The following is a 72,089-nucleotide window of genomic DNA, read 5'->3' as shown; positions in this document are numbered from 1 at the left end:
ACCATTCTTGTCATCATCACCACCATTCTTGTCATCATCACCACCATTCTTGTCATCATCACCACCATTCTTGTCATCATCACCACCGTTCTTCACATCATCACCACCATTCTTCACATCATCATCACCATTCTTGTCATCATCACCACCATTCTTGTCATCATCACCACCATTCTTCACATCATCACCACCATTCTTGTCATCATCACCACCATTCTTGTCATCATCACCACCATTCTTGTCATCGTCACCACCATTCTTGTCATCATCACCACCATTCACACATCATCACCACCATTTATGTCATCATCACCACCATTCTTGTCATCATCACCACCATTCTTCACATCATCACCACCATTCTTGTCATCATCACCACCATTCTTGTCATCATCACCACCATTCTTGTCATCATCACCACCATTTTTGTCATCATCACCACCATTCTTGTCATCATCACCACCATTCTTGTCATCATCACCACCATTCTTGTCATCATCACCACCATCTTGTCATCATCACCACTATTCTTGTCATCATTACCACCATTCTTCACATCATCACCACCATTCTTGTCATCATCACCACCATTCTTGTCATCATCACCACCATTCTTGTCATCATCACCACCATTCTTGTCATCATCACCACCATTCTTGTCATCATCACCACCATTCTTGTCATCATCACCACCATTCTTGTCATCATCACGACCATTCTTCACATCATCACCACCATTCTTGTCATCATCACCACCATTCTTGTCATCATCACCACCATTCTTGTCATCATCACCACCATTCTTCACATCATCACCACCATTCTTGTCATCATCACCACCATTCTTGTCATCATCACCACCATTCTTGTCATCATCACCACATTCTTCACATCATCACCACCATTCTTGTCATCATCACCACCATTCTTGTCATCATCACCACCATTCTTCACATCATCACCACCATTCTTGTCATCATCACCACCATTCTTGTCATCATCACCACCATTCTTGTCATCATCACCACCATTCTTGTCATCATCACCACCATTCTTCACATCATCACCACCATTCTTGTCATCATCACCACCATTCTTGTCATCATCACCACCATTCTTGTCATCATCACCACCATTCACACATCATCACCACCATTCTTGTCATCATCACCACCATTCTTGTCATCATCACCACCATTCTTGTCATCATCACCACCATTCTTGTCATCATCACCACCATTCTTGTCATTATCACCACCATTCTTCACATCATCACCACCATTCTTGTCATCATCATCACCATTCTTGTCACCATCACCACCATTCTTCACATCATCACCACCATTCTTGTCATCATCATCACCATTCTTGTCATCATCACCACCATTCTTCACATCATCACCACCATTCTTGTCATCATCACCACCATTCTTATCATCATCACCACCATTCTTGTCATCATCACCACCATTCTTGTCATCATCCCCACCATTCTTGTCATCGTCACCACCATTCTTGTCATCATCACCACCATTCTTGTCATCATCACCACCATTCTTGTCATCATCACCACCATTCTTGTCATCATCACCACCATTCTTGTCATCATCACCACCATTCTTCACATCATCACCACCATTCTTGTCATCATCACCACCATTCTTGTCATCGTCACCACCATTCTTGTCATCATCACCACCATTCTTCAGATCATCACCACCATTCTTGTCATCATCACCACCATTCTTGTCATCATCACCACCATTCTTGTCATCATCACCACCATTCTTGTCATCATCACCACCATTCTTATCATCATCACCACCATTCTTGTCATCATCACCACCATTCTTGTCATCATCACCACCATTCTTCACATCATCACCACCATTCTTGTCATCATCACCACCATTCTTGTCATCATGACCACCATTCTTCACATCATCACCACCATTCTTGTCATCATCACCACCATTCTTGTCATCATCACCACCATTCTTGTCATCATCACCACCATTCTTGTCATCATCACCACCATTCTTGTCATCATCACCACCATTCCTCACATCATCACCACCATCTTGTCATCATCACCACCATTCTTGTCATCATCACCACCATTCTTGTCATCATCACCACCATTCTTGTCATCATCATCACCATTCTTGTCACCATCACCACCATTCTTCACATCATCACCACCATTCTTGTCATCATCATCACCATTCTTGTCATCATCACCACCATTCTTCACATCATCACCACCATTCTTGTCATCATCACCACCATGCTTGTCATCATCACCACCATTCTTGTCATCATCACCACCATTCTTGTCATCATCACCACCATTCTTCACATCATCACCATTCTTGTCATCATCACCACCATTCTTGTCATCGTCACCACCATTCTTCACATCATCACCACCATTCTTCACATCATCACCACCATTCTTGTCATCATCACCACCATTCTTGTCATCATCACCACCATTCTTGTCATCATCACCATCATTCTTGTCATCGTCACCACCATTCTTGTCATCATCACCACCATTCTTGTCATCATCACCACAATTCTTGTCATCATCACCACCATTCTTGTCATCATCACCACCATTCTTGCATCATCACCACCATTCTTCACCTCATCACCACCATTCTTGTCATTATCACCACCATTCTTGTCATCATCACCACCATTCTTGTCATCATCACCACCATTCTAGTCATCATCACCACCATTGTTTACATCATCACCACCATTCTTGTCATCATCACCACCATTCTTGTCATCATCACCATCATGCTTGTCATCATCACCACCTTTCTTGTCATCATCACCACCATTCTCGTCATCATCACCACCATTCTTGTCATCATCACCACCATTCTTCACATCATCACCACCCTTCTTGATATCATCACCACCATTCTTGTCATCATCACCACCATTCTTGTCATCATCACCACCATTCTTATCATCATCACCACCATTCTTGTCATCATCACCACCATTCTTGTCATCATCACCACCATTCTTCACATCATCACCACCATTCTTGTCATCATCACCACCATTCTTGTCATCATCACCACCATTCTTGTCATCATCACCACCATTCTTGTCATCATCACCACCATTCTTGTCATCATCACCACCATTCTTCACATCATCACCACCATTCTTGTCATCATCACCACCATTCTTGTCATCATCACCACCATTCTTGTCATCATCACCACCATTCTTGTCATCATCACCACCCATTCTTGTCATCATCACCACCATTCTTGTCATCATCACCACCATTCTTGTCATCATCACCACCATTCTTGTCATCATCACCACCATTCTTGTCATCATCACCACCATTCTTGTCATCATCACCACCATTCTTGTCATCATCACCACCATTCTTGTCATCATCACCACCATTCTTGTCATCATCACCACCATTCTTGTCATCATCACCACCATTCTTGTCATCATCACCACCATTCTTGTCATCATCACCACCATTCTTGTCATCATCACCACCATTCTTGTCATCATCACCACCATTCTTCACATCATCACCACCATTCTTGTCATCATCACCACCATTCTTGTCATCATCACCACCATTCTTGTCATCATCACCACCATTCTTCACATCATCACCACCATTCTTGTCATCATCACCACCATTCTTGTCATCATCACCACCATTCTTGTCATCATCACCACCATTCTTCACATCATCACCACCATTCTTGTCATCATCACCACCATTCTTGTCATCATCACCACCATTCTTCACATCATCACCACCATTCTTGTCATCATCACCACCATTCTTGTCATCATCACCACCATTCTTGTCATCATCACCACCATTCTTGTCATCATCACCACCATTCTTCACATCATCACCACCATTCTTGTCATCATCACCACCATTCTTGTCATCATCACCACCATTCTTGTCATCATCACCACCATTCACACATCATCACCACCATTCTTGTCATCATCACCACCATTCTTGTCATCATCACCACCATTCTTGTCATCATCACCACCATTCTTGTCATCATCACCACCATTCTTGTCATTATCACCACCATTCTTCACATCATCACCACCATTCTTGTCATCATCATCACCATTCTTGTCACCATCACCACCATTCTTCACATCATCACCACCATTCTTGTCATCATCATCACCATTCTTGTCATCATCACCACCATTCTTCACATCATCACCACCATTCTTGTCATCATCACCACCATTCTTATCATCATCACCACCATTCTTGTCATCATCACCACCATTCTTGTCATCATCACCACCATTCTTGTCATCGTCACCACCATTCTTGTCATCATCACCACCATTCTTGTCATCATCACCACCATTCTTGTCATCATCACCACCATTCTTGTCATCATCACCACCATTCTTGTCATCATCACCACCATTCTTCACATCATCACCACCATTCTTGTCATCATCACCACCATTCTTGTCATCGTCACCACCATTCTTGTCATCATCACCACCATTCTTCAGATCATCGCCACCATTCTTGTCATCATCACCACCATTCTTGTCATCATCACCACCATTCTTGTCATCATCACCACCATTCTTGTCATCATCACCACCATTCTTATCATCATCACCACCATTCTTGTCATCATCACCACCATTCTTGTCATCATCACCACCATTCTTCACATCATCACCACCATTCTTGTCATCATCACCACCATTCTTGTCATCATGACCACCATTCTTCACATCATCACCACCATTCTTGTCATCATCACCACCATTCTTGTCATCATCACCACCATTCTTGTCATCATCACCACCATTCTTGTCATCATCACCACCATTCTTGTCATCATCACCACCATTCCTCACATCATCACCACCATTCTTGTCATCATCACCACCATTCTTGTCATCATCACCACCATTCTTGTCATCATCACCACCATTCTTGTCATCATCATCACCATTCTTGTCACCATCACCACCATTCTTCACATCATCACCACCATTCTTGCAATCATCATCACCATTCTTGTCATCATCACCACCATTCTTCACATCATCACCACCATTCTTGTCATCATCACCACCATGCTTGTCATCATCACCACCATTCTTGTCATCATCACCACCATTCTTGTCATCATCACCACCATTCTTCACATCATCACCATTCTTGTCATCATCACCACCATTCTTGTCATCGTCACCACCATTCTTCACATCATCACCACCATTCTTCACATCATCACCACCATTCTTGTCATCATCACCACCATTCTTGTCATCATCACCACCATTCTTGTCATCATCACCATCATTCTTGTCATCGTCACCACCATTCTTGTCATCATCACCACCATTCATGTCATCATCACCACAATTCTTGTCATCATCACCACCATTCTTGTCATCATCACCACCATTCTTGTCATCATCACCACCATTCTTCACCTCATCACCACCATTCTTGTCATTATCACCACCATTCTTGTCATCATCACCACCATTCTTGTCATCATCACCACCATTCTAGTCATCATCACCACCATTGTTTACATCATCACCACCATTCTTGTCATCATCACCACCATTCTTGTCATCATCACCATCATGCTTGTCATCATCACCACCTTTCTTGTCATCATCACCACCATTCTCGTCATCATCACCACCATTCTTGTCATCATCACCACCATTCTTCACATCATCACCACCCTTCTTGATATCATCACCACCATTCTTGTCATCATCACCACCATTCTTGTCATCATCACCACCATTCTTATCATCATCACCACCATTCTTGTCATCATCACCACCATTCTTGTCATCATCACCACCATTCCTTCACATCATCACCACCATTCTTGTCATCATCACCACCATTCTTGTCATCATCACCACCATTCTTGTCATCATCACCACCATTCTTGTCATCATCACCACCATTCTTGTCATCATCACCACCATTCTTCACATCATCACCACCATTCTTGTCATCATCACCACCATTCTTGTCATCATCACCACCATTCTTGTCATCATCACCACCATTCTTGTCATCATCACCACCATTCTTGTCATCATCACCACCATTCTTGTCATCATCACCACAATTCTTGTCATCATCACCACCATTCTTGTCATCATCACCACCATTCTTGTCATCATCACCACCATTCTTCACCTCATCACCACCATTCTTGTCATTATCACCACCATTCTTGTCATCATCACCACCATTCTTGTCATCATCACCACCATTCTAGTCATCATCACCACCATTGTTTACATCATCACCACCATTCTTGTCATCATCACCACCATTCTTGTCATCATCACCATCATGCTTGTCATCATCACCACCTTTTCTTGTCATCATCACCACCATTCTCGTCATCATCACCACCATTCTTGTCATCATCACCACCATTCTTCACATCATCACCACCCTTCTTGATATCATCACCACCATTCTTGTCATCATCACCACCATTCTTGTCATCATCACCACCATTCTTATCATCATCACCACCATTCTTGTCATCATCACCACCATTCTTGTCATCATCACCACCATTCTTCACATCATCACCACCATTCTTGTCATCATCACCACCATTCTTGTCATCATCACCACCATTCTTGTCATCATCACCACCATTCTTGTCATCATCACCACCATTCTTGTCATCATCACCACCATTCTTCACATCATCACCACCATTCTTGTCATCATCACCACCATTCTTGTCATCATCACCACCATTCTTGTCATCATCACCACCATTCTTGTCATCATCACCACCATTCTTGTCATCATCACCACCATTCTTGTCATCATCACCACCATTCTTGTCATCATCACCACCATTCTTGTCATCATCACCACCATTCTTGTCATCATCACCACCATTCTTGTCATCATCACCACCATTCTTGTCATCATCACCACCATTCTTGTCATCATCACCACCATTCTTGTCATCATCACCACCATTCTTGTCATCATCACCACCATTCTTGTCATCATCACCACCATTCTTGTCATCATCACCACCATTCTTGTCATCATCACCACCATTCTTCACATCATCACCACCATTCTTGTCATCATCACCACCATTCTTGTCATCATCACCACCATTCTTGTCATCATCACCACCATTCTTCACATCATCACCACCATTCTTGTCATCATCACCACCATTCTTGTCATCATCACCACCATTCTTGTCATCATCACCACCATTCTTCACATCATCACCACCATTCTTGTCATCATCACCACCATTCTTGTCATCATCACCACCATTCTTCACATCATCACCACCATTCTTGTCATCATCACCACCATTCTTGTCATCATCACCACCATTCTTGTCATCATCACCACCATTCTTGTCATCATCACCACCATTCTTCACATCATCACCACCATCTTGTCATCATCACCACCATTCTTGTCATCATCACCACCATTCTTGTCATCATCACCACCATTCACACATCATCACCACCATTCTTGTCATCATCACCACCATTCTTGTCATCATCACCACCATTCTTGTCATCATCACCACCATTCTTGTCATCATCACCACCATTCTTGTCATTATCACCACCATTCTTCACATCATCACCACCATTCTTGTCATCATCATCACCATTCTTGTCACCATCACCACCATTCTTCACATCATCACCACCATTCTTGTCATCATCATCACCATTCTTGTCATCATCACCACCATTCTTCACATCATCACCACCATTCTTGTCATCATCACCACCATTCTTATCATCATCACCACCATTCTTGTCATCATCACCACCATTCTTGTCATCATCACCACCATTCTTGTCATCGTCACCACCATTCTTGTCATCATCACCACCATTCTTGTCATCATCACCACCATTCTTGTCATCATCACCACCATTCTTGTCATCATCACCACCATTCTTGTCATCATCACCACCATTCTTCACATCATCACCACCATTCTTGTCATCATCACCACCATTCTTGTCATCGTCACCACCATTCTTGTCATCATCACCACCATTCTTCAGATCATCACCACCATTCTTGTCATCATCACCACCATTCTTGTCATCATCACCACCATTCTTGTCATCATCACCACCATTCTTGTCATCATCACCACCATTCTTATCATCATCACCACCATTCTTGTCATCATCACCACCATTCTTGTCATCATCACCACCATTCTTCACATCATCACCACCATTCTTGTCATCATCACCACCATTCTTGTCATCATGACCACCATTCTTCACATCATCACCACCATTCTTGTCATCATCACCACCATTCTTGTCATCATCACCACCATTCTTGTCATCATCACCACCATTCTTGTCATCATCACCACCATTCTTGTCATCATCACCACCATTCCTCACATCATCACCACCATTCTTGTCATCATCACCACCATTCTTGTCATCATCACCACCATTCTTGTCATCATCACCACCATTCTTGTCATCATCATCACCATTCTTGTCACCATCACCACCATTCTTCACATCATCACCACCATTCTTGTCATCATCATCACCATTCTTGTCATCATCACCACCATTCTTCACATCATCACCACCATTCTTGTCATCATCACCACCATTCTTATCATCATCACCACCATTCTTGTCATCATCACCACCATTCTTGTCATCATCACCACCATTCCTCACATCATCACCACCATTATTCACATCATCACCACCATTCTTGTCATCGTCACCACCATTCTTGTCATCATCACCACCTTTCTTGTCATCATCACCACCATTCTTGTCATCATCACCACCATTCTTGTCATCATCACCACCATTCTTGTCATCATCACCATGCTTGTCATCATCACCACCATTCTTGTCATCATCACCACCATTCTTGTCATCATCACCACCATTCTTCACATCATCACCATTCTTGTCATCATCACCACCATTCTTGTCATCGTCACCACCATTCTTCACATCATCACCACCATTCTTCACATCATCACCACCATTCTTGTCATCATCCACCACCATTCTTGTCATCATCACCACCATTCTTGTCATCATCACCATCATTCTTGTCATCGTCACCACCATTCTTGTCATCATCACCACCATTCTTGTCATCATCACCACAATTCTTGTCATCATCACCACCATTCTTGTCATCATCACCACCATTCTTGTCATCATCACCACCATTCTTCACCTCATCACCACCATTCTTGTCATTATCACCACCATTCTTGTCATCATCACCACCATTCTTGTCATCATCACCACCATTCTAGTCATCATCACCACCATTGTTTACATCATCACCACCATTCTTGTCATCATCACCACCATTCTTGTCATCATCACCATCATGCTTGTCATCATCACCACCTTTCTTGTCATCATCACCACCATTCTCGTCATCATCACCACCATTCTTGTCATCATCACCACCATTCTTCACATCATCACCACCCTTCTTGATATCATCACCACCATTCTTGTCATCATCACCACCATTCTTGTCATCATCACCACCATTCTTATCATCATCACCACCATTCTTGTCATCATCACCACCATTCTTGTCATCATCACCACCATTCTTCACATCATCACCACCATTCTTGTCATCATCACCACCATTCTTGTCATCATCACCACCATTCTTGTCATCATCACCACCATTCTTGTCATCATCACCACCATTCTTGTCATCATCACCACCATTCTTCACATCATCACCACCATTCTTGTCATCATCACCACCATTCTTGTCATCATCACCACCATTCTTGTCATCATCACCACCATTCTTGTCATCATCACCACCATTCTTGTCATCATCACCACCATTCTTGTCATCATCACCACCATTCTTCACATCATCACCACCATTCTTGTCATCATCACCACCATTCTTATCATCATCACCACCATTCTTGTCATCATCACCACCATTCTTGTCATCATCACCACCATTCTTGTCATCATCACCACCATTCTTGTCATCATCACCACCATTCTTCACATCATCACCACCATTCTTGTCATCGTCACCACCATTCTTGTCATCATCACCACCTTTCTTGTCATCATCACCACCATTCTTGTCATCATCACCACCATTCTTGTCATCATCACCACCATTCTTGTCATCATCACCATGCTTGTCATCATCACCACCATTCTTGTCATCATCACCACCATTCTTGTCATCATCACCACCATTCTTCACATCATCACCATTCTTGTCATCATCACCACCATTCTTGTCATCGTCACCACCATTCTTCACATCATCACCACCATTCTTCACATCATCACCACCATTCTTGTCATCATCACCACCATTCTTGTCATCATCACCACCATTCTTGTCATCATCACCATCATTCTTGTCATCGTCACCACCATTCTTGTCATCATCACCACCATTCTTGTCATCATCACCACAATTCTTGTCATCATCACCACCATTCTTGTCATCATCACCACCATTCTTGTCATCATCACCACCATTCTTCACCTCATCACCACCATTCTTGTCATTATCACCACCATTCTTGTCATCATCACCACCATTCTTGTCATCATCACCACCATTCTAGTCATCATCACCACCATTGTTTACATCATCACCACCATTCTTGTCATCATCACCACCATTCTTGTCATCATCACCATCATGCTTGTCATCATCACCACCTTTCTTGTCATCATCACCACCATTCTCGTCATCATCACCACCATTCTTGTCATCATCACCACCATTCTTCACATCATCACCACCCTTCTTGATATCATCACCACCATTCTTGTCATCATCACCACCATTCTTGTCATCATCACCACCATTCTTATCATCATCACCACCATTCTTGTCATCATCACCACCATTCTTGTCATCATCACCACCATTCTTCACATCATCACCACCATTCTTGTCATCATCACCACCATTCTTGTCATCATCACCACCATTCTTGTCATCATCACCACCATTCTTGTCATCATCACCACCATTCTTGTCATCATCACCACCATTCTTCACATCATCACCACCATTCTTGTCATCATCACCACCATTCTTGTCATCATCACCACCATTCTTGTCATCATCACCACCATTCTTGTCATCATCACCACCATTCTTGTCATCATCACCACCATTCTTGTCATCATCACCACCATTCTTGTCATCATCACCACCATTCTTGTCATCATCACCACCATTCTTGTCATCATCACCACCATTCTTGTCATCATCACCACCATTCTTGTCATCATCACCACCATTCTTGTCATCATCACCACCATTCTTGTCATCATCACCACCATTCTTGTCATCATCACCACCATTCTTGTCATCATCACCACCATTCTTGTCATCATCACCACCATTCTTGTCATCATCACCACCATTCTTCACATCATCACCACCATTCTTGTCATCATCACCACCATTCTTGTCATCATCACCACCATTCTTGTCATCATCACCACCATTCTTCACATCATCACCACCATTCTTGTCATCATCACCACCATTCTTGTCATCATCACCACCATTCTTGTCATCATCACCACCATTCTTCACATCATCACCACCATTCTTGTCATCATCACCACCATTCTTGTCATCATCACCACCATTCTTCACATCATCACCACCATTCTTGTCATCATCACCACCATTCTTGTCATCATCACCACCATTCTTGTCATCATCACCACCATTCTTCACATCATCACCACCATTTTTGTCATCATCACCACCATTCTGCACATCATCACCACCATTCTTGTCATCATCACCACCATTCTTGTCATCATCACCACCATTCTTGTCATCATCACCACCATTCTTGTCATCATCACCACCATTCTTCACATCATCACCACCATTCTTGTCATCATCACCACCATTCTTGTCATCGTCACCACCATTCTTGTCATCATCACCACCATTCTTATCATCATCACCACCATGCTTGTCATCATCACCACCATTCTTGTCATCATCACCACCATTCTTGTCATCATCACCACCATTCTTGTCATCATCACCACCATTCTTGTCATCATCACCACCATTCTTGTCATCATCACCACCATTCTTGTCATCATCACCACCATTCTTGTCATCATCACCACCATTCTTGTCATCATCACCACCATTCTTCACATCATCACCACCATTCTTGTCATCATCACCACCATTCTTGTCATTATCACCACCATTCTTGTCATCATCACCACCATTCTTGTCATCATCACCACCATTCTTGTCATCATCACCACCATTCTTCACATCATCACCACCATTCTTGTCATCATCACCACCATTCTTGTCATCATCACCACCATTCTTATCATCATCACCACCATGCTTGTCATCATCACCACCATTCTTGTCATCATCACCACCATTCTTGTCATCATCACCACCATTCTTGTCATCATCACCACCATTCTTGTCATCATCACCACCATTCTTGTCATCATCACCACCATTATTGTCATCATCACCACCATTCTTGTCATCATCATCACCACCATTCTTGTCATCATCACCACCATTCTTCACATCATCACCACCATTCTTGTCATCATCACCACTATTCTTGTCATCCTCACCACCATTCTTGACATCATCACCACCATTCTTGTCATCATCACCACCATTCTTGTCATCATCACCACCATTCTTGTCATCATCACCACCATTCTTGTCATCATCACCACCATTCTTGTCATCATCACCACCATTCTTCACATCATCACCACCATTCGTGTCATCATCACCACCATTCTTGTCATCATCACCACCATTCTTGTCATCATCACCACCATTCTTGTCATCATCACCACCATTCTTCACATCATCACCACCATTCTTGTCATCATCATCACCATTCTTGTCACCATCACCACCATTCTTCACATCATCACCACCATTCTTGTCATCATCATCACCATTCTTGTCATCATCACCACCATTCTTGTCATCATCACCACCATTCTTCACATCATCACCACCATTCTTGTCATCATCACCACCATTCTTATCATCATCACCACCATTCTTGTCATCATCACCACCATTCTTGTCATCATCACCACCATTCTTGTCATCATCACCACCATTCTTGTCATCATCACCACCATTCTTGTCATCATCACCACCATTCTTGTCATCATCACCACCATTCTTGTCATCATCACCACCATTCTTCACATCATCACCACCATTCTTGTCATCATCACCACCATTCTTGTCATCATCACCACCATTCTTGTCATCATCACCACCATTCTTGTCATCATCACCACCATTCTTCACATCATCACCACCATTCTTGTCATCATCACCATCATTCTTGTCATCATCACCACCATTCTTGTCATCATCACCACCATTCTTGTCATCATCACCACCATTCTTGTCATCATCACCACCATTCTTGTTATCGTCACCACCATTCTTCACATCATCACCACCATTCTTCACATCATCACCACCATTCTTGTCATCATCACCACCATTCTTGTCATCATCACCACCATTCTTGTCATCATCACCACCATTCTTGTCATCATCACCACCATTCTTCACATCATCACCACCATTCTTGTCATCATCACCATCATTCTTGTCATCATCACCACCATTCTTGTCATCATCACCACCATTCTTGTCATCATCACCACCATTCTTGTCATCATCACCACCATTCTTGTCATCATCACCACCATTCTTGTCATCATCACCACCATTCTTCACATCATCACCACCATTCTTGTCATCATCACCACCATTCTTGTCATCATCACCACCATTCTTGTCATCATCACCACCATTCTTGTCATCATCACCACCATTCTTGTCATCATCACCACCATTCTTCACATCATCACCACCATTCTTGTCATCATCACCATCATTCTTGTCATCATCACCACCATTCTTGTCATCATCACCACCATTCTTGTCATCATCACCACCATTCTTGTCATCATCACCACCATTCTTGTTATCGTCACCACCATTCTTCACATCATCACCACCATTCTTCACATCATCACCACCATTCTTGTCATCATCACCACCATTCTTGTCATCATCACCACCATTCTTGTCATCATCACCACCATTCTTTTCATCATCACCACCATTCTTGTCATCATCACCACCATTCTTCACATCATCAACACCATTCTTGTCATCATCACCACCATTCTTGTCATCATCACCACCATTCTTGTCATCATCACCACCATTCTTGTCATCATCACCACCATTCTTGTCATCATCACCACCATTCTTGTCATCATCACCACCATTCTTGTCATCATCACCACCATTCTTCACATCATCACCACCATTCTTGTCATCATCACCATCATTCTTGTCATCATTACCACCATTCTTGTCATCATCACCACCATTCTTGTCATCATCACCACCATTCTTGTCATCGTCACCACCATTCTTGTCATCATCACCACCATTCTTGTCATCATCACCACCATTCTTCACATCATCATCACCACCATTCTTGTCATCATTACCACCATTCTTGTCATCATCACCACCATTCTTGTCATCGTCACCACCATTCTTGTCATCGTCACCACCATTCTTGTCATCATCACCACCATTCACACATCATCACCACCATTCTTGTCATCATCACCACCATTCTTGTCATCATCACCACCATTCTTTTCATCATCACCACCATTCTTGTCATCATCACCACCATTCTTCACATCATCAACACCATTCTTGTCATCATCACCACCATTCTTGTCATCATCACCACCATTCTTGTCATCATCACCACCATTCTTGTCATCATCACCACCATTCTTGTCATCATCACCACCATTCTTGTCATCATCACCACCATTCTTCACATCATCACCACCATTCTTGTCATCATCACCACCATTCTTGTCATCATCACCACCATTCTTGTCATCATCACCACCATTCTTGTCATCATCACAACCATTCTTGTCATCATCACCACCATTCTTGTTATCATCACCACCATTCTTCACATCATCACCACCATTCTTCACATCATCATCACCACCATTCTTGTCATCATCACCACCATTCTTGTCATCATCACTACCATTCTTGTCATCATCACCACCATTCTTGTCATCATCACCACTCTACACATCATCACCACCATTCTTGTCATCATCACCACCATTCTTGTCATCATCACCACCATTCTTGTCATCATCACCACCATTCTTGTCATCATCACCACCATTCTTGTCATCATCACCACCATTCTTCACATCATCACCACCATTCTTGTCATCATCACCACCATTCTTGTCATCATTACCACCATTCTTGTCATCATCACCACCATTCTTCACATCATTACCACCATTCTTGTCATCATCACCACCATTCTTGTCATCATCACCACCATTCTTGTCATCATCACCACCATTTCTTGTCATCATCACCACCATTCTTGTCATCATCACCACCATTCTTCACATCATCACCACCATTCTTGTCATCGTCACCACCATTCTTGTCATCATCACCACCATTCTTGTCATCATCACCACCATTCTTCACATCATCATCACCACCATTCTTGTCATCATCACCACCATTCTTGTCATCATCACCACCATTCTTGTCAATATCACCACCATTCTTGTCATCATCACCACCATTCTTGTCATCATCACCACCATTCTTGTCATCATCACCACCATTCTTCACATCATCACCACCATTCTTGTCATCATCACCACCATTCTAGTCATCATCACCACCATTCTTGTCATCATCACCACCATTCTTGTCATCATCACCACCATTCTTGTCATCATCACTACCATTCTTCACATCATCACCACCATTCTTGTCATCATCACCACCATTCTTGTCATCATCACCACCATTCTTGTCATCATCACCACCATTCTTCACATCATCATCACCACCATTCTTGTCATCATCACCACCATTCTTGTCATCATCACCACCATTCTTGTCATCATCACCACCATTCTTGTCATCATCACCACCATTCTTCACATCATCACCACCATTCTTGTCATCATCACCACCATTCTTGTCATCATCACCACCATTCTTGTCATCATCACCACCATTCTTGTCATCATCACCACCATTCTTGTCATCATCACCACCATTCTTGTCATCATCACCACCATTCTTCACATCATCACCACCATTCTTGTCATCATCACCACCATTCTTGTCATCATCACCACCATTCTTGTCATCATCACCACCATTCTTGTCATCATCACCACCATTCTTGTCATCATCACCACCATTCTTCACATCATCACCACCATTCTTGTCATCATCACCACCATTCTTGTCATCATCACCACCATTCTTGTCATCATCACCCACATCATCACCACCATTCTTGTCATCATCACCACCATTCTTCATGGGTGGAGGGGTGGGTTTGTGAGTGAGAGGGTGGGTGGGTGGATGAGTAGGTGGGTGGGTAAGATGGTGGGTGGGTGAGTGAGATGGTAGATCGGTAGGTGGGTGAGAGGGTGGGTGGGTGGGTGGATGAGTGAGGTGGGTGGGTGGTTGAGTGAGAGGGTGGGTGGGTAAAATGGTTGGTGGGTGAGATGGTGGGTGGGTTAGATGGTGGGTAGGTAAGTGAGTGAGAGGGATGGTGGGTGGGTGAGAGGGAGAGATGGTGGGTGGGTGAGAGGGATGGTGGGTGGGAGAGAGGGGGGATGGTGGGTGGGTGAGAGGGATGGTGGGTGGGTGAGTGAGTGAGAGGGATGGTGGGTGGGTGAGAGGGAGAGATGGTGGGTGGGTGAGAGGGATGGTGGGTGGGAGAGAGGGGGGGGATGGTGGGTGGGTGAGTGAGCTGGTGGGTGGGTGAGTGAGATGGTGGGTGGTTGGGTGAGATGGGTGGATGTGTGAGTGAGATGGTGGGTGAGTGAAATGGTATGTGGTTGGGTGATTAAGATGGTGGGTGGGTGGATGGGTGAGATGGTGGGTGGGTGAGTGAGATAGTGGGTGGTTGGGTGAGTGAGATGGTGGGTGGGTGAGATGAGTGGATGAGTGAGTGAGATGGTGGGTGGGTGAGAGGGTGGATTGGTGGGTGGGCGAGTGAGATGGTGTGTGGGTGAGGTGGTGGGTGGATGGGGGACCGAGTTGGTGGGTTTGTGAGTGGGTGAGATAGTGGGTGGGTGGGTGAGTTGGTGGATGAGTGCGTGAGTGAAATCTGGGTTGCTGAGTGGGTGGGTGGGTAAGGTAGTTTTTGGATGGGTACGCGAGTGAGATGGTGAGTGGGTGAATGGGTGAGTGAGATGGTGGGAGGGTGAGTGAAATGGTGGGTGGTTGTGTGAGTGAGATGGTGGGTGAGTGAAATGGTGGGTGGTAGGTTGAGTGAGATTGTGGGTGGGTGGGTGGCTGAGTGAGAGTGTGCGTGGGTAAGATGGTTGGTGGGTGAGATGGTGGGTGGGTGAGATGGTGGATGGGTGGGTGAGATGGTAGGTGGGTGGGTGGGTGAGAGGGTGGATGGGTGGGGGAGTGAGATGGTGGGTGGGTGAGTGAAATGGTGGGTGGTTGGGTGAGTAAGATGGTGGTTGGGTGAGTAAGATGGTGGGTGGGTGAGTGAAATGGTGGGTGGTTGGGTGAGTGAGGTGGTGGGTAGGTGGATGGGTGAGATGATGCGTGGGTGAGTGAAATGGTGGGTGATTGGGTGAGTGAGATGGTGGGTGGGTGAGCGAAATGTTGGGTGATTGGGTGAGTGAGATGGTGGGTGAGTGAGTGAAATGGTGGGTGGTTGGGTGAATGAGGTGGTGGGTGGGTGGATGTGTGAGTGAGATGGTGGGTGAGTGAAATGGTGGGTGGTTGGGTGAGTGAGATGGTGGGTGGGTGTATGGGTGAGATGGTGGGTGGGTCAGTGAGATGGTGGGTGGTTGTGTGAGTGAGATGGTGGGTGGGTGAGTGAGATGGTGGGTGGTTGTGTGAGTGAGATGGTGGGTGGGTGAGTGAGATGTTGGGTGGTTGGGTGAGTGAGATGGTGGGTGGGTGAGTGAAATGGTGGGTGGTTGGGTGAGTGAGATGGTGGGTGGGTGAGTGAAATGGTGGGTGGTTGGGTGAGTGAGATGGTGGGTGGGTGAGTGAGATGGTGGGTGGGTGGGTGGGTGAGAGGGTGGATGGGTGGGTGGGGGAGTCAGATGGTGGGTGAGTGAAATGGTGGGTGGTTGTGTGAGTGAGAGGGTGGGTGGGTGAGTGAGATGGTGGGTGGTTGGGTGAGTGAGATGGTGGGTGGGTGAGTGACATGTTGGGTGGTTAGGGGAGTAAGATGGTGGGTAGGTGAGTGAAATGGTGGGTGGTTGGGTGAGTGAGGTGGTGGGTGGATGGGTGAGATGGTGGTTGGGTGAGTGAGATGGTGGTTGGTTGGGTGAGTGAGATGGTGGGTGGGTGAGTGAGATAGTGGGTGGGTGAGTGAGTGAGATGGTGGGTTGGTGAGTGAGATGGTAGGTGGGTGAGTGAGATGGTGGGCGATTGGGTGAGTGAGATGTTAGGTGCGTGATTGAGATGGTGGGTGGTTGAGTGAGTGAGATGGTGGGTGGGTGAGTGAGAAGGTGGCTGGTTGGGTGAGTGAGATGGTGGGTGGGTGAGTGAAATGGTGGGTGGTTGGGTGAGTGAGATGGTGGGTGGGTGAGTGAAATGGTGGGTGGTTGGGTGAGTGAGATGGTGGGTGGGTGGGTGAGAGGGTGGATGGGTGGGTGGGGGAGTGAGATGGTGGGTGGGTGAAATGGTGGGTGGTTGTGTGAGTGAGAGGGTGGGTGGGTGAGTGAGATGGTGGGTGGTTGGGTGAGTGAGATGGTGGGTGGGTGAGTGACATGTTGGGTGGTTAGGGGAGTAAGATGGTGGGTAGGTGAGTGAAATGGTGGGTGGTTGGGTGAGTGAGGTGGTGGGTTGGTGGATGGGTGAGATGGTGGTTGGATGAGTGAGATGGTGGTTGGTTGGGTGAGTGAGATGGTGGGTGGGTGAGTGAGATTGTGGGTGGGTGAGTGAGTGAGATGGTGGGTTGGTGAGTGAGATGGTAGGTGGGTGAGTGAGATGGTGGGCGGTTGGGTGAGTGAGATGGTAGGTGCGTGATTGAGATGGTGGGTGGGTGAGTGAGTGAGATGGTGGGTGGGTGAGTGAGAAGGTGGCTGGTTGGGTGAGTGACATGTTGGGTGGGTGATTGAGATGGTGGGTGGTTGGGTGAGTGAGATGGTGAGTGGGTGAGTGAAATGCTGGGTGGTTGGGTGATTGAGATGGTGGGTGGGTGAGAGGGTGGATGGGTGGGTGGGGGAGTGAGATGTTGGGTGAGTGAAATGGTGGGTGGTTGTGTGAGTGAGATGGTGGGTGGGTGAGTGAGTGAAATGGTGGGTGGTTGGGTGAGTGAGATGGTGGGTGATTGGGTGAGTGACATGGTGGGTGTGTGAGTGAGATGGTGGGTGGTTGGGTGAGTGAGATGGTGGGTGGGTTAGTGAGATAGTGGGTGGGTGAGTGAGATGGTGGGTGGGTGAGTGAGATGGTTGTTGGGTGAGTGAGATGGTGGGTGGTTGGGTGTGTGAGATGGTGGGTGGGTGAGTGAGATAGTGGGTGGGTGAGTGAGTGAGATGGTGGGTGGGTGAGTGAGATGGTAGGTGGGTGAGTGAGTTGGTGCGTGGTTGGGTGAGTGAGATGTTGGGTGGGTGATTGAGATGGTGGGTGGTTGAGTGAGTGAGATGATGGGTTGGTGAGTGAAATCGTGGGTTGTTGGGTGAGTGAGATGGTGGTTGGGTGGATGGATTAGATCGTTGTTGAGTGAGTTAGATGATGAGTGGGTGAGTGAAATGCTGGGTGGTTAGGTGAGTGAGATGGTGGGTGGGTGAGAGGGTGGATGGGTGGGTGGGGGAGTGAGATGGTGGTTGGCTGGGTTGGTGAGAGAGATGGTGGGTGGGTGAGAGGGTGGATGGTTGGGTGGGGAATGAGATGGTGGGTGGGTGGGTGAGTGAGATGGTGGGTGGGTGAGAGGGTGGATGGGTGGGTGGGGGAGTGAGATGGTGGGTGGGTGGGTGAGGGGTTAGATGGGTGGGTGGGGGAGTGAGCTGGTGGGTGGTTGAGTGGGTGAGTTAGATGCTGGGTGGGTGGTTGGGTGAGTGAGGTGGTTGGGTGAGAGGGTGGCTGAGATGGTGGATGGTGGGTTAGTGAGATTGTGGTTGGGTGAGCGAGATGGTGGGTGGGTGAGTGAAATGGTGGGTAGGTGATTGAGTGATATGGTGAGTGGGTAAGTGAGATGGTGGGTGGATAGATGGTGGGTAGGTGAGATGGTGGGTGGGTGAGATGTTAGGTGGATGGGGTCCGAGTTGGTGCTTTGGTGAGTGGGTGAAATAGTGGATGGGTGGGTGGGTGAGTTGGTGAATGGGTGCGCGAGTGAGATCGTAAGTGGGTGAATGTGTGAGTGAGATGGTGGGTGAGTGAAATGGTGGGTGGTTGGGTGAGTGAGGTGGTGGTTGGGTGAGTGAAATGGTGGGTGGTTGGTTGAATGAGATGGTGGTTGGGTGAGTGAGATGGTGGGTGGTTGGGTGAGTGAGATGGTGGGTGGTTGAGTGAGTGAGATGTTGGTTGGATGGATGTGTGAGTGAGATGGTGGGTGAGTGAGATGGTGGGTGGTTGGGTGAGTGAGATGGTGGGTGGTTGGGTGAGTGAGATGGTGGGTGGGTGAGTGAAATGGTGGGTGGGTGAGTGAAATGGTGGGTGGTTGAGTGAGTGAGATAGTTGGGTGAGTGAGATGGTTGGATGAGTGAGATGGTGGGTGGATGGTTGGTTGATTGAGATGGTGGGTGGGTGGTTGGGTGAGTGAGATGGTGAGTGGGCGAGTGAAATGTTGGGTGGTTGGGTGAGTGAAATGGTGGGTGGTTGGGTGAGTGAGATGGTGGGTGGGTGAGATGGTGGTTGGGTGAGTGAGATGTTGGGTGGTTGGCTGGACAGGATATGCGTTCCGAATATAGTTTTACTGACGTGCAGGTGACCTTAAGTTATCTCGCCACTGATCCTTATCTACAGAGGTATTGATAAGACCTCCTATTTGTGGGTGGGAGCTGTGTGATGGACGGGTGAGTGAGATGGTGGGGTTAGCGAGTGAAATGGTTGATCGGTGAGTGAGTTGGTGGGTAGGTGGGTGAGTTGGTGGGTAGGTGAGTGAGATGGTGGGTGGATGGGTGAGTAAGATGGTGGTTGGGTAGGTGAGTGAAATGGTGGGTGGATGGGTGAGTTAGATGATGGTTGGGTAGGTGAGTGAAATGGTGTGGGGTTAGCGAGTGAAATGGTGGATCGGTGAGTGAGTTAGTGGGTAATTGGGTGAGTTGGTGGGTAGGTGAGTGAGATGGTGGGTGGATGGGTGAGTAAGATGGTGGATGGGTGAGTGAGTTGGTGGGTCGGTGGGTGAGTTGGTGGGTGGGTGAGTGAAATGGTGGGTGGTTGGGTGAGTGCGGTGGTGGGTGGGTGAGATGATGGGTAGGTGGGTGAGTTGGTGGGTGGGTGGGAGAGTGAGATGGTGGATGGGTGAAATGGTGGTTGAGTATGTGAGTGAAATGGTGGGTGGATGGGTGAGTAAGATGGTGTATGGGTGAGTTGGTGGGTAGGTGGGTGAATTGGTGGGTGGGTGGGAGAGTGAGATGGTGGATGGGTGGATGCGTGAGATGATGGGTGGGTGAACGAGTGATATGGTGGGTGGATCGGTGAGTGAGGTGGTGGATGGGTGCTGTACTAGTATGCTACACTACACTATACACTACACTATAAACTAGTGCTGTACTAGTATACTACACTACACTATACACTACACTAGTGCTGTACTAGTATACTACACTACACTATACACTACACTATACACTAGTGCTGTACTAGTATACTACACTATACACTACACTACACTATACACTAGTGCTGTACTAGTATACTACACTATACACTATACACTACACTATACACTAGTGCTGTATTAGTATACTACACTATACACTACACACTAGTGCTGTACTAGTGTACTACACTATACACTATACACTACACTATACACTTGTGCTGTACTAGTATACTACACTACACTGTACACTACACTATACACTACACTATACACTAGTGCTGTGCTAGTATACTACACTATACACTACACTATATATTACACTATACACCACACTATACACTAGTGCTGTAATAGTATACTACACTATACACTACACTACACACTGGTGCTGTACTAGTATACTACACTATACACTACACTATACACTACACTACACACTAGTGATGTACTAGTATACTACACTATAAACTACACTATACCCTAGCGTTGTAGTAGTATACTACACTATACACTACACTATACCCTAGTTTTGTACTAGTATACTACACTATACACTACACTACACACTAGTGTTGTACTAGTATACTACACTATACACTACATTATACACTACTATACACTACACTATACACTACACTCGACACTAGTGCTGTACTAGTATACTACACTATACACTACACTATACACTAGTGCTGTACTAGTATACTAAACTATACACTACACTATACACTAGTGCTGTACTAGTATACTACACTATACACTACACTATACACTAGTGCTGTACTAGTATACTACACTATACACTACACTATACCCTAAGTCCTGTACTAGTACACTACACTATACACTAGTGCTGTACTAGTACACTACACTATACACTACATTATAGACTACACTATACACTATACACTAGTGCTGTACTAGTATACTACACTTTACACTACACTATACACTACACTATATACAACACTATACACTACACTATATACAACACTATACACTACACTATACACTACACTATACATTAGTGCTGTACTAGTATACTACACTATACACTACACTATACACTACACTATACACTACACTATACACTGCACTATACACTAGTGTTTTACTAATATACTACACTATACACTACACTATACACTAGTGCTGTACTAGTATACTACACTACACTATACACTAGTGCTGTACTAGTACACTGCACTATACACTACACTATACACTACACTATACACTACACTATACACTACACTATATACTACACTATACACTACACTACACACTACACTATACACTGTGCAAACCTGGTGGCCAACTACAAGAAATGTCTGACCTCTGTGATTGCCAACAAGGCTTTTGCCACCAAGTACTAAGTCATGTTTTGCACAGGGGGTCAAATACTTATTTCCCTCATTAAAATGCAAATCAATTTATAACATTTTTGACACGCGTTTTTCTGGATTTTGTTGTTATTCTGTCTCTCACTGTTCAAATAAACCCACCATTATAATTATAGACTGATCATTTCTTTGTCAGTGGGCAAACGTACAAAATCAGCAGGGGATCAAATACTTTTTTTCCCTCACTGTACTTGCCCCAGCTGTCTGTGAAGGCTACACGGGGGACCTTTGTCTTTGTGTGTTCATAGGCGGTGCTACTCGCTACTAACAGCACTTGCCCCAGCAGTCTGTGAAGGCTACACGGGGGATCTTTGTCTTTGTGTGTTCACAGGTGCTGCTACTCGCTACTAACAGCACTTGCCCCAGCAGTCTGTGTAGGCTACACGGGGGATCTTTGTCTTTTTGTGTTCATAGGCGGTGCTACTCGCTACTAGCAGCACTTGCCCCAGCAGCCTGTGAAGGCTACACGGGGGATCTTTGTCTTTGTGTGTTCACAGGTGCTGCTACTCGCTAACAGCACTTGCCCCAGTAGTCTGTGAAGGCTACACGGGGGTGGTTGAGTTTCTGGGTGAGTGGGTGGGTGGGTGAGTGGGTAACTGAGTGGCTGGGTATGTGGCTGGGTGAGTACGTGGATGGATAAGTGTGTGCCTGGCTGCGTGAGTGAGTGGGTGGGTGAGTGGCTGGGTGAGTGAGTGGGTGAGTGAGTGGGTGAATGGCTGGGTGAGTGGCTGAGTCTCTGGGTGAGTGAGTGTGTAGCTGGGTGAGTGAGTGGGTGAGTGGCTGGGTGAGTGGGTGAGTGAGTGGGTGAGTGGCTGGGTGAGTGAGTGGGTGAGTGGCTGGGTGAGTGAGTGGGTGAGTGGGTGAGTGCGTGAGTGAGTGAGTGGGTGATTGGCTGGGTGAGTGAGTGTGTGAGTGGCCGGTTGAGTGAGTGAGTGAGTGGCTGGGTGAGTGAGTGGGTGAGTGGGTGGGTGAGTGGCTGGGTGAGTGAGTGGGTGAGTGGCTGAGTGAGTGAGTGAGTAGCTGGATGGGTGAGTGAGTGGCTGGTTGAGTGAGTGCTTGAATCTCTGGGTGGGTGAGTGAGTGGCTGGATGAGTGACTGGGTGAGTGGCTGGGTGAGTGGCTGGGTGCGTGGGTGAGTGGGTGAGTGAGTGAGTGGGTGATTGGGTGGGTGGCTGGGTGAGTGAGTGGGTGAGTGAGTGAGTGGGTGATTGGGTGAGTGGCTGGGTGAGTGAGTGGGTGAGTGGCTGGGTGAGTGAGTGGGTGAGTGGGTGGGTGAGTGGCTGGATGAGTGGGTGGGTCAGTGGCTGGGTGAGTGGGTGAGTGGATGGGTGAGTGGCTGGGTGAGTGAGTGGGTGAGTGGCTGGGTAAGTGAGTGGGTGAGTGAGTGAGTGAGTGGGTGAGTGGCTGAGTGAGTGAGTGGGTGAGTGAGTGGGTGAGTGCCTGGGTGAGTGAGTGAGTGAGTGCCTGGGTGAGTGAATGGGTGAGTGGCTGAGTGAGTGAGTGGGTGAGTACCTGGGTGAGTGAGTGGGTGAGTGGCTCAGTGAGTGGGTGGGTGAGTGGCTGGGTGAGTGGCTGAGTGGCTGGGTGAGTGAGTGGGTGAGTGACTGGGTGAGTGGCTGGGTGAGTGAGTGGGTGAGTAAGTGGGTGAGTGGCTGGGTGAGTGGCTGGGTGAGTGAGTGGGTGAGTGGCTGGGTGAGTGAGTGAGTGAGTGGCTGGGTGAGTGGGTGAGTGGCTGGGTGAGTGGGTGAGTGGCTGGGTGAGTGGGTGAGTGCCTGGGTGAGTGAGTGGGTGAGTGACTAGGTGAGTGAGTGGGTGAGTGGGTGAGTGGCTGGGTGAGTGAGTGGGTGAGTGGCTGGATGAGTCAGTGGGTGAGTGAGTGAGTGGGTGAGTGACTGAGTGAGTGAGTAGCTGGATGGGTGAGTGAGTGGCTGGTTGAGTGAGTGCTTGAGTCTCTGGGTGGGTGAGTGAGTGGCTGGATGAGTGACTGGGTGAGTGGCTGGGTGAGTGGCTGGGTGCGTGGGTGAGTGGGTGAGTGAGTGAGTGAGTGGGTGATTGGGTGGGTGGCTGGGTGAGTGAGTGAGTGAGTGGGTGATTGGGTGAGTGGCTGGGTGAGTGAGCGGGTGAGTGGCTGGGTGAGTGGGTGAGTGGGTGGGTGAGTGGCTGGATGAGTGGGTGGGTCAGTGGCTGGGTGAGTGGGTGAGTGGATGGGTGAGTGGCTGGGTGAGTGAGTGGGTGAGTAGCTGGGAAAGTGAGTGGGTGAGTGAGTGAGTGGGTGAGTGGCTGAGTGAGTGAGTGGCTGAGTGAGTGGGTGAGTGCCTGGGTGAGTGAGTGAGTGAGTGCCTGGGTGAGTGAGTGGGTGAGTGGCTCAGTGAGTGTATGGGTGAGTGGCTGGGTGAGTGGCTGAGTGGCTGGGTGAGTGAGTGGGTGAGTGCCTGGGTGAGTGAGTGGGTGAGTGGCTCAGTGAGTGGGTGGGTGAGTGGCTGGGTGAGTGAGTGGGTGAGTAAGTGGGTGAGTCGCTGGGTGAGTGGCTGGGTGAGTGAGTGGGTGAGTGGCTGGGTGAGTGAGTGAGTGAGTGGCTGGGTGAGTGGGTGAGTGGCTGGGTGTGTGGGTGAGTGGCTGAGTGAGTGGCTGGGTGAGTGCCTGGGTGAGTGAGTGGGTGAGTGACTAGGTGAGTGAGTGGGTGAGTGGGTGAGTGGCTGGGTGAGTGGGTGAGTGGCTGGGTGAGTGGGTGAGTGGCTGGGTGAGTGGGTGAGTGGCTCGGTGAGTGGCTGGGTGAGTGCGTGGGTGAGTGAGTGGGTGAGTGACTAGGTGAGTGAGTGGATGAGTGGGTGAGTGGCTGGGTGAGTGAGTGGGTGAGTAAGTGGGTGAGTGGCTGGGTGAGTGGCTGGGTGAGTGAGTGGGTGAGTGGCTGTGTGAGTGAGTGGGTGAGTGACTAGGTGAGTAAGTGGGTGAGTGGCTGGGTGAGTGAGTGGGTGAGTGGGTGAGTGGCTGGGTGAGTGGGTGAGTGGTTGGTTGAGTGGCTGGGTGAGTGCCTGGGTGAGTGAGTGGGTGAGTGACTAGGTGAGTGAGTGGGTGAGTGGGTGAGTGGCTGGGTGAGTCAGTGGGTGAGTGAGTGAGTGGGTGAGTGACTGAGTGAGTGAGTGAGTAGCTGGATGGGTGAGTGAGTGGCTGGTTGAGTGAGTGCTTGAGTCTCTGGGAGGGTGAGTGAGTGGCTGGATGAGTGACTGGGTGAGTGGCTGGGTGAGTGAGTGGGTGAGTGGGTGGGTGAGTGGCTGGGTGAGTGAGTGGGTGAGTGGCTGGGTGAGTGAGTGGGTGAGTGGGTGGGTGAGTGGCTGGGTGAGTGAGTGGGTGAGTGGCTGGATGAGTCAGTGGGTGAGTGAGTGAGTGGGTGAGTGACTGAGTGAGTGAGTGAGTAGCTGGATGGGTGAGTGAGTGGCTGGTTGAGTGAGTGCTTGAATCTCTGGGTGGGTGAGTGAGTGGCTGGATGAGTGACTGGGTGAGTGGCTGGGTGAGTGGCTGGGTGCGTGGGTGAGTGGGTGAGTGAGTGAGTGGGTGATTGGGTGGGTGGCTGGGTGAGTGAGTGGGTGAGTGAGTGAGTGAGTGGGTGATTGGGTGAGTGGCTGGGTGAGTGAGTGGGTGAGTGGCTGGGTGAGTGAGTGGGTGAGTGGGTGGGTGAGTGGCTGGATGAGTGGGTGGGTCAGTGGCTGGGTGAGTGGGTGAGTGGATGGGTGAGTGGCTGGGTGAGTGAGTGGGTGAGTGGCTGGGTAAGTGAGTGGGTGAGTGAGTGAGTGGGTGAGTGGCTGAGTGAGTGAGTGGGTGAGTGAGTGGGTGAGTGCCTGGGTGAGTGAGTGAGTGAGTGCCTGGGTGAGTGAATGGGTGAGTGGCTGAGTGAGTGAGTGGGTGAGTGCCTGGGTGAGTGAGTGGGTGAGTGGCTCAGTGAGTGGGTGGGTGAGTGGCTGGGTGAGTGGCTGAGTGGCTGGGTGAGTGAGTGGGTGAGTGACTGGGTGAGTGGCTGGGTGAGTGAGTGGGTGAGTAAGTGGGTGAGTGGCTGGGTGAGTGGCTGGGTGAGTGAGTGGGTGAGTGGCTGGGTGAGTGAGTGAGTGAGTGGCTGGGTGAGTGGGTGAGTGGCTGGGTGAGTGGGTGAGTGGCTGGGTGTGTGGGTGAGTGCCTGGGTGAGTGAGTGGGTGAGTGACTAGGTGAGTGAGTGGGTGAGTGGGTGAGTGGCTGGGTGAGTGAGTGGGTGAGTGGCTGGATGAGTCAGTGGGTGAGTGAGTGAGTGGGTGAGTGACTGAGTGAGTGAGTGAGTAGATGGATGGGTGAGTGAGTGGCTGGTTGAGTGAGTGCTTGAGTCTCTGGGTGGGTGAGTGAGTGGCTGGATGAGTGACTGGGTGAGTGGCTGGGTGAGTGGCTGGGTGCGTGGGTGAGTGGGTGAGTGAGTGAGTGAGTGGGTGATTGGGTGGGTGGCTGGGTGAGTGAGTGAGTGAGTGGGTGATTGGGTGAGTGGCTGGGTGAGTGAGCGGGTGAGTGGCTGGGTGAGTGGGTGAGTGGGTGGGTGAGTGGCTGGATGAGTGGGTGGGTCAGTGGCTGGGTGAGTGGGTGAGTGGATGGGTGAGTGGCTGGGTGAGTGAGTGGGTGAGTGGCTGGGTAAGTGAGTGGGTGAGTGAGTGAGTGAGTGGGTGAGTGGCTGAGTGAGTGAGTGGCTGAGTGAGTGGGTGAGTGCCTGGGTGAGTGAGTGAGTGAGTGCCTGGGTGAGTGAGTGGGTGAGTGGCTCAGTGAGTGGATGGGTGAGTGGCTGGGTGAGTGGCTGAGTGGCTGGGTGAGTGAGTGGGTGAGTGCCTGGGTGAGTGAGTGGGTGAGTGGCTCAGTGAGTGGGTGGGTGAGTGGCTGGGTGAGTGGCTGAGTGGCTGGGTGAGTGAGTGGGTGAGTGACTGGGTGAGTGGCTGGGTGAGTGAGTGGGTGAGTAAGTGGGTGAGTCGCTGGGTGAGTGGCTGGGTGAGTGAGTGGGTGAGTGGCTGGGTGAGTGAGTGAGTGAGTGGCTGGGTGAGTGGGTGAGTGGCTGGGTGAGTGGCTGGGTGTGTGGGTGAGTGGCTGGGTGAGTGGCTGGGTGAGTGCCTGGGTGAGTGAGTGGGTGAGTGACTAGGTGAGTGAGTGGGTGAGTGGGTGAGTGGCTGGGTGAGTGGGTGAGAGGCTGGGTGAGTGGGTGAGTGGCTGGGTGAGTGGGTGAGTGGCTCGGTGAGTGGCTGGGTGAGTGCGTGGGTGAGTGAGTGGGTGAGTGACTAGGTGAGTGAGTGGATGAGTGGGTGAGTGGCTGGGTGAGTGAGTGGGTGAGTAAGTGGGTGAGTGGCTGGGTGAGTGGCTGGGTGAGTGAGTGGCTGGGTGAGTGGCTGGGTGAGTGAGTGGGTGAGTGACTAGGTGAGTAAGTGGATGAGTGGCTGGGTGAGTGAGTGGGTGAGTGGGTGAGTGGCTGGGTGAGTGGGTGAGTAAGTGGGTGAGTGGCTGGGTGAGTGGCTGGGTGAGTGGGTGAGTGGCTGGGTGAGTGGGTGAGTGGCTGGGTGAGTGGGTGAGTGGTTGGTTGAGTGCCTGGGTGAGTGCCTGGGTGAGTGAGTGGGTGAGTGACTAGGTGAGTGAGTGGGTGAGTGGGTGAGTGGCTGGGTGAGTCAGTGGGTGAGTGAGTGAGTGGGTGAGTGACTGAGTGAGTGAGTGAGTAGCTGGATGGGTGAGTGAGTGGCTGGTTGAGTGAGTGCTTGAGTCTCTGGGTGGGTGAGTGGCTGGATGAGTGACTGGGTGAGTGGCTGGGTGAGTGGCTGGGTGCGTGGGTGAGTGGGTGAGTGAGTGAGTGAGTGGGTGATTGGGTGGGTGGCTGGGTGAGTGAGTGGGTGAGTGAGTGAGTGGGTGATTGGGTGAGTGGCTGGGTGAGTGAGTGGGTGAGTGGCTGGGTGAGTGAGTGGGTGAGTGGCTGTGTGAGTGAGTGGGTGAGTGACTAGGTGAGTAAGTGGGTGAGTGGCTGGGTGAGTGAGTGGGTGAGTGTGTGAGTGGCTGGGTGAGTAGGTGAGTAAGTGGGTGAGTGGCTGGGTGAGTGGCTGGGTGAGTGAGTGAGTGGCTGGGTGAGTGGGTGAGTGGCTGAGTGGCTGGGTGAGTGGGTGAGTGGCTGGGTGAGTGGGTGAGTGGCTGGGTGAGTGGGTGAGTGGCTGGGTGAGTGGCTGGGTGAGTGCTTGGGTGAGTGAGTGGGTGAGTGACTAGGTGAGTGAGTGGGTGAGTGGGTGAGTGGCTGGGTGAGTGAGTGGGTGAGTGGCTGGATGAGTCAGTGGGTGAGTGAGTGAGTGAGTGGGTGAGTGACTGAGTGAGTGAGTGAGTAGCTGGATGAGTGAGTGAGTGGCTGGTTGAGTGAGTGCTTGAGTCTCTGGGTGGGTGAGTGAGTGGCTGGATGAGTGACTGGGTGAGTGGCTGGGTGAGTGGCTGGGTGCGTGAGTGAGTGAGTGAGTGGGTGATTGGGTGGGTGGCTGGGTGAGTGAGTGGGTGAGTGAGTGAGTGGGTGATTGGGTGAGTGGCTGGGTGAGTGAGTGGGTGAGTGGCTGGGTAAGTGAGTGGGTGAGTGGGTGGGTGAGTGGCTGGATGAGTGGGTGGGTCAGTGGCTGGGTGAGTGGGTGAGTGGATGGGTGAGTGGCTGGGTGATTGGCTGGGTAAGTGAGTGGGTGAGTGAGTGAGTGAGTGGGTGAGTGACTGAGTGAGTGAGTGGCTGAGTGAGTGGGTGAGTGCCTGGGTGAGTGAGTGAGTGACTGAGTGAGTGAGTGGGTGAGTGCCTGGGTGAGTGGCTGGGTGAGTGGCTGAGTGGCTGGGTGAGTGAGTGGGTGACTGACTGGGTGAGTGGCTGGGTGAGTGAGTGGGTGAGTAAGTGGGTGAGTGGCTGGGTGAGTGGCTGGATGAGTGAGTGGGTGAGTGGCTGGGTGAGTGAGTGAGTGAGTGGCTGGGTGAGTGGGTGAGTGGCTGGGTGAGTGGGTGAGTGGCTGGGTGAGTGGGTGAGTGGCTGGGTGAGTGAGTGGGTGAGTAAGTGGGTGAGTGGCTGGGTGAGTGGCTGCGTGAGTGAGTGGGTGAGTGGCTGTGTGAGTGAGTGGGTGAGTGACTAGGTGAGTAAGTGGGTGAGTGGCTGGGTGAGTGAGTAGGTGAGTGGGTGAGTGGCTGGGTGAGTGAGTGAGTGGCTTTGTGAGTGGGTGAGTGTCTGAGTGGCTGGGTGAGTGGCTGGGTGAGTGGGTGAGTGGCTGGGTGAGTGGGTGAGTGGCTGGGTGAGTGGCTGGGTGAGTGAGTGGGTGAGTGACTAGGTGAGTGAGTGGGTGAGTGGGTGAGTGGTTGGGTGACTGAGTGGGTGAGTGGCTGGATGAGTCAGTGGGTGAGTGAGTGAGTGAGTGGGTGAGTGACTGAGTGAGTGAGTGAGTAGCTGGATGGGTGAGTGAGTGGCTGGATGAGTGACTGGGTGAGTGGCTGGGTGAGTGGCTGGGTGCGTGGGTGAGTGGGTGAGTGAGTGAGTGAGTGGGTGATTGAGTGGGTGGCTGGGTGAGTGAGTGGGTGAGTGAGTGAGTGGGTGATTGGGTGAGTGGCTGGGTGAGTGAGTGGGTGAGTGGCTGGGTGAGTGAGTGGGTGAGTGGGTGGGTGAGTGGCTGGATGAGTGGGTGGGTCAGTGGCTGGGTGAGTGGGTGAGTGGATGGGTGAGTGGCTGGGTGAGTGAGTGGGTGAGTGGCTGGGTAAGTGAGTGGGTGAGTGAGTGAGTGAGTGGGTGAGTTACTGAGTGAGTGAGTGGCTGAGTGAGTGGGTGAGTGCCTGGGTGAGTGAGTGAGTGAGTGACTGAGTGAGTGAGTGAGTGCCTGGGTGAGTGAGTGGGTGAGTGGCTGAGTGAGTGAGTGGGTGAGTGCCTGGGTGAGTGGCTGGGTGAGTGGCTGAGTGGCTGGGTGAGTGAGTGGGTGACTGACTGGGTGAGTGGCTGGGTGAGTGAGTGGGTGAGTAAGTGGGTGAGTGGCTGGGTGAGTGGCTGGGTGAGTGAGTGGGTGAGTGGCTGGGTGAGTGAGTGAGTGGCTGGGTGAGTGGGTGAGTGGCTGGGTGAGTGGGTGAGTGGCTGGGTGAGTGGGTGAGTGGCTGGGTGAGTGAGTGGGTGAGTAAGTGGGTGAGTGGCTGGGTGAGTGGCTGCGTGAGTGAGTGGGTGAGTGGCTGTGTGAGTGAGTGGGTGAGTGACTAGATGAGTAAGTGGGTGAGTGGCTGGGTGAGTGAGTAGGTGAGTGGGTGAGTGGCTGGGTGAGTGGGTGAGTAAGTGGGTGAGTGGCTGGGTGAGTGGGTGAGTGGCTGAGTGGCTGGGTGAGTGGCTGGGTGAGTGGGTGAGTGGCTGGGTGAGTGGGTGAGTGGCTGGGTGAGTGGCTGGGTGAGTGAGTGGGTGAGTGACTAGGTGAGTGAGTGGGTGAGTGGCTGAGTGGCTGGGTGAGTGGCTGGGTGAGTGGGTGAGTGGCTGGGTGAGTGGGTGAGTGGCTGGGTGAGTGGCTGGGTGAGTGAGTGGGTGAGTGACTAGGTGAGTGAGTGGGTGAGTGGGTGAGTGGTTGGGTGACTGAGTGGGTGAGTGGCTGGATGAGTCAGTGGGTGAGTGAGTGAGTGAGTGGGTGAGTGACTGAGTGAGTGAGTGAGTAGCTGGATGGGTGAGTGAGTGGCTGGTTGAGTGAGTGCTTGAGTCTCTGGGTGGGTGAGTGAGTGGCTGGATGAGTGACTGGGTGAGTGGCTGGGTGAGTGGCTGGGTGCGTGGGTGAGTGGGTGAGTGAGTGAGTGAGTGGGTGATTGAGTGGGTGGCTGGGTGAGTGAGTGGGTGAGTGAGTGAGTGGGTGATTGGGTGAGTGGCTGGGTGAGTGAGTGGGTGAGTGGCTGGGTGAGTGAGTGGGTGAGTGGCTGGGTGAGTGAGTGGGTGAGTGGGTGGGTGAGTGGCTGGATGAGTGGGTGGGTCAGTGGCTGGGTGAGTGGGTGAGTGGATGGGTGAGTGGCTGGGTGAGTGAGTGGGTGAGTGGCTGGGTAAGTGAGTGGGTGATTGAGTGGGTGGCTGGGTGAGTGAGTGGGTGAGTGAGTGAGTGAGTGGGTGATTGGGTGAGTGGGTGAGTGAGTGAGTGAGTGGGTGAGTGGTTGGGTGAGTGAGTGAGTGGCTGGGTGAGTGGGTGAGTGGCTGGGTGAGTGGGTGAGTGGCTGGGTGAGTGGGTGAGTGGCTGGGTGAGTGGGTGAGTGGCTGGGTGAGTGGCTGGGTGAGTGGGTGAGTGGCTGGGTGAGTGCCTGGGTGAGTGAGTGGGTGAGTGACTAGGTGAGTGAGTGGGTGAGTGGCTGGGTGAGTGATTGGGTGAGTAAGTGGGTGAGTGGCTGGGTGAGTGGCTGGGTGAGTGAGTGGGTGAGTGGCTGTGTGAGTGAGTGGGTGAGTAACTAGGTGAGTAAGTGGGTGAGTGGCTGGGTGAGTGAGTGGGTGAGTGGGTGAGTGGCTGGGTGAGTGGGTGAGTAAGTGGGTGAGTGGGTGAGTGGCTGGGTGAGTGGGTGAGTGACTGGGTGAGTGGGTGAGTGGCTGGGTGAGTGGCTAGGTGAGTGAGTGAGTGGCTGGGTGAGTGGCTGGGTGAGTGGCTGGGTGAGTACCTGGGTGAGTGAGCGGGTGAGTGACTAGGTGAGTGAGTGGGTGGGTGAGTGGGTGAGTGGGTGGATGAGTGAGTGAGTGGGTGAGTGGGTGAGTGAGTGAGTGGGTGAGTGAGTGGGTGGGTGAGTGAGTGGGTGAGTGACTAGGTGAGTGAGTGGGTGAGTGGCTGGATGAGTGGGTGGGTGAGTGATTGAGTGGGTGAATGAGTGAGTGAGTGGGTGAGTGACTAGGTGAGTGAGTGGGTGAGTGGCTGGACGAGTGAATGTGTAAGCGGGCTTGCAAACAATCCCGGATTGTCCAGGAACCTGTACCGGAACTGTAACCCATGTTATTTGAAGAATATAAATTAATAATTAATACATAAAAAAACACCCAACAACGCCAGGAATAGCTTCGGTCACGTGTCTACCACCGGAGCGTTACGGGGGGGTGGGATGGGGTGGTGTTAGATCGATAAACCCCCTCTCTGGCCCCACCCTGTCTCTTATCTTATCTATAGGGGGGCACGTCCATAAATGACGTCACGCGATTTTGGAAGATTTTTGACTCCGCCCCTCTCCCCCCTCTCAACTTCGTCACATGACGTCACAACAATAAAAATGACGTCACAAAGCTCTGCTCCCCCCCATCCTACCACCCCAAAAAATAAATAAATAAAACTGCGCTTCAAATCGCTTTAAACTATTGTCACATTGTAGTGCGTGAATAACGTGGCGATACAACTCTGATGTTGTAGGATAGCACATTTACTAACAAAGTCTATTTAATTAAGTAGAAACGTGTTTTGATTTAAAGCTTTCGTGAATGCAGTGATTAATATTCTTGGTTCTTTGGGTAAAGTCACCGCCACGTAGATACGGAAAAACAATAAAATAATAAAAATATAAAACAATAATTTTATTTTGATTTAAAGCTTTCGTGAATGCAGTGAATAATATTCTTGGTTCTTTGGGTAAAGTCACCACCACGTAGATACGGAAACAATAAAATAATAAAAATATAAAACAATAATTTGATTTGATTTAAAGCTGTCGTGAATGCAGTGAATAATATTCTTGGTTCTTTGGGTAAAGTCACCACCACGTAGATACGGAAAAACAATAAAATAATAAAAATATAAAACAATAATTTTATTTTGATTTAAAGCTGTCGTGAATGCAGTGATTAATATTCTTGGTCCTTTGGGTAAAGTCACTGCCACGTAGATACGGAAACAATAAAATAATAAAAATTATAAAACAATAATTTTATTTTGATTTAAAGCTTTCGTGAATCCAGTGATTAATATTCTTGGTTCTTTGGGTAAAGTCACCACCACGTAGATACGGAAACAATAAAATAATAAAAATTATAAAACAATAATTTTATTTTGATTTAAAGCTGTCGTGACTGCAGTGATTAATATTCTTGGTTCTTTGGGTAAAGTCACCACCACGTAGATACGGAAACAATAAAATAATAAAAATATAAAACAATAATTTTATTTTGATTTAAAGCTGTCGTGAATGCAGTGATTAATATTCTTGGTTCTTTGGGTAAAGTCACCACCACGTAGATACGGAAAAACATTAAAATCATAAAAATTATAAAACAATAATTTTATTTTGATTTAAAGCTTTCGTGAATGCAGTGATTAATATTCTTGGTTCTTTGGGTAAAGTCACCGCCACGTAGATACGGAAAAACATTAAAATAATAAAAATATAAAACAATAATTTTATTTTGATTTAAAGCTGTCGTGACTGCAGGGATTAATATTCTTGGTTCTTTGGGTAAAGTCACCGCCACGTAGAAGGGAAACAATAAAATAATAAAAATATAAAACAATAATTTTATTTTGATTTAAAGCTTTCGTGAATGCAGTGAATAATATTCTTGGTTCTTTGGGTAAAGTCACCACCACGTAGATACGGAAACAATAAAATAATAAAAATATAAAACAATAATTTTATTTTGATTTAAAGCTGTCGTGAATGCAGTGATTAATATTCTTGGTCCTTTGGGTAAAGTCACCGCCACGTAGATACGGAAAAACAATAAAATCATAAAAATTATAAAACAATAATTTTATTTTGATTTAAAGCTTTCGTGAATGCAGTGAATAATATTCTTGGTTCTTTGGGTAAAGTCACCACCACGTAGATACGGAAAAACAATAAAATAATAAAAATATAAAACAATAATTTTATTTTGATTTAAAGCTGTCGTGAATGCAGTGATTAATATTCTTGGTCCTTTGGGTAAAGTCACTGCCACGTAGATACGGAAACAATAAAATAATAAAAATTATAAAACAATAATTTTATTTTGATTTAAAGCTTTCGTGAATCCAGTGATTAATATTCTTGGTTCTTTGGGTAAAGTCACCACCACGTAGATACGGAAACAATAAAATAATAAAAATATAAAACAATAATTTTATTTTGATTTAAAGCTGTCGTGAATGCAGTGATTAATATTCTTGGTTCTTTGGGTAAAGTCACCACCACGTAGATACGGAAAAACATTAAAATCATAAAAATTATAAAACAATAATTTTATTTTGATTTAAAGCTTTCGTGAATGCAGTGATTAATATTCTTGGTTCTTTGGGTAAAGTCACCGCCACGTAGATACGGAAAAACATTAAAATAATAAAAATATAAAACAATAATTTTATTTTGATTTAAAGCTGTCGTGACTGCAGGGATTAATATTCTTGGTTCTTTGGGTAAAGTCACCGCCACGTAGAAGGGAAACAATACAATAATAAAAATTATAAAACAATATTTTTTTATTTAAAGCTGTCGTGACTTCCCCTAGATCGACTCAGCCTCAAATGAGTACCTGGTGCGGTGTGTAAACATTGCCACTAGGGAGACAAAGGCGGTCGGGCGTGGTGCTGGCCACCAACCCCCTCGTGTACCGTTCCGGCCTTCATAGGTGCTCGCTAACAGCACTTGCCCCTACAGTCTGTTAAGGCTATACGGGTGATCTTTGTCTTTTGTGTGTCTGTGTGTGTGTGTGTTTGTGTGTGTCTGTGTTCTTTGTCTGTGTGGGGAGCGGTAGTGTAGCGGTTAGCGCGCTGCGCTATGAACCTGGCGACTCGGGTTCGATTCCCGCTCACGGCCAACACCAGTGACGATTATCTGAACCGGTCCCGGGCCTCCCCTAGGTCGACTCAGCCTCAAATGAGTACTTGGTGCGGTGTGTAAACATTGCCACTAGGGAGACAAAGGCGGTCGGGCGTGGTGCTGGCCACCCACCCCCTCGTGTACCGTTCCGGCCTTCATAGGTGCTCGCTAACAGCACTTGCCCCTACAGTCTGTTAAGGCTATACGGGGGATCTTTGTTCTTTGTTCTTTGTCTGTGTGTGTGTGTGTGTGTCTGTATGTGTCTGTGTGTGTCTGTATGTGTCTGTGTGTGTCTGTGTGTGTCTGTGTGTATGTCTGTATGTGTCTGTGTGTGTCTGTGTGTATGTCTGTATGTGTCTGTGTGTGTCTGTATGTGTCTGTGTGTGTCTGTATGTGTCTGTGTGTGTCTGTATGTGTCTGTGTGTGTATGTGTGTGTGTCTGTATGTGTCTGTGTGTGTGTCTGTGTGTATGTCTGTGTGTGTGTCTGTGTGTGTCTGTGTGTCTGTGTGTGTCTGTGTGTGTGTATGTGTCTGTGTGTGTCTGTATGTGTCTGTGTGTGTCTGTGTGTGTGCGTGTTCTCATCGTCAGCCCCGGCTCTTGCAGGAGAAGTCTCACCACCAATCGTCGGCTGCGCGCTTTGAAGCTCCCTGGCCTGTCACTCAAAGTCCTTACACCGCGACAATGACGGAGCAAGGATATTCAGGTGGGCGGGGAGCAAACCCTCCAGCAATGAAAAATTATAGAGTTGTTAGTAAGTAAGGACTTATATTCTTTGCTATTTCGATAAAGTCACGTTGAAGGGAAACAATAAAATAATAAAATATATATATTTTATTTTTATGAGACCTCCTTTGCCAGAAACAAGATATAGGAATAGGTTTTACCCTTTTAACTGGCACAAAAACTGTGCCAGTTAAAAGGGTAAAACCTATTCCTATATCTTGTTTCTGGCAAAAGAGGTCTCATAATGTAAATGCTCACCCCGAGCCCTCAATAACTCTGATGGTGCGCTGTTTTTGAGTTGTACGCCTTTTGGCGTCTTCTGGCCCAACACCAGTGGAGACTTAAGGGGCTCTAAGAAAAGCTGTCTCGGGTGTGGACCAATCAAATTCAAGGACAGTGCCAATATTATTATCAGAGTTGTCTCTTTTTGTTTGCATATTGACTGCTTGTGTTGTGGTCATTGCAAACATGATGCCTTGAATAAAGGTGTCAGTTTTTGTGCCAGTTAAAAGGGTAAAACCTATTCCTATATATTTTTTATTGTTTAATATATATTTTATTATTTTATTGTTTCCCTTCAACGTGGTGACTTTACCGAAAGAGCTAAGAATATGAATCACTGCAGTCACGAAAGCTTTAAATCAAAAAGTAAGGGCTTGCTTTGCCGTGATTTATCGCCAATTATGTCCTATCATCTCATAGAGTCCCCGGCACGTGATAATATGCTCCCCGGTGGCAGTGGGGGGTTTCAGATTGCCGATTGATTCCTAATAAACCCCAATGATCCGATCAAAATTAGGGATTTTGATCGGATCATTAGGGTGGGGGGCGTGGGGGGCCGTGGGGGGGGGGGGGCACGTGCCACCCCCCACCCACTGGCTCAGCCCGTGCTGACAGCCACGGCCATGCCCTCTCTTCTGTACGCCGACTGAACGCGCGACCTCGCCGATAGGGGGCATCTGCTGCCGGTTGTGAACACATTCAGGCTGAATGTGTGGTGGGTGAGTAGGTGGGTGAGTGGGTGGGTGGGTGAGTGGGTGGGTGGGTGAGTGTGTGGGTGGGTGAGTGTGTGGGTGGGTGAGTAGGTGGGTGAGTGGGTGGGTGGGTGGGTGAGTGGGTGGGTGGGTGGGTGAGTGTGTGGGTGGGTGAGTGGGTGGGTGGGTGGGTGAGTGTGTGAGTGAGTGGGTGGGTGAGTGGGTGGGTGTGTGAGTAGGTGAGTGGGTGAGTGGTGGGTGAGTGAGTATGTAGCTGGGTAGGTGGGTGAGTGGTGTGTGGATGAGTGTGTGGGTGGGTGAGTGTGTGGGTGGGTGAGTGTGTGGGTGGGTGAGTGTGTGGGTGGGTGAGTGGGTGGGTGAGTGTGTGGGTGAGTGGGTCAGTGGGTGAGTGTGTGGGTGGGTGAGTGTGTGGGTGGGTGAGTGTGTGGGTGGGTGAGTGTGTGGGTGGGTGAGTAGGTGGGTGAGTGGGTGGGTGGGTGGGTGAGTGTGTGGGTGGGTGAGTGGGTGGGTGGGTGGGTGAGTGTGTGAGTGAGTGGGTGGGTGAGTGGGTGGGTGTGTGAGTAGGTGAGTGGGTGAGTGGTGGGTGAGTGAGTATGTAGCTGGGTAGGTGGGTGAGTGGTGTGTGGATGAGTGTGTGGGTGGGTGAGTGTGTGGGTGGGTGAGTGTGTGGGTGGGTGAGTGGGTGGGTGAGTGTGTGGGTGAGTGGGTCAGTGGGTGAGTGTGTGGGTGGGTGAGTGTGTGGGTGGGTGAGTGTGTGGGTGAGTGGGTGGGTGGGTGAGTGGGTGGGTGGGTGAGTGTGTGGGTGGGTGAGTGTGTGGGTGGGTGAGTGTGTGGGTGGGTGAGTAGGTGGGTGAGTGGGTGGGTGGGTGGGTGAGTGTGTGGGTGGGTGGGTGAGTGTGTGAGTGAGTGGGTGGGTGAGTGGGTGGGTGTGTGAGTGGGTGGGTGGGTGGGTGAGTGGGTGGGTGAGTGGGTGGGTGGGTGGGTGAGTGGGTGGGTGAGTGGGTGGGTGGGTCAGTGGGTGGGTGAGTGGGTGGGTGGGTCAGTGGGTGGGTGAGTGGGTGGGTGACTGTGTGGGTGGGTGAGTGTGTGGGTGGGTGAGTGTGTGGGTGGGTGGGTGAGTGGGTGGGTGAGTGGGTGGGTGGGTGGGTGAGTGGATGGGTGAGTGTGTGGGTGGGTGAGTGGGTGGGTGAGTGTGTGGGTGGGTGAGTGTGTGGGTGGGTGAGTAGGTGGGTGAGTGGGTGGGTGGGTGGGTGAGTGGGTGGGTGAGTGTGTGGGTGGGTGAGTGTGTGGGTGGGTGAGTGTGTGGGTGGGTGAGTAGGTGGGTGAGTGGGTGGGTGGGTGAGTGTGTGGGTGGGTGAGTGTGTGGGTGGGTGAGTGTGTGGGTGGGTGAGTGTGTGGGTGGGTGAGTGGGTGGGTGAGTGGGTGGGTGGGTGGGTGAGTGGGTGGGTGAGTGTGTGGGTGGGTGAGTGTGTGGGTGGGTGAGTGGGTGGGTGAGTGTGTGGGTGGGTGAGTGGTGGGTGAGTGAGTGGTGGGTGAGTGAGTGTGTGGGTGAGTGGGTGGGTGGGTGGGTGGGCGGGTCAGTGGGTGGGTGAGTGGCTTAGTGGGTGGGTGAGTGGGTGGGCGGGTGAGTGGGTGGGTGAGTTTGTGGGTCAGTGGGTGAGTGTGTAGGTGGGTGAGTGAGTGAGTGGGTGGTTGGGCGGGTGAATGTGTGGGTGAGTGGGTGAGTATGTGGGTGAGTAGGTGAGTATGTGGGTGAGTGGGTGGGCGGGTGGGTGAGTGGGTGGGTGGGTGGGCGAGTGGGTGGGTGAGTGAGTGTATGGGTGAGCGGGTCAGTGGGTGGGTGAGTGGCTCAGTGGGTGGTTGAGTGGGTGGCCGGGTGGGTGAGTATGTGGGTGATTGGGTGAGTATGTGGGTGAGTGGGTGGGTGGGTGAGTGGGTGGGTGAGCGGTTGAGTGGATGGGCGAGGGAGTGGGTGAGTGTGTGGGTGAGTAGTTGGGTGAGTGGGTGAGTGTATTTGTAATGTGGCTGAGTGGTTGGGTGGTTGAGTGGTTGTGTGTGTGAATGCACAGGTGTGTGTGTGTGTGTTAATTCACAGGTGTGTGTGTGTGTTAATTCACAGGTGTGTGTGTGTGTGTGCTAATTGACAGGCGCGTGCGTGTGTGCGCGTGCGTGCGTTAGGCTGACGTCGAATCATCTCGTTGAGAGCCGGTTCCACCAGTCGTGAGACGCCAGTCTATATAGGGCGGCGTGGTGGAACGCTCCTACCACCCCACACGCATCCCGTGGCTATCTCTCCCTCCCTCTCTCTCTCTCCCTCCCTGTGTCTGTGTGGCGTTGTCACTGGGGACCAGATTACCACCCTCGCTCGCTCGCTCGCTGGAAGTGAAATGGCCTCGGCCGGTTCGCTGCCGTGGGCCCTGCTCGTGTGGACGATGAGCAAAGGTCGGTGAACCGCGTTTTAGTTTGAGCTTGGTCGCGTTCACTGGCTCCATCCATCGCCGTACACGTGTGCCTGGACGTCGGGGATAGGTCGGTCTCCAACGTTGGATGGACGTTGGGGGGGGGGAAAGTCGGTTAACCAACGTTGGATAGACGTTGGGGGGAAAGTCGGTCTCCAACGTTGGATGGACGTTGGCGGGGGGAAAGTCGGTCAACCAACGTTGGATGGACGTTGGGGGAAGATCGGTCTCCAACGTTGGATGGACGTTGGCGGGGGGAAAGTCGGTCAACCAACGTTGGATGGACGTTGGGGGGGAAAGTCGGTCTCCAACGTTGGATGGACGTTGGGGGGGGGGAAAGTCGGTTAACCAACGTTGGATGGACGTTGGGGGGGAAAGTCGGTCTCCAACGTTGGATGGACGTTGGGGGAAGGTCGGTTACCAACGTTGGATGGACGTTGGTGGAAGGTCGCTTACCAACGTTGGGGGAAGGTCGGTTACCAACGTTGGATGGACGTTGGTGGAAGGTCGCTTACCAACGTTGGGGGAAGGTCGTTTACCAACGTTAGATGGACGTTGGGGGAAAGTCGGTTACCAACGTTGGATGGACGTTGGGGGAAGGTCGTTTACCAACGTTGGATGAACGTTGGGGGAACGTCGGTCTCCGACGTTGGGGGGATCGTCGGTCTCCAACGTTGGATGGACGTTGGGGGGATCGTCGGTTACCAACGTCGGCTCTACGTTGGTAAAAGACGTTCCCCCAACGTCGGCTCGACGTTGGGCCATGAACCTCCTACACCCGAGTGGCGAGTTCAGTCGTTGTGGCTTGGGGCTCGTGGCGACTCCTCCCCTTCACCTCGTCCGTCTTTGTATCTCCCACCGACCCACCATCCCTCTCACCCACCCACCACCTCACCCACCCACCATCCCCCCCACCTCACCCACCCACCACCCCTCTCACTCACCCACCCACCATCCCTCTCACCCACCAACCATCCCTCTCACCCACACACCATCCCTCCTCTCACCCACTCACCCACCATCCCTCCTCTCACCCACCCACCATCCCTCTCACCCACCAACCATCCCTCTCACCCACTCACCCACCATCCCCCCCTCTCATCCACCCACTCACCCACCCACCATCCCGCTCACCCACCCACCATCCCGCTCACCCACCCACCATCCCTCTCACCCACCCACCATCCCTCTCACCCACCCACCATCCCTCTCACCCACCAACCATCCCTCTCACCCACCCACCATCCCTCTCACCCACCCACCATCCCTCCTCTCACCCACCCACCATCCCTCCTCTCACCCACCCACCATCCCTCCTCTCACCCACCCACCATCCCTCTCACCCACCCACCATCCCTCTCACCCACCCACCATCCCTCTCACCCACCAACCATCCCTCTCACCCACTCACCCACCATCCCCCCCCTCTCATCCACCCACTCACCCACCCACCATCCCGCTCACCCACCCACCATCCCGCTCACCCACCCACCATCCCGCTCACCCACCCACCATCCCTCTCACCCACCCACCCACCATCCCCCCCTCTCGACCACCCTCTCGACCACCCTCTCGACCACCCTCTCGACCACCCTCTCGACCACCCTCTCGACCACCCTCTCGACCACCCTCTCAACCACCCTCTCATCCACCCACTCACCCACCCACCATCCACCCACCATACACCCTCTCACCACCCCTCCCCCCACCCCAGCCGCCCACGCCGCCCTCCCCGCCGCGTCGCCCCGCTCCGACCCGAGGCTCTCCATGAGCCTGGACTGCTCCGAGTGGCGCTTCGTGCTGCGCGTGTCGCTCGACATCTTCGCCACGGGCATCCCCGTGGACGAGACGTCGCTCCACCTGGGGGCGCCGTCTCGCGCCTGCGGGTTCACCTCCAAGGAGCCGGGCCACCCCTTCGTCGTGGTGGTCTTCGACTACGGGCTCCTCGACTGCGGCAGTACGAGGGCGGTGAGTGAACCACTCGCCGCCCTCAATGTTGTGCTGGGCGTCGGGAAAGTTCTAGCTAATGTGTGCGTGGTGGTGTAATTAATTGACCAGGTAAGGCCACCCACCCACCCACCACACCACTACACCCACCACACCACTACACCCACCACACCACTACACCCACCACACCACTACACCCACCACACCACTACACCCACCACACCACTACACCCACCACACCACTACACCCACCACACCACTACACCCACCACACCACTACACCCACCACACCACTACACCCACCACACCACTACACCCACCACACCACTACACCCACCACACCACTACACCCACCACACCACACCACTACACCCACCACACCACACCACTACACCCACCACACCACACCACTACACCCACCACACCACACCACTACACCCACCACACCACACCACTACACCCACCACACCACACCACTACACCCACCACACCACTACACCCACCACACCACTACACCCACCACACCACTACACCCACCACACCACTACACCCACCACACCACTACACCCACCACACCACTACACCCACCACACCACTACACCCACCACACCACTACACCCACCACACCACTACACCCACCACACCACTACACCCACCACACCACTACACCCCCTCTAATCTGAGCTGCTAATATAATAGCTGTTGGCACTGGGTGTGTGGTGGCACGTGCCCCTCCCTCCTCCCTCGCAATGATGCGATCGAAATGAGGGATTTCGATGGGATCATTTAGGGATGATTATTAGGTAGCTTGTATACCAGGCATTGCCCGGGCCCCCCCCAAAAAAAATACTTCGAAACTACTCAATCTAACAGCAGTGCGTAATGTGGTGGTACCTGCTGTGATTACAGCAGTGTATACTGACTGTGGTGGTACCTGCTGTGATTACAGCAGTGTATACTGTGGTGGTACCTGCTATGATTACAGCAGTGTATACCGATTGCGGTGGTACCTGCTGTGATTACAGCAGTGTGTACCGACTGTGGTGGTACCTGCTGTGATTACAGCAGTGTAATACTGACTGTGGTGGTGCCTGCTATGATTACAGCAGTGTGTACTGACTGGTGGTGGTACCTGCTATGATTACAGCAGTGTGTACCGACTGTGGTGGTGCCTGCTATGATTACAGCAGTGTATACTGACTGTGGTGGTACCTGCTATGATTACAGCAGTGCATACTGTGGTGGTACCTGCTATGATTACAGCAGTGTGTACTGACTGTGGTGGTACCCGCTATGATTACAGCAGTGTACTGACTGTGTTGGTACCTGCTATGATTACAGCAGTGTGTACCGACTGTGGTGGTACCTGCTATGATTACAGCAGTGCATACTGACTGTGGTGGTGCCTGCTATGATTACAGCAGTGCATACTGACTGTGGTGGTACCTGCTATGATTACAGCACTGTATACTGACTAGTGGTACCTGCTATGATTACAGTAGTGTATACTGACTGGTGGTACCTGCTATGATTACAGTAGTGTATACTGACTGGTGGTACCTGCTATGATTACAGTAGTGTATACTAACTGTGGTGGTACCTGCTATGATTACAGCAGTGCATACTGACTGGTGGTACCTGCTATGATTACAGCAGTGTGTACTGACCGTGGTGGTGCCTGCTATGATTACAGAAGTGCATACTGTGGTGGTACCCGCTATGATTACAGCAGTGTATACCGACTGGTGGTACCTGCTATGATTACAGCAGTGTATACTGACTGGTGGTACCTGCTATGATTACAGTAGTGTATACTAACTGTGGTGGTACCTGCTATGATAACAGCAGTGCATACTGACTGGTGGTACCTGCTATGATTACAGCAGTGTGTACTGACCGTGGTGGTGCCTGCTATGATTACAGAAGTGCATACTGTGGTGGTACCCGCTATGATTACAGCAGTGTATACCGACTGGTGGTACCTGCTATGATTACAGCAGTGTATACCGACTGGTGGTACCCGCTATGATTACAGCAGTGTATACCGACTGGTGGTACCTGCTATGATTACAGCAGTGTATACCGACTGGTGGTACCTGCTATGACTACAGCAGTGTATACTGACTGGTGGTACCTGCTATCACTACAGTAGTACATGCCGACTCTACAGCAGTATTTAGCGACTCTATAGCACACAAAGTACTCGCCTGACAGAGTGGCGTGGTGAGGCCTAGTCCCGTGCAGAGCCTCCAGCCTCGCCTAGATTGTCCAGCCGGCCGAGGTGGCACCTTGGCAGGCTGGGGCCAGGCTGCTACCCCCCCCCTCCCCCCCCAGCCACGATCTCTCTGGCCGCTCTGCACTAATATCAAGCGCCTATGGTGGTAGCATCTAGCGACTGTATAGTAGTAACTGCACGCATCGGGGTGGAGGGGGGACATCACAGTGAAGAATTCATGTCAGCGTTTAGTGTTTTTTTTTTTAAATAGCGCTTTTAACGTGAACTAAAACGTCCCCCCCCCCCCCCCCCCCACCGCCACCAAAGGCGCGCGAGTTGGTATGGTCGTGCACGCGTCATTGATAAATAATAAGAAGCACGCTAAAATCGCTAATTAAAATAAGTTAAAGTTGACGGATGTGAAAGAGGAATGGCGCTTGCTCACGGCGTGGTGCCTGGCTATTTTTTTTATTTCACTCCAACCCCAGCGTTGGAGAGCCAAATCCTTCGCTAGCGTGCGAACACGCGCACACACACACACACAAATCCGCAGGCAAATTTTGACTTTAAATATATTTATTAATTAGTAATAAATCGGCATTTTGCCACTGCCACTGTGTGCAGCATTTCATTACGCACCAGGGACCCCGAGATGATAGGACAACAGTCAGAGTCCCATAATTGGCGGTAAGTAACGGCAAAGCGGTTGTTATCAGCGGCTCGCAGAATTGTGCGCAGTTGCGTCTACAGAGTCCACGACGTCCTGAAGGCATCGACGCCTTCAGGGAGCGCGATGGCGACCGTTAACAACGAGGTTCGCAATTCCACCCTCGGTCGGTGGCTACGCCATCGTCGCCGTACACGCGTCGGATTAAAAAGCAAGGGACAAGCCCTCGCTTACTAGCAACTCCTTACTAACTAACTCCTTAACAACTCCTCACTTACTAACAACTCCTTACTTACCAATAGCTCCTTACTAATAACTCCTTGCTTACTAGCAACTCCTTACTGACAACTCCTTGCTTACTGACAACTCCTTACTTACTAACAACTCCTTACTCGCTAACAACTCCTTACTCGCTAACAACTCCTTACTCACTAGCAACTCCTTACTTACTAGCAACTCCTTACTTACTAGCAACTCCTAACAACTCCTTACTAACAACTCATTTACTAGCAACTCCTTACTTACTAGCACCTCCTTACTCGCTAACAACTCCTTACTCGCTAACAACTCCTTACTTCACCATTGGAAACCTCATTTGCCAGTAACAAAATATGAGAATTGTTTTTTTTTTACCCTTTTATCTGGCAACAAAACTGACACCTTTTTTTATATACAAGGAGTCGTGTTTACATTGACCACAATACCTGGGGTCGGAACGCAAACACAAAATAACAACTCTGATAATGTATGTGGCACTGTCCTTGAAGTTGATTGGTCCACACCCGAGACGGCTTTTCTTTAGAGGCCTTAAGTCTCACGTGGGTGTTGGACCAGAAGATGCCAAAAGGCGTCGCACAACTCAAAGGCAATGCACCATCAGAGTATGAGAGCTCGGGGTCAAGCATTTACACCACTGGGAAACCTCATTTGCCGGTAACAAAATATGATAATTGGTTTTTTACCCTTTTATCTGGCAACAATACTGACGCCTTTTTTACAAGGAGTCGTGTTTACATTGACCACGATACCTGGGGTCGAAACGCAAACAAAAAAATAACAACAAACTCTGATAATGTATGTGGCACTGTCCTTGAAGTTGATTGGTCCACACCCGAGACGGCTTTCTTTAGAGGCTTCGTCTCACATGGTGTTGGACCAGAAGACGCCAAAAGGCGTCACACAACTCAAAGACAATGGCACCATCAGAGTAAGAGAGCTCGGGGTCAAGCATTTACACCATTGGAAACCTCATTTGCCGGTAACAAAATATGATGATTGGTTTTTACCCTTTTATCTGGCAACAAAACTGCCACATTTTTTTACAAGGAGTCGTGTTTACATTGACCACAATACCTGCGGTCGGAACGCAATGTAAACACGACTCATTGTAAACAAGGTGTCAGTTTAGTTGCCAGATAAAAGGGTAAAAAAACCAATTATCAACTCCTTACTTACTAAACAACTCCTCTATCATTTGTCATTGCTGGAGGGGTTGTCCCGTCACACACCCCCACTCCCTCCCACCCCCTACCTGAAAATCCTGGCTCCACCATTGGCTCCTCTGCCCGGTCTCTTTTTGAACGTCACAAACGATAGCCGCTCCAATCAAGCGCCCGATTTTATATATCGGCAGCGAAGTCGCGTGGGTATGAATGAAACGAAATGAAACGAATCGCGCCACAAAGCAAAGCCTCATCATTGTGGCACGCCCACGGCAAGAAAAATGGTGAATTGGGCGATAAATCTGCCGTGGCAAGAGGCTGTTTGGGTAAGAAAGGGGGGCGAGAGAGAGAGAGAGTAGGGGGGGTGTGGGTTGAAGTGGGAAGCTGAGTGTTGGACAAGAAGGGTTAAAGTAACTAGGAAACCAATCTACTAGTTAACGACCACAACCAGTTAAGGCTTTAGCTGGTTAATAACAACCTTCCACCACCTAATGAAGGCCGGCACGAGTGGGTGGTGGGTGGCCAGCAACCACGCCCGGCCGCCTTTGTCTTCCCCCCCTCCCCCCCCCCCCCCCCCCAGTGGTGATTGATTACTACTCGTCACAGCACCAGCTACTCATTTAAGGCCGAGTCGACCTAGGGGGGGATGCCCCTTGACCGGTTCGGGCAATGGTCACCGGTGGTGTTGGCCTGGGTTCGTGGCGCTGACCGCTACACCCACCGCTCCTCCCCCCACCCCACCGGCAGCTGACCAATCAGAGCATCGTCTACTCGAACCCCTTCTACCACGTGCCCGTGGGCGGGCTGGAGGGCGACGAGGCGTTCAACTTCTCGGTGGAGTGCGACTACCCAAGGTGAGGGGACGAGACTCCTCCCACTCCTCCTACACCAACCAATAGGGAGCTCTCCGGGGGCCCCCCCCCTACATTGTCACGCCCCCCACATTGTCACGCCTCCCCCCCCGCATTGCCACGCCTCCCCCCCCCCGCACTGTCACGCCCCCCCCATTGCCACGCCTCCCCCCGCATTGGCACGCCCCCCGCATTGGCACGCCCCCCGCATTGGCACGCCCCCCGCATTGGCACGCCCCCCGCATTGGCACGCCCCCCGCATTGGCACGCCCTCCCCCCCGCATTGCCACGCCTCCCCCCCGCATTGCCACGCCTCCCGCCCACATTGCCACGCCTCCCCCCCCGCATTGCCACGCCTCCCCCCCCGCATTGCCACGCCTCCCCCCCGCATTGCCACGCCTCCCCCCCGCATTGCCACGCCTCCCCCCCCCATTGCCACGCCTTCCCCCCACATTGCCACGCCCCCTCCCCATGGTGGTGTGTGTGTGTGCTGTGTGCATGGTGGTTGCCACCACCACCACCGCTACCGCCGCCCGGCCAGGCGAGGCTCCGTGAGCTTCGAGAAGGATCTGCTGCCCCAGCAGGAGGACTTCTCTGACCTCCTAGAGGCCGTGGGCTCCTTCAACTTCTCCCTCACCATCATGGACGGTGAGGCACACGCTTGCTGGTGGCTCGGATGGTTGCGGTAGTTCTGGTGGTGGTGCTGGTGGTGGTGGTGGTGCTGGTGGTGGTGGTGGCTCTGGTGGTGGTGGTGGCTCTGATGGTTGCGGTAGTTCTGGTGGTGGTGGTGGCTCTGGTGGTGGTGGCTCTGATGGTGGTGGTGGTGGCTCTGATGGTGGTGGCTCTGATGGTGGTGGTGGCTCTGGTGGTGGTGGTGGTGGCTCTGATGATGGTGGTGGTGGTGGCTCTGATGATGATGGTGGTGGTGGTGGTGGCTCTGATGATGGTGGTGGTGGCTCTGATGGTGGTGGTAGCTCTGATTATGGTGGTGGTGGTGGCTCTGATGGTGGTGGTGGCTCTGATGGCGGTGGTGCATCTCCCAGTCCATCTCAGTGGGTGACCCGTGTCACGTGCTGCAGGGTCTCTCTCTTGACCTTCCTACCAGCGGGGCGGGGGGGGGGGTCAGTTGGACACTTCACGTGGCCTCAACGTGCACGTAGCCTGGCACAGGCACCGTGGTGACGTCACCACCACTTGGTGGCGACTGGCGGTTGTTGTGACGTCATATTTGAGGGGGCGGAGGGGGGGGTCAAAAATCGCGTGACGTCATTTATGGACGGGCCCCCCCCCCCCCTAGCCTCTGGACCAGTGTCGAAGCATAGAACGACGCCTAAAGGTGGCGACCAGTACAAGGGCAGTGCCACCACGGTGAGCAACAGCTGCACCACGTGGTACATTTAGCGCCAGCATCAAAGTGTAAATAAGTATAATGTTTAAAAAACAAAATAACACGCTTTAATGCAATGTGCCGTACGAGTAATGGCAGAACTCCACCACGACCCCAGGAAGTGACCCCGAAGCTCGCCACGTCGTAAGGGGACCGTGGCCAATCACAGCCAACGTGAGTTGGGCGTGGACAAATTAGAGCCAAGCCAAAACATAAGATGTGAAAAAATATCGTTTAAAAATACATATTTTTAAATTATTTTTTATGATGTAATCTAGTATTGTCATCAGTGTGACATAATTATACCAAGTTTTCAGTCGATACCACATTGGGATGTGGGTTACAACTGAGTTACAAGATTTGAGGATACAACAACAACAGACAGCGAGTTAAATTAAAGCGTGTAAGACAATTAGACCCAAGGCAAAACATAACACGTAAAAATGAATGTTTAAAAATATTTATATTTTTTTATGATGTAATCTAGTATTGTCATCAATGTGACATTAGTATACCAGTCGATGCCACATTGGGAAGTGGTGGTACTGCATTCGATGGCGCGATGGGTCTCAAAGGTCCGGTCTACCGTCATCAAGAGCCTTGTGGGTCTGGACGGTGAGCCTATGGGTCTCTAGACCAGTTTGTGGGTCTCTGTACGGTGAGCCTATGGGTCTCTAGATCAGTTCGTGGGTCTCTGTACGGTGAGCCTATGGGTCTCTAGATCAGTTTGTGGGTCTCTGTACGGTGAGCCTATGGGTCTCTAGGTCAGTTTGTGGGTCTCTGTACGGTGAGCCTATGGGTCTCTAGGTCAGTTTGTGGGTCTCTGTACGGTGAGCCTATGGGTCTCTAGACCAGTTTGTGGGTCTCTGTACGGTGAGCCTATGGGTCTCTAGATCCGTTTGTGGGTCTCTGTACGGTGAGCCTATGGGTCTCTAGATCAGTTCGTGGGTCTCTGTACGGTGAGCCTATGGGTCTCTAGATCAGTTCGTGGGTCTCTGTACGGTGAGCCTATGGGTCTCTAGATCAGTTCGTGGGTCTCTGTACGGTGAGCCTATGGGTCTCTAGATCAGTGTGTGGGTCTTTGTACGGTGAGCCTATGGGTCTCTAGATCCGTTTGTGTGTCTCTGTACGGTGAGCCTATGGGTCTCCTAGATGAGTTTGTGGGTCTTTGTACGGTGAGCCTATGGGTCTCTAGGTCAGTTTGTGGGTCTCTGTACGGTGAGCCTATGGGTCTCTAGACCAGTTTGTGGGTCTCTGTACGGTGAGCCTATGGGTCCCTAGACCAGTTTGTGGGTCTCTGTACGGTGAGCCTATGGGTCTCTAGACCAGTTTGTGGGTCTCTGTACGGTGAGCCTATGGGTCTCTAGACCAGTTTGTGGGTCTCTGTACGGTGAGCCTATGGGTCTCTAGACCAGTTTGTGGGTCTCTGTACGGTGAGCCTATGGGTCTCTAGATCCGTTTGTGGGTCTCTGTACGGTGAGCCTATGGGTCTCTAGACCAGTTTGTGGGTCTCTGTACGGTGAGCCTATGGGTCTCTAGACCAGTTTGTGGGTCTCTGTACGGTGAGCCTATGGGTCTCTAGATCAGTGTTTGGGTCTCTGTACGGTGAGCCTATGGGTCTCTAGATCCGTTTGTGGGTCTCTGTACGGTGAGCCTATGGGTCTCTAGATCAGTGTGTGGGTCTCTGTACGGTGAGCCTATGGGTCTCTAGATCAGTGTGTGGGTCTCTGTACGGTGAGCCTATGGGTCTCTAGGTCAGTTTGTGGGTCTCTGTACGGTGAGCCTATGGGTCTCTAGACCAGTTTGTGGGTCTCTGTACGGTGAGCCTATGGGTCTCTAGACCAGTTTGTGGGTCTCTGTACGGTGAGCCTATGGGTCTCTAGATCAGTTTGTGGGTCTCTGTACGGTGAGCCTATGGGTCTCTAGACCAGTTTGTGGGTCTCTGTACGGTGAGCCTATGGGTCTCTAGATCAGTTCGTGGGTCTCTGTACGGTGAGCCTATGGGTCTCTAGATCCGTTTGTGGGTCTCTGTACGGTGAGCCTATGGGTCTCTAGATCAGTTCGTGGGTCTCTGTACGGTGAGCCTATGGGTCTGTAGATCAGTTTGTGGGTCTCCCTCTCTCTCTGTGCGGTTTCTAGGGGCGCCACGGTGGCTATGAGATGTTAACTATCTCGCAAGGTATACAGGAGGCAGTGGCTTCGACTCTGATGCCTGCTGCTGTATATTTGGAGTCTGCGTCTTTTTCGTAATCACGGTGGCTATGAGATGTTAACTACCTGGCCTGGCATACAGACTGCAGGAGGGGGGAATCTGAAGGGCTATGAAGCTCTTTATTTATATTTTTTAAACGGTCGTCCAGTATCGTGCACGGTGACTCCGCGTGGGGGTTGGGGGGGGGCTTCTGTAGTTTTGCAATAGGCATAGTCGCTTCTGAAAGGGCTACGTAGCTCAGATGGGGGCGTCGCTCTGGTGTGAAATGATAAAAGTCGGTGTAGTTTGTAGTCGTAGTAGTTGTAGTTTGTAGATGTAGTAGTCTTAGTCTGTAGTTGTAGTAGTTTGTGGTCATAGTAGTAGCTTGTAGTAGTAACTGTAGTTTGTATGTTGTAGTTGTAGAAGATGTAGTAGTTGTAGTTTGTAGGTGTAGTTTGTAGTAGTTGTAGGTTGTAGTAGTAGTAGTAGATGTAGTTGTAGTAGTAGTAGATGTAGTTGTAGTAGATGTAATTGTAGTTGTAGTAGCTGTTGTAATTGTAGTAGTTGTAGTTTGTAGCTGTAGTAGTAGCTTGTAGTAGTAGCTGTAGTTTGTAGTTGTAGTAGTAGATGTAGTAGTAGTAGCTGTAGTAGTTGTAGTTTGTAGCTGTAGTAGCTTGTAGTAGTTTGTAGATGTAGTAGTAGTAGCTGTAGTAGTTGTAGTTTGTAGCTGTAGTAGTAGCTTGTAGTAGTTTGTAGATGTAGTAGTAGCTGTAGTAGTAGTAATAATAGCTGTAGTTTGTAGTTGTTGTAGTAGTTGTTGTAGTTTGTATATGTTGTAGTACTAGCTGTAGCCGTAGTAGTAATAATAGCTGTAGTTTGTAGATGTTGTAGTTTGTAGTAGTAGCTGTAGTTTGTATATGTTGTAGTAGTAGCTGTAGTAGTTGTAATAATAGCTGTAGTTTGTAGTCGTAGTTTGTTGTAGTAGTAGCTGTAGTTTGTATATGTAGTTGTAATAATATCTGTAGTTTGTAGATGTTGTAGTAGTAGCTGTAGTAGTTGTAATAATATCTGTAGTTTGTAGATGTTGTAGTAGTAGCTGTAGTAGTTGTAATAATATCTGTAGTTTGTAGATGTTGTAGTAGTAGCTGTAGTAGTTGTAATAATATCTGTAGTTTGTAGATGTTGTAGTAGTAGCTGTAGTAGTTGTAATAATATCTGTAGTTTGTAGATGTTGTAGTAGTAGCTGTAGTAGTTGTAATAATATCTGTAGTTTGTAGATGTTGTAGTAGTAGCTGTAGTAGTTGTAATAATATCTGTAGTTTGTAGATGTTGTAGTAGTAGCTGTAGTAGTTGTAATAATATCTGTAGTTTGTAGATGTTGTAGTAGTAGCTGTAGTAGTTGTAATAATATCTGTAGTTTGTAGATGTTGTAGTAGTAGCTGTAGTAGTTGTAATAATATCTGTAGTTTGTAGATGTTGTAGTAGTAGCTGTAGTAGTTGTAATAATATCTGTAGTTTGTAGATGTTGTAGTAGTAGCTGTAGTAGTTGTAATAATATCTGTAGTTTGTAGATGTTGTAGTAGTAGCTGTAGTAGTTGTAATAATATCTGTAGTTTGTAGATGTTGTAGTAGTAGCTGTAGTAGTTGTAATAATATCTGTAGTTTGTAGATGTTGTAGTAGTAGCTGTAGTAGTTGTAATAATATCTGTAGTTTGTATATGTAGTTGTAATAATATCTGTAGTTTGTATATGTAGTTGTAATAATATCTGTAGTTTGTAGATGTAGTTGTAATAATATCTGTAGTTTGTAGATGTAGTTGTAATAATATCTGTAGTTTGTAGATGTAGTTGTAATAATATCTGTAGTTTGTAGATGTAGTTGTAATAATATCTGTAGTTTGTAGATGTAGTTGTAATAATATCTGTAGTTTGTAGATGTTGTAGTTTGTTGTAGTAGTTGTAATAATATCTGTAGTTTGTAGCTGTAGTAGTTGTAATAATATCTGTAGTTTGCAAATGTAGTTGTAATAATATCTGTAGTTTGTAGATGTAGTAGTAGCTGTAGTAGTTGTAATATTATCTGTAGTTTGTAGATGTAGTAGTAGCTGTAATAATATCTGTAGTTTGTAGATGTAGTAGTAGCTGTAGTAGTTGTAATAATATCTGTAGTTTGTAGATGTAGTTGTAATAATATCTGTAGTTTGTAGATGTAGTAGTAGCTGTAGTAGTTGTAATAATAGCTGTAGTTTGTAGATGTTGTAGTAGTAGCTGTAGTAGTTGTAGTTTGTATATGTTGTAGTAGTAGTTGTAATAATATCTGTAGTTTGTAGATGTTGTATTAGTAGCTGTAGTAGTTGTAATAATATCTGTAGTTTGTAGATGTTGTAGTAGTAGCTGTAGTAGTTGTAATAATATCTGTAGTTTGTAGATGTTGTAGTAGTAGCTGTAGTAGTTGTAATAATATCTGTAGTTTGTAGATGTTGTAGTAGTTGTAATAATATCTGTAGTTTGTAGATGTAGTAGTAGCTGTAGTTGTAATAATATCTGTAGTTTGTATATGTAGTTGTAATAATATCTGTAGTTTGTAGATGTAGTTGTAATAATATCTGTAGTTTGTAGATGTAGTAGCTGTAGTTGTAATAATATCTGTAGTTTGTAGATGTAGTAGTAGCTGTAGTTGTAATAATATCTGTAGTTTGTATATGTTGTAGAAGTAGCTGTAGTAGTTGTAATAATATCTGTAGTTTGTAGATGTTGTAGTTTGTTGTAGTAGTAGCTGTAGTTTGTAAATGTAGTTGTAATAATATCTGTAGTTTGTAGATGTTGTAGTAGCTGTAGTTGTAATAATATCTGTAGTTTGTAGATGCAGTAGTAGTTGTAGTTTGTATATGTTGTAGTAGTAGTTGTAATAATATCTGTAGTTTGTAGATGTAGTAGTAGCTGTAGTAGTTGTAATAATATCTGTAGTTTGTAGTCGTTGTAGTTGTAATAATATCTATAGTTTGTAGATGTAGTAGTAATAATATCTATAGTTTGTAGATGTAGTAGTAGCTGTAGTTGTTGTAATAATATTTGGAGTTTGTAGATGTTGTAGTAGTAGCTGTAGTTGTAATAATATCTGTAGTTTGTAGATGTTGTAGTTTGTTGTAGTAGTTGTAATAATATCTGTAGTTTGTAGATGTAGTAGTAGCTGTAGTAGTTGTAATAATATCTGTAGTTTGTAGATGTAGTAGTAGCTGTAGTTGTAATAATATCTGTAGTTTGTAAATGTAGTTGTATTAATATCTGTAGTTTGTAGATGTAGTAGTAGCTGTAGTTGTAATAATATCTGTAGTTTGTAAATGTAGTTGTAATAATATCTGTAGTTTGTAGATCTAGTAGTAGCTGTAGTAGTTGTAATAATATCTGTAGTTTGTATATGTAGTTGTAATAATATCTGTAGTTTGTAGCTGTAGTTGTAATAATATCTGTAGTTTGTAGCTGTAGTTGTAATAATATCTGTAGTTTGTAGATGTAGTTGTAATAATATCTGTAGTTTGTAGATGTAGTTGTAATAATATCTGTAGTTTGTAGATGTAGTTGTAATAATATCTGTAGTTTGTAGATGTAGTTGTAATAATATCTGTAGTTTGTAGTCGTTGTAGTTTGTTGTAGTAGTAGCTGTAGTTTGTAGATGTAGTTGTAATAATATCTGTAGTTTGTAGATGTAGTAGTAGTTGTAGTTTGTAGATGTAGTATTAGCTGTAGTAGTTGTAATAATATCTGTAGTTTGTAGATGTTGTAGTTTTTTGTAGTAGTTGTAATAATATCTGTAGTTTGTAGATGTAGTAGTAGCTGTAGTAGTTGTAATAATATCTGTAGTTTGTAGATGTAGTATTAGCTGTAGTTTGTAGTAGTAGCTGTAGTAGTAGTTGTAATAATATCTGTAGTTTGTAGATGTAGTAGTAGCTGTAGTAGTTGTAATAATATTTGTAGTTTGTAGATGTAGTAGTAGCTGTAGTAGTTGTAATAATATCTGTAGTTTGTAGATGTAGTAGTAGCTGTAGTAGTTGTAATAATATTTGTAGTTTGTAGATGTAGTAGTAGCTGTAGTAGTTGTAATAATATCTGTAGTGTGTAGATGTAGTAGTAGCTGTAGTTGTAATAATATCTGTAGTTTGTAGATGTTGTAGTAGTTGTAATAATAGCTGTAGTTTGTAGATGTTGTAGTAGTAGCTGTAGTAGTTGTAATAATATCTGTAGTTTGTAGATGTTGTAGTAGTAGTTGTAATAATATCTGTAGTTTGTAGATGTAGTTGTAATAATATCTGTAGTTTGTAGATGTTGTAGTAGCAGCGGTAGTAGTTGTAGTTTGTATATGTTGTAGTAGTAGTTGTAATAATATCTGTAGTTTGTAGATGTTGTAGTTTGTTGTAGTAGTAGCTGTAGTTTGTAAATGTAGTTGTAATAATATCTGTAGTTTGTAGATGTAGTAGTAGCTGTAGTAGTTGTAATAATATTTGTAGTTTGTAGATGTAGTAGTAGCTGTAGTAGTTGTAATAATATCTGTAGTTTGTAGATGTAGTAGTAGCTGTAGTAGTTGTAATAATATTTGTAGTTTGTAGATGTAGTAGTAGCTGTAGTAGTTGTAATAATATCTGTAGTGTGTAGATGTAGTAGTAGCTGTAGTTGTAATAATATCTGTAGTTTGTAGATGTTGTAGTAGTTGTAATAATAGTTGTAGTTTGTAGATGTTGTAGTAGTAGCTGTAGTAGTTGTAATAATATCTGTAGTTTGTAGATGTTGTAGTAGTAGTTGTAATAATATCTGTAGTTTGTAGATGTAGTTGTAATAATATCTGTAGTTTGTAGATGTTGTAGTAGTAGCGGTAGTAGTTGTAGTTTGTATATGTTGTAGTAGTAGTTGTAATAATATCTGTAGTTTGTAGATGTTGTAGTTTGTTGTAGTAGTAGCTGTAGTTTGTAAATGTAGTTGTAATAATATCTGTAGTTTGTAGATGTAGTAGTAGCTGTAGTAGTTGTAATAATATTTGTAGTTTGTAGATGTAGTAGTAGCTGTAGTAGTTGTAATAATATCTGTAGTTTGTAGATGTAGTAGTAGCTGTAGTAGTTGTAATAATATTTGTAGTTTGTAGATGTAGTAGTAGCTGTAGTAGTTGTAATAATATCTGTAGTGTGTAGATGTAGTAGTAGCTGTAGTTGTAATAATATCTGTAGTTTGTAGATGTTGTAGTAGTTGTAATAATAGCTGTAGTTTGTAGATGTTGTAGTAGTAGCTGTAGTAGTTGTAATAATATCTGTAGTTTGTAGATGTTGTAGTAGTAGTTGTAATAATATCTGTAGTTTGTAGATGTAGTTGTAATAATATCTGTAGTTTGTAGATGTTGTAGTAGTAGCGGTAGTAGTTGTAGTTTGTATATGTTGTAGTAGTAGTTGTAATAATATCTGTAGTTTGTAGATGTTGTAGTTTGTTGTAGTAGTAGCTGTAGTTTGTAAATGTAGTTGTAATAATATCTGTAGTTTGTAGATGTAGTAGTAGCTGTAGTAGTTGTAATAATATCTGTAGTTTGTAGATGTTGTTGTAATAATATCTGTAGTTTGTAGCTGTAGTTGTAATAATATCTGTAGTTTGTAAATGTAGTTGTTGTAGTAATATTTGTAGTTTGTAGTCGTTGTGGGTCTGTGGCCCAGGGCGTGTCCAGGCTGGGCACCAGCGGTCAAGGGCTTCGGAGGGACCGGCGGCCCACGTGGCGAACCCCCACGTGACCTCCCACACCACCCACGTGACGAACGCCCCCCCCCCTCCCCCCCACCCACGTGCCCCCCACAGAGGAGTGGCAGCAGCCACGAAGCTCCGCCACCTTCCTGCTGGGCGGAGCGGTGAACTTGGAGGCGCGCGTCCAGTCCGTCGGCGGAGGGCACCTCGCCCTGCGCCTCTTCATCGACTCGTGCATCGCCACGCCTGGGGGAGGCGGTGACCTGGAGTATGCACTGGTGGAACAGCACGGGTGTGTGTCTTGTGTTGTGTGTGTGTGTCTTGTGGGGGTGTGTCTTGTGGGGGTGTGTGTGGTGTGTGTGTGTCTTGTGGGGGTGTGTGTCTTGTGGTGTGTGGTGTGTGTGTCTTGTGGTGTGTGTGGTGTGTGTGTCTTGTGGTGTGTGTGGTGTGTGTGTCTTGTGGTGTGTGTGTGGTGTGTGTTGTGTGTGTCTTGTGGGGGTGTGTGTGTCTTGTGTTGTGTGTGTGTCTTGTGTTGTGTGTGTGTCTTGTGGGGGTGTGTGTCTTGTGGGGGTGTGTGTCTTGTGGTGTGTGTGTGTCTTGTGGGGGTGTGTGTCTTGTGTTGTGTGTGTGTCTTGTGGGGGTGTGTGTCTTGTGGGGGTGTGTGTGTCTTGTGTTGTGTGTGTGTCTTGTGGGGGTGTGTGTCTTGTGTTGTGTGTGTGTCTTGTGGGGGTGTGTGTCTTGTGGGGGTGTGTGTCTTGTGGGGGTGTGTGTCTTGTGGGGGTGTGTGTCTTGTGGTGTGTGTGTGTCTTGTGTGTGGTGTGTGTGTGTCTTGTGGTGTGTGTGTGTCTTGTGGGGTGTGTGTGTGTGTGTGGTGTGTGTGGTGTGTGTGGTGTGTGTGGTGTGTGTGGTGTGTGTGTGTGTGTGTGTGTGTGTGTGTCTTGTGTGTGGTGTGTGTGTGTCTTGTGGTGTGTGTGTGTCTTGTGTGTCTTGTCTCATCGTGTGGGGGTGTGTCTCGTCTTGTGTGTGTGGGGGTGGTGTGTCTCGTCTTGTGTGTGGGGGGTGGTGTGTCTCGTCTTGTGTGTGGGGGGTGGTGTGTCTCGTCTTGTGTGTGTGGGGGGTGGTGTGTCTCGTCTTGTGTGTGTGGGGGGGGTGGTGTGTCTCGTCTTGTGTGTGGGGGGGGTGGTGTGTCTCGTCTTGTGTGTGTGGGGGGGGTGGTGTGTCTCGTCTTGTGTGTGGGGGTGGTGTGTCTCGTCTTGTGTGTGGGGGGGTGGTGTGTCTCGTCTTGTGTGTGGGGGTGGTGTGTCTCGTCTTGTGTGTGGGGGGGTGGTGTGTCTCGTCTTGTGTGTGGGGGGGTGGTGTGTCTCGTCTTGTGTGTGGGGGTGGTGTGTCTCGTCTTGTGTGTGGGGGGTGGTGTGTCTCGTCTTGTGTGTGGGGGGTGGTGTGTCTCGTCTTGTGTGTGGGGGGTGGTGTGTCTCGTCTTGTGTGTGGGGGGGTGGTGTGTCTCGTCGTGTGTGTGGGGGGTGGTGTGTCTCGTCTTGTGTGTGGGGGTGGTGTGTCTCGTCTTGTGTGTGGGGGGGTGGTGTGTCTCGTCTTGTGTGTTGTGGGGGTGGTGTGTCTCGTCTTGTGTGTGGGGGGTGGTGTGTCTCGTCTTGTGTGTGGGGGGTGGTGTGTCTCGTCTTGTGTGGGGGGGTGGTGTGTCTCGTCTTGTGTGTGGGGGGGGTGGTGTGTCTTGTCTTGTGTGGGGGGGGTGGTGTGTCTCGTCTTGTGTGGGGGGGTGGTGTGTCTCGTCTTGTGTGTGGGGGGGGTGGTGTGTCTTGTCTTGTGTGGGGGGGTGGTGTGTCTCGTCTTGTGTGTGGGGGGTGGTGTGTCTCGTCTTGTGTGGGGGGGTGGTGTGTCTCGTCTTGTGTGTGGGGGGTGGTGTGTCTCGTCTTGTGTGTGGGGGGTGGTGTGTCTCGTCTTGTGTGTGGGGGGTGGTGTGTCTCGTCTTGTGTGGGGGGGTGGTGTGTCTCGTCTTGTGTGTGGGGGGTGGTGTGTCTCGTCTTGTGTGTGGGGGGTGGTGTGTCTCGTCTTGTGTGGGGGGGGTGGTGTGTCTCGTCTTGTGTGTGGGGGTGGTGTGTCTCGTCTTGTGTGTGGGGGGTGGTGTGTCTCGTCTTGTGTGTGGGGGGGTGGTGTGTCTCGTCTTGTGTGGGGGGGTGGTGTGTCTCGTCTTGTGTGTGGGGGGTGGTGTGTCTCGTGTGTGTGGGGGGTGGTGTGTCTCGTCTTGTGTGTGGGGGGTGGTGTGTCTCGTCTTGTGTGTGGGGGGTGGTGTGTCTCGTCTTGTGTGTGGGGGGTGGTGTGTCTCGTCTTGTGTGTGGGGGGTGGTGTGTCTCGTCTTGTGTGTGGGGGGTGGTGTGTCTCGTCTTGTGTGGGGGGGTGGTGTGTCTCGTCTTGTGTGTGGGGGTGGTGTGTCTCGTCTTGTGTGTGGGGGGTGGTGTGTCTCGTCTTGTGTGTGGGGGGTGGTGTGTCTCGTCTTGTGTGTGGGGGGTGGTGTGTCTCGTCTTGTGTGTGGGGGGTGGTGTGTCTCGTCTTGTGTGTGGGGGGTGGTGTGTCTCGTCTTGTGTGTGTGTGGGGGGTGGTGTGTCTCGTCTTGTGTGTGGGGGGTGGTGTGTCTCGTCTTGTGTGTGGGGGGTGGTGTGTCTCGTCTTGTGTGTGGGGGGTGGTGTGTCTCGTCTTGTGTGTGGGGGGTGGTGTGTCTCGTCTTGTGTGTGGGGGGGTGGTGTGTCTCGTCTTGTGTGTGGGGGTGGTGGTGTGTCTCGTCTTGTGTGTGGGGGGTGGTGTGTCTCGTCTTGTGTGTGGGGGGGTGGTGTGTCTCGTCTTGTGTGTGGGGGGTGGTGTGTCTCGTCTTGTGTGTGGGGGGTGGTGTGTCTCGTCTTGTGTGTGGGGGGGTGGTGTGTCTCGTCTTGTGTGTGGGGGGGTGGTGTGTCTCGTCTTGTGTGTGGGGGGTGGTGGTGTGTCTCGTCTTGTGTGTGGGGGGGTGGTGTGTCTCGTCTTGTGTGTGGGGGGTGGTGTGTCTCGTCTTGTGTGTGGGGGGTGGTGTGTCTCGTCTTGTGTGTGGGGGGGTGGTGTGTCTCGTCTTGTGTGTGGGGGGTGGTGTGTCTCGTCTTGTGTGTGGGGGGGGTGGTGTGTCTCGTCTTGTGTGTGGGGGGTGGTGTGTCTCGTCTTGTGTGTGGGGGGTGGTGTGTCTCGTCTTGTGTGTGGGGGGTGGTGTGTCTCGTCTTGTGTGTGGGGGTGGTGTGTCTCGTCTTGTGTGTGGGGGGTGGTGTGTCTCGTCTTGTGTGTGGGGGGTGGTGTGTCTCGTCTTGTGTGTGGGGGGTGGTGTGTCTCGTCTTGTGTGTGGGGGGTGGTGTGTCTCGTCTTGTGTGTGGGGGGTGGTGTGTCTCGTCTTGTGTGTGGGGGGTGGTGTGTCTCGTCTTGTGTGTGGGGGGTGGTGTGTCTCGTCTTGTGGGGGGTGGTGTGTCTCGTCTTGTGTGTGGGGGGTGGTGTGTCTCGTCTTGTGTGTGGGGGGGTGGTGTGTCTCGTCTTGTGTGTGGGGGGTGGTGTGTCTCGTCTTGTGTGTGGGGGGTGGTGTGTCTCGTCTTGTGTGTGGGGGGTGGTGTGTCTCGTCTTGTGTGGGGGGGTGGTGTGTCTCGTCTTGTGTGGGGGGTGGTGTGTCTCGTCTTGTGTGGGGGGGTGGTGTGTCTCGTCTTGTGTGTGGGGGGGGTGGTGTGTCTCGTCTTGTGTGTGGGGGGGTGGTGTGTCTCGTCTTGTGTGTGGGGGGGTGGTGTGTCTCGTCTTGTGTGTGGGGGGTGGTGTGTCTCGTCTTGTGTGTGGGGGGGTGGTGTGTCTCGTCTTGTGTGTGGGGGGTGGTGTGTCTCGTCTTGTGTGTGGGGGGTGGTGTGTCTCGTCTTGTGTGTGGGGGGTGGTGTGTCTCGTCTTGTGTGTGGGGGGTGGTGTGTCTCGTCTTGTGTGTGGGGGGTGGTGTGTCTCGTCTTGTGTGTGGGGGGTGGTGTGTCTCGTCTTGTGTGTGGGGGGTGGTGTGTCTCGTCTTGTGTGTGGGGGGGTGGTGTGTCTCGTCTTGTGTGTGGGGGGTGGTGTGTCTCGTCTTGTGTGTGGGGGGTGGTGTGTCTCGTCTTGTGTGTGGGGGTGGTGTGTCTCGTCTTGTGTGTGGGGGTGGTGTGTCTCGTGTGTGTGTGGGGGGTGGTGTGTCTCGTCTTGTGTGTGGGGGGGTGGTGTGTCTCGTCTTGTGTGTGGGGGGTGGTGTGTCTCGTCTTGTGTGTGGGGGTGGTGTGTCTCGTCTTGTGTGTGGGGGTGGTGTGTCTCGTCTGTGTGTGGGGGGGTGGTGTGTCTCGTCTTGTGTGTGGGGGGGTGGTGTGTCTCGTCTTGTGTGTGGGGGGTGGTGTGTCTCGTCTTGTGTGTGGGGGGTGGTGTGTCTCGTCTTGTGTGTGGGGGGGTGGTGTGTCTCGTCTTGTGTGTGGGGGGGTGGTGTGTCTCGTCTTGTGTGTGGGGGGGTGGTGTGTCTCGTCTTGTGTGGGGGGGTGGTGTGTCTCGTCTTGTGTGTGGGGGTGGTGTGTCTCGTCTTGTGTGGGGGGGGGTGGTGTGTCTCGTCTTGTGTGTGGGGGGGTGGTGTGTCTCGTCTTGTGTGTGGGGGGTGGTGTGTCTCGTCTTGTGTGTGTGGGGGTGGTGTGTCTCGTCTTGTGTGGGGGGGTGGTGTGTCTCGTCTTGTGTGTGGGGGGTGGTGTGTCTCGTCTTGTGTGTGGGGGGGTGGTGTGTCTCGTCTTGTGTGTGGGGGGTGGTGTGTCTCGTCTTGTGTGTGGGGGGGTGGTGTGTCTCGTCTTGTGTGGGGGGGTGGTGTGTCTCGTCTTGTGTGGGGGGTGGTGTGTCTCGTCTTGTGTGTGTGGGGGGTGGTGTGTCTCGTCTTGTGTGTGTGGGGGGTGGTGTGTCTCGTCTTGTGTGTGGGGGGGTGGTGTGTCTTGTGTGTGGGGGGTGGTGTGTCTCGTCTTGTGGGGGGTGGTGTGTCTCGTCTTGTGTGTGGGGGGTGGTGTGTCTCGTCTTGTGTGTGGGGGGGTGGTGTGTCTCGTCTTGTGTGGGGGGTGGTGTGTCTCGTCTTGTGTGGGGGGGTGGTGTGTCTCGTCTTGTGTGTGGGGGGTGGTGTGTCTCGTCTTGTGTGTGGGGGGTGGTGTGTCTCGTCTTGTGTGTGGGGGGTGGTGTGTCTCGTCTTGTGTGTGGGGGGGTGGTGTGTCTCGTCTTGTGTGTGTGGGGGTGGTGTGTCTCGTCTTGTGTGTGTGGGGTGGTGTGTCTCGTCTTGTGTGTGGGGGGTGGTGTGTCTCGTCTTGTGTGTGGGGGGTGGTGTGTCTCGTCTTGTGTGTGGGGGGGTGGTGTGTCTCGTCTTGTGTGTGGGGGGTGGTGTGTCTCGTCTTGTGTGTGGGGGGTGGTGTGTCTCGTCTTGTGTGGGGGGGTGGTGTGTCTCGTCTTGTGTGGGGGGGGGTGGTGTGTCTCGTCTTGTGTGTGGGGGGGTGGTGTGTCTCGTCTTGTGTGTGGGGGGTGGTGTGTCTCGTCTTGTGTGTGGGGGGTGGTGTGTCTCGTCTTGTGTGTGGGGGGGTGGTGTGTCTCGTCTTGTGTGGGGTGGGGGGTGGTGTGTCTCGTCTTGTGTGTGGGGGGTGGTGGTGTGTCTCGTCTTGTGTGGGGGGGTGGTGTGTCTCGTCTTGTGTGGGGGGTGGTGTGTCTCGTCTTGTGTGTGGGGGGGGTGTGTCTCGTCTTGTGTGGGGGGGGTGGTGTGTCTCGTCTTGTGGGGGGGTGGTGTGTCTCGTCTTGTGTGTTGGGGGTGGTGTGTCTCGTCTTGTGTGGGGGTGGTGTGTCTCGTCTTGTGTGTGGGGGTGGTGTGTCTCGTCTTGTGTGGGGGTGGTGTGTCTCGTCTTGTGGGGGGGTGGTGGTGTGTCTCGTCTCATCTTGTGTGGGGGTGGTGTGTCTCGTCTCGTCTTGTGTGTGGTGTGTCTCGTCTCGTCTCGTGTGGGGGTGGTATCGGCGCCGCGCCACAAACCCTGCGGCCCGAGGTTCGATTCCCGCCCGCGGCCAACACTGCCGGTGCCAAAATGTCTTTTTGGATCGTCCCTGGGCCCTCCCCTGGGTCCACTCGGCCTCAACCAGCGAGCAGCCTGCGGGGTGCGTTAAACGTCGCCACCGGGGAGACAAAAGGCGGCCGGGCGCTGGGCCGGCCACCATCCCCACAAGTGCCGCTAGAGCGCTCGCTCTAGCGGCACTTGTCCCCCGGAGTCCACCAAGGGGCTACACGCGCGGGGGGGGATCTTTGTCTTTTTTGTCTTGTTGCATCGCAGCTGTCTCGTGGACGGCAAGGGCAGCGGCGCCGTCTTTGTCCGAACGGCGGACTCCTCCGCCCTGCGCCTCTCATTCCCAGCCTTCGCCTTCACCAGCGCCTCCGGCTCCTCCACCAACGAGGTGGACGCACGGGTGGACGCACGGGTGGACGCACGGGTGGACGCACGGGTGGACGGGGTGGACGGGGTGGACGGGGTGGACGGGTGGACGGGTGGACGGGTGGACGGGTGGACGGGTGGACGGGGTGGACGGGGTGGACGGGTGGACGCACTTGATGGGTTGATGCATGGGCAGGTTGACGACTTGACGCAGCTTCAAGGAGTATCCATGCCCACGCGAGTATACCTGCGGAGAGACACAAAGGCGGCCGGGCGTGGTGCTGGCCACCCACCCCATCGTGTGCCACCGTGCCGCACTTCGTAGGCGGCACCGCCACCACCGCCGCTGCTGCTAACAGCACTTGCCCCTACAGCCTGCTCGAGGCTACACTCGGGGGGGGTGGGATCTTTGTCTTTGTTCTGTTGACCACCCACCCCAAATCGGTGACCGGTCTCCGGCAGAATTTTCCCCAACGGCGTGTTGAGGCTTCGCGGGAAGGACGCGTTGGGGATTTTACACACGACACCCTCTCGTGAGTCGTGTCTAACACACGGCGACTGCCGTTGGTTTCGCTGTAAACTCGCGGCCTTCTTTGTTCTCAGATCTACCTGCACTGCGACCTCCACGTGGCTGACAGCCAGGACGACTACAGCCCCACACAGAAGACCTGCTCCTTTGACCAAGTCCGCTCTGAGTAAGGGCCCCCACCTCCACCCTCCTCCAACCACCTCCACCCACCTCCACCCACCTCGCCTCCTCCTCCTCCTCCGCCTCCTCCGCCTCCTCCGCCTCCTCCTCCTCCTCCTCCACCCTCCTCCACCCTCCTCCACCCGCCTCCTCCTCCTCCTCCGCCTCCTCCTCCTCCTCCACCCGCCTCTCCACCTCCTCCTCCTCCTCCACCCGCCTCCACCCTCCTCCTCCTCCTCCTCCTCCTCCTCCTCCACCCACCTCTCCTCCTCCTCCTCCTCCTCCTCCGCCTCCTCCTCCACCCACCTCTCCTCCTCCTCCTCCTCCTCCTCCTCCACCCACCTCTCCTCCTCCTCCTCCTCCTCCTCCACCCACCTCTCCTCCTCCTCCTCCTCCTCCTCCACCCACCTCTCCTCCTCCTCCTCCTCCTCCTCCTCCACCCACCTCTCCTCCTCCTCCTCCTCCTCCTCCACCCACCTCTCCTCCTCCTCCTCCTCCTCCTCCTCCTCCTCCTCCACCCACCTCTCCTCCTCCTCCTCCTCCTCCTCCTCCTCCTCCTCCACCCGCCTCCTCCACCCGCCTCCTCCGCCTCCTCCTCCACCCACCTCGCCTCCTCCTCCTCCTCCTCCTCCTCCTCCTCCACCCACCTCGCCTCCTCCTCCTCCTCCTCCTCCTCCCGCCTCCCGCCCCCCCGTGTGTAGGTGGAGGATGGAGGACGAGGTGTCGCTGTGTGAGCTGTGTGCGTGCTGTGATGGCGACTGCTCCAGCGAGGCCACGAAGCAGCGGCGGCGGCGGCGGGGCCACGCGGGGCAGCCAGCAGCAGGTGGGGGGGGGGGGGGGGTGGTGGTTGGGGTTGGTGGTGGTGGTTGGGGTGGTGGTTGGGGTGGTGGTTGGGGTGGTGGTTGGGGTGGTGGTTGGGGTGGTGGTTGGGGTGGTGGTGGTGGGGGTTGGGGTGGTGGTGGTGGTGGGGGTTGAGGTGGTGGTTGGGGTTGGGGTTGAGGTGGTGGTGGGGGTTGAGGTGGTGGTTGGGGTTGGGGTTGAGGTGGTGGGGGTTGGGGTGGTGGGGGTTGGGGTTGAGGTGGTGGGGGTTGGGGGTTGAGGTGGTGGGGGTGGGGGTTGAGGTGGTGGGGGTTGGGGTTGGGGTGGTGGGGGTTGGGGTTGGGGTTGAGGTGGTGGGGGTGGGGGTTGAGGTGGTGGGGGTTGGGGTTGGGGTGGTGGGGGTTGGGGTTGGGGTTGAGGTGGTTGGGGTTGTTGGGGTGGTGGCGATTGAGGTGGTGGAGGTGAGTCAGCTGTTTGGAGGAGGCTGAGCAGATCGGAGGTTCAGATCAAATCAACAGCCCTGCTAGAGGCTACCTGGGGGCCCCTTTGTCTTTGTCTCCTTCGCAGGCACTGCTGCACTTGCCCCCTGCTGCTGTGTGGAGGCTACCTGGGGGCCCCTTTGTCTTTGTGTGTGCGCGCGTGCTAGGGGTCTCCGCGCTGGGGAGACGTCAGCGGCTCGCCGTGGGCCCCGTGAGGGTACGGAGCGGCGTGCTGGGACACGTGGCCTGGACCTGGCTGCGCGGCCCCTCGCACAGAGCCGCCTCCAAACACACAGGTACACACACACACACACAGGTACACACACACACACAGGTACACACACACACAGGTGCACACGCACACACACAGGTACACACACACACACACACAGGTACACACACACACACACAGGTACACACACACACACAGGTACACACACACACACACAGGTACACACACACACACACAGGTACACACACACACAGGTACACACACACACACAGGTACACACACACACACACAGGTACACACACACACAGGTACACACACACACACACAGGTACACACAGACACACACAGGTACACACAGACACACACAGGTACACACACACACACACAGGTACACACACACACAGGTACACACACACAGGTACACACACAGGTACACACACAGGTACACACACACACAGGTACACACACACACACAGGTACACACACACACAGGTACACACACAGGTACACACACACACAGGTACACACACAGGTACACACACAGGTACACACACAGGTACACACACACACACAGGTACACACACACACAGGTACACACACACACAGGTACACACACAGGTACACACACAGGTACACACACACACACAGGTACACACACACACACACACAGGTACACACACACACACACAGGTACACGCACACACACACACACAGGTACACGCACACACACACACACACAGGTACACGCACACACACACACACACACACAGGTACACGCACACACACACACACACACAGGTACACGCACACACACACAGGTACACGCACACACACACAGGTACACGCACACACACACACACAGGTACACGCACACACACACACAGGTACACACACACACACACAGGTACACACACACACACACAGGTACACACACACACACACAGGTACACACACACACACAGGTACACACACACACACAGGTACACACACACACACACAGGTACACGCACGCACAGGTACACGCGCACACACACAGGTACACGCGCACACACACAGGTACACGCACACACACACATACAGGTACACACACACACAGGTACACACACACACACAGGTACACACACAGACACAGGTACACACACACACACACACAGGTACGCACACACACACACAGGTACACACACACACACACACAGGTACGCACACACACACACAGGTACACACACACACAGGTACACACACACACAGGTACACGCACGCGCACACACACACACGCAGGTACACGCACGCACAGGTACACGCGCACACACACAGGTACACACACACACACAGGTACACACACACACACAGGTACACGCACACACACACAGGTACACGCACACACACACACACACAGGTACACACACACACACAGGTACACACACACACACAGGTACACACACACACACACAGGTACACGCACACACACACACACACAGGTACACGCGCACACACACACACACAGGTACACGCGCACACACACACAGGTACACGCACACACACACACAGGTACACGCACACACACACACAGGTACACGCACACACACACAGGTACACACACACACACACAGGTACACGCACACACACACAGGTACACACACACACACACACAGGTACACGCACACACACACACAGGTACACGCACACACACACAGGTACACGCACACACACACACACACAGGTACACGCACACACACACACACAGGTACACGCACACACACACACAGGTACACGCACACACACACAGGTACACGCACACACACACAGGTACACGCACACACACACACAGGTACACGCACACACACACACAGGTACACACACACACACACACAGGTACACACACGCAGGTACACGCACACACACACACACACACAGGTACACGCACACACACACACACAGGTACACGCACACACACACACACAGGTACACGCACACACACACACACAGGTACACGCACACACACACACACAGGTACACACACACACACACACAGGTACACACACACAGCTACCCGCACACACACACACACAGGTACACACACACAGGTACACGCACGCACACACACACAGGTACACGCACACACACACAGGTACACGCACGCACACACACACAGGTACACGCACACACACACACACAGGTACACGCACACACACACACACAGGTACACGCACACACACACACACACAGGTACACGCACACACACACACACACAGGTACACGCGCACGTACACACACACACAGGTACACGCGCACGTACACACACACACAGGTACACGCGCACGTACACACACACACAGGTACACGCGCACGTACACACACACACAGGTACACACACGTACACACACACACACACAGGTACGCACACACACACACACAGGTACACGCACACACACACACACAGGTGCACGCACACACACACACACAGGTGCACGCACACACACACACACAGGTGCACGCACACACACACACACAGGTGCACGCACACACACACACACAGGTGCACGCACACACACACACACACAGGTACGCACACACACACAGGTACACGCACGCACACACACAGGTACACGCACACACACACAGGTACACACACACACACAGGTACCCGCACACACACACACACAGGTACACACACACACAGGTACACACACACACACACAGGTACACGCACGCACAGGTACACACACGCAGGTACACACGCAGGTACGCACACAGACACAGGTACGCACAGACACATGCACAGGTACACACTCACACAGACACAGGTGCACGCACAGGTACAAGTACACGCACAGGCAGGTGCACACGCACGTGTACACAGACACAGGTACGCGCACGCACAGACACACGCAGGTACACGCACGCACAGACACACGCAGGTACACACAGACACAGACACACGCAGGTACACACAGACACAGACACACGCAGGTACACACAGACACAGACACACGCAGGTACACACACGCAGGTACACACAGACACAGGTACACACAGACACAGGTACACACAGACACAGGTGCACACAGACACAGGTGCACACTGACACAGGTGCACACAGACACAGGTGCACACAGACACAGGTGCACACTGACACAGGTACACACAGACACAGGTGCACACAGACACAGGTGCACACAGACACAGGTGCACACTGACACAGGTGCACAGACATGCAGGCACACACGCAGCTACGCAGGCACGCATGCACACATGCAGGTACACACACGCTCGTCTGGGTGGGGGTGGTGGGTGGTGGTGGGTGGGTGGTGGTGGGTGGTGGTGGTGGGTGGTGGTGGGTGGGTGGTGGTGGTGGGTGGTGGTGGTGGGTGGTGGTGGGTGGTGGTGCTCAACGAGGTCAACCTCGATCGTCCAACGTGACCCCCACCTTCTGGGCCACGCCCGCCCATTTCAATCCAATCAGAGGCGCCGTAGCCACTCTCAAACCCCGCCCACCACTCCGCCCCCCCCCCCACCCACCCAATACCCTTCACAAAATGGCACCCGCGAAACGTTCCCCGCGTGGTTTCTGTCTCCGCAGGCTCCTCCTCGTCCTCCTCCTCGTCCTCCTCCTCCTCCTCGTCGCCCTCCACCAAGGCGGCCACCACGCTGCTGTGCTGCCTGTCGGCCATCGTCGTCGCCGTATCGGCGGCCTCCTACGCCCTGTCGAGGGGGCTGTGCGGCCGCCGCTCCGCCTCCGAGGGGCGAGCGGTGCCCCTGGCCGAGCGGTGGCGCCGCCTGCCCGTGTCGGCGCTGCCCTGCGCCGACCCAAGCGCCGCTGGCGGTGGTGCAGCCGGTGGTCGCGTCGCCGGTGGCGCAGCGGCGGTGTAGCAGGTTTTGGCGGCCCAGCTCCCACGCTAAGAGGCGCCGGCCGCACGAGTTTCAATTCCAGGCCTTGGATGCTGGGGTCGCCTCGCAGCCGAGGTCGATTCGGTGTGTAGCGGACGATCGCCAACTCGGGCGAGAGACGAGTCTCGGCTGGTTGGGGGGGGTTGGAGGGTTCCGGACACCGCCGACCCCCCCCCCCCAACCCTCTCCTCATTGTGGTCGGTGTTGCCGGCCTTCGTAGGCTACCGCTCGCGAGGAGCGGCACTTGGCCCGTTACAGGGGATATGTGCGGGGCTAAGGTGGAAGGGGATATTTGTGGGGGGGTTTTTTTGTGGTGCAGATGGTGGTTGTTGTTGTTGTTGGTGTTGGTAGTGGTGGTGGTTTAACGCGTGGTGGAAATAACAGTGCCAGACCAGTGTGTTTTTTGTTCTTATCGCGATGTTCTGGCGAATTGATGTTTCTGAAATTAAAGTGAAATGCATCCCCCCACCCAAACCCACACTCCTCCAATGCTGTGTCCTGGGCTGTGGGGGGATCTCGGTGTTGGTGGTGTCTCTCAGTCCTGGCTAGATGTGGTGGTGGTGGTGGATGTTACAAATTGATTTTTAGTTTTTTTTCGTAAGGCTTTTTCTGCCTTGGTTGGAAAGTTGGCATCGTCATCTGGGACTTCGTTGAGACCCAATGGACCAGTTTTGAGGCCGAGTCGACCTAGGAGAGAGGCCCAGGACCAGTTGATCCTCGTCCCCCCGGTGTTGGGCGAGCGGGAATCGACCTGGGGTCGCTCTCGATTATCCCTGCTAATGATGGGAAGGATGGTGGCAGATAATTCAACCGCAGATAATCCACAACTAATGGAGGTATAAAATATGTCTTAAGCTAAGTCAAATTTAGTTTTCTAACGACGAAAACAAACGTTTACTGGCTCCCACCCAGCAGAAGACTGCCCACTAAGTGGATAACGGCAAAGCCACAGCCAATCAACGTCGATCTGACAGCAGAGCCACAGCCAATCAGCGTCGATCAAACTCTGCCCCACTAAGTGGATCACAGCAGAGCCACAGCCAATCAGCGTCGATCAAACTCTGCCCCACCAAGTGGATGACATCAAAGCCACAACCAATCAGCGTCGATAAAACTCTGCCCCACGAAGTGGATGACAGCAGAGCCACAGCCAATCGGCGTCAATCAAACTCTGCCCCACTAAGTGGACAGGAGGGCCACAGCCAATCGGCATCAATCAAACTGCCCCACTAAGTGGATGACATCGGAGCCACAGCCAATCAGCATCAATCAAACACTGCCCCGCTAAGTGGATGACATCAGAGCCACAGCCAATCAGCGTCGATCAAACGCTGCCCTACTAAGTTGACAGCAGGGCCACAGCCAATCAACGTCGATCAAACTCAGCCCCACCAAGTGCATGACATCAGAGCAACAACCAATCGGTGTCGATCAAACTCTGCCTCAGTGGATGACAGCAGAGCCACAGCCAATCAGCGTCCATAAATGACGTCACGCGATTTTGGACGACTTTTGACCCCCCCCCCCTTCGTCACGCGGCGTCACAAAAAGTCAGACCCCCCCCCCCCACTCAAATGACGTCACAAAGCTCTGCCCCCCACCCCCAAAGAAAATAAAACATGCTTCAAATGGCTTTAAACTATTGTTGTCATTGTAGTGTGTATTTAACGCGGCGCTTACACTCTGATGTTGTAGGAGAAAACTTTTATTAACAAAGTCTATTTAATTAAGTAGAAAGCGTTGTCTAAATTTATAAAGTTGCGCGTTTTGATGTGACGTCACATTTCTCCCCCCCAAACTCCCCCCTAAGTGCGTGACGTCATTTATGGACGGGCCCCAAAACCCAGAGAGGACCCACAGACAAATCAACGGGACCACGTGGTGGATGGAGGTTGGAAATCGAACAAACGACCTCCTGCATACCAGGCGAGGTAGTTAATATCTGCTCACGAAGCAGTTTGCTGGGTAACTTTTAATTTGACGTTTACCTCGCTTAAACAACCAACACGAATCTGGCCGTGAAGCTCATTAAATCACGACGTTTCGGAGGCAACAACAAGCTTCCTTCATCAGGTGTAACTAGCACAGCAACGTTACTGTTGAGAGAGCTCTTTGTGACGAGAGATTCATTACGTAAAGGAGTTCCCGGCGACTCACTCGGAGGCTCGGGTAAGGTAAGGGCTTCCGCCAAGGTTTTTATTACAAATCTTTAACAATACACACAGGGGGGGGTGGGTGAACAACTTCCCCAGGGGTTAGGGGTCCCGGGGCTAGGTCCCGACACAGCCGGCTGCCCCGTGCTGTCTCCTCTGCCCCGGCCGTGGGATCAGCCAACACGGCCGAGCGAGGAGCACAGCCACCCCTAGCCCGGCACTGTGACCTATCCCCTATCCCTACCCTCTTGCCCCTGGCTGCCCGTTCCACCATTCTCAGACCCCGACTCTCCAGCTACGACCCCGCTTACGTCACGGGGTTCCATCCCTTTTTAATCCTTGAGGAGCCGTGACGTCACACTGCTGCCCCGAGCGCATGACGTCACGTCATCGCCTGTGGACAGCACAGGTGACGCCGCTTCCCCATTCAACTCCTCTACAATTATATAGATAGGGTAAGAGGTGGTGGGGAGCGGTGGGTGTAGTGGTTAGCGCCACGCTGCGCTACGAACCCGGCGACCCGGGTTGGATTCCCGCTCACGGCCAACGCCACACGCACAGTGACGATTATTTGAACCGGTACCCGGGCCTCCCCTAGGTCGACTCAGCCTCAAATGAGTACCCGGTGCGATGTGTAGTGAACATCGCC

General features: G+C 50.7%; 1 protein-coding gene across 3 annotated transcripts; it reads left to right on the top strand.

Annotated features, from left to right (window-relative positions):
* Positions 1 to 40,102: 40,102 nt before the first annotated feature.
* LOC116937184 (zona pellucida sperm-binding protein 3-like) lies at positions 40,103 to 69,761 on the top strand. Of its 3 annotated transcripts, none has more exons than XM_076054570.1 (10): positions 40,103 to 40,300; positions 42,032 to 42,285; positions 47,336 to 47,442; positions 47,981 to 48,087; positions 56,847 to 57,000; positions 63,083 to 63,203; positions 63,785 to 63,876; positions 64,571 to 64,692; positions 65,256 to 65,463; positions 68,980 to 69,761. In XM_076054570.1, exons 1-10 carry the CDS (start codon positions 40,246 to 40,248, stop codon positions 69,377 to 69,379), a joined length of 1,620 nt encoding a protein of 539 aa, XP_075910685.1. In that variant the 5' UTR covers positions 40,103 to 40,245; the 3' UTR covers positions 69,380 to 69,761. The 3 variants fall into 3 exon arrangements, with proteins under 3 accessions (XP_075910685.1, XP_075910684.1, XP_075910686.1); XM_076054569.1 differs by having other exon boundaries at positions 56,847 to 57,024; XM_076054571.1 differs by having other exon boundaries at positions 56,847 to 57,024; positions 65,335 to 65,463; positions 68,980 to 69,386.
* The last annotated feature ends 2,328 nt before the right edge of the window (positions 69,762 to 72,089 follow it).

Source organism: Petromyzon marinus, chromosome 66 (genome assembly GCF_048934315.1).
Source record: "Petromyzon marinus isolate PM22_M1 ecotype Great Lakes invasive population chromosome 66, UKy_Petmar_22M1.pri1.0, whole genome shotgun sequence".
Lineage (NCBI taxonomy): Eukaryota > Metazoa > Chordata > Hyperoartia > Petromyzontiformes > Petromyzontidae > Petromyzon > Petromyzon marinus.
This window is presented reverse-complemented; position numbering and strand designations above follow the sequence as displayed.

Excerpts from the sequence above, each read along its gene's own strand:
- LOC116937184 (XM_076054569.1), top strand. The coding sequence starts at position 40,246 with ATGGCCTCGGCCGGTTCGCTGCCGTGGGCCCTGCTCGTGTGGACGATG. Across the intron at positions 48,088-56,846 it reads CTCCCTCACCATCATGGACG|AGGAGTGGCAGCAGCCACGA; the intron begins GTGAGGCACACG and ends TGCCCCCCACAG. Across the intron at positions 63,877-64,570 it reads TTTGACCAAGTCCGCTCTGA|GTGGAGGATGGAGGACGAGG; the intron begins GTAAGGGCCCCC and ends CCCCGTGTGTAG.